The 72,089-nt window shown below is 41.4% G+C and overlaps 1 protein-coding gene across 2 annotated transcripts; it reads right to left on the bottom strand.

Annotated features, from left to right (window-relative positions):
- Nucleotides 1-14,707: 14,707 nt before the first annotated feature.
- On the bottom strand, nucleotides 14,708-56,384 carry PROSER2 (proline and serine rich 2). Of its 2 annotated transcripts, none has more exons than XM_054593464.1 (4): nucleotides 56,255-56,384; nucleotides 38,481-38,699; nucleotides 19,884-20,136; nucleotides 14,708-18,264 (listed from the first exon to the last, which is right to left on the bottom strand). In XM_054593464.1, the coding sequence occupies exons 2-4, from the start codon at nucleotides 38,616-38,618 to the stop codon at nucleotides 17,234-17,236; spliced, it is 1,422 nt and encodes a 473-aa protein (XP_054449439.1). In that variant the 5' UTR covers nucleotides 38,619-38,699; nucleotides 56,255-56,384; the 3' UTR covers nucleotides 14,708-17,233. The 2 variants fall into 2 exon arrangements, with proteins under 2 accessions (XP_054449439.1, XP_054449448.1); XM_054593473.1 differs by lacking the exon at nucleotides 56,255-56,384 and adding an exon at nucleotides 41,377-41,416.
- Nucleotides 56,385-72,089: the final 15,705 nt, after the last annotated feature.

Here is a 72,089-nt window from a genome sequence, read left to right as displayed (position 1 = left end):
GCTTCTGAGAGAGACCCTTCCCCTGCATTGAAAGTCTTTGTCCTTTTGTAAGTAATGTCTACCTCTCTCCAGGAGAAGGTTTTTCCCAGCGAATTCCTTCTACACCTGCCCTCGCCTGAACGTCCAAGCAGGTGCCCAAGCAGGCCACACAGGGGGCTCTTCTTGCTCAGTGGGCCTGAAACATAGGTGGAAGGTTCCCTGTCACCTGGGGTTTAGCCCTGACCATCAAGTGCATGCCAAAATCCTATTACTTTTTCTTTTCTGCTTTCATTGTGGAATTTCCTGATGAGGGAGGGTCAGGGTGGAAGGAGCAGGATCCTCACCACCTCCTTCTCTGCCTCATGTATGAAACGAGTGAGCAAAGGCCCCTTACACCGGCGGCCCTGTCTCAACTCCCTCTTCTGTGCGAGGCGGGTAAAAAGTCCTTCCGGCCTGTTTGATCCTCAAGTTCCCTGCCATCTGAGGATCGCAGTTCTCCTGGCTCCTTCACTTAGAAACAGCCTCAAACTTCTACAGAAAAGTTGCATGTAGGGAATAAGTATTTTTCCAGAGCCATTTGGGAATACACTGTTGACATGATGCCCCATGACCCCTGAATATTTTGGCATGTATTTTCTACACGTGAGGGCGTTCTCCCACATGACCACAACATGCCTGTCAGATGGAAAAGTCAGTGCTGCTCCCTTCCCACCATGTGATCATCATTCCCACTCAAGTTTCCTATCTTCCCACTCATGTCCTTTTCAGCAATAGGACACAGTGCAGTATCATGTGTCCCATTTAGTTGTCACATATCTTTAGCCTCCTTTGATCTGGGATATCTTTCTCATCCTTTTATTGACTGAAAATCACTCATCTTAACACTTTTGAGTGTCGCAGACTCAGTTGCTCCTGGAGTTAGTTTTCTGAAGCTGCGGTTAAGTTCAGTCTGTGACAGATGTGGTGCTGTGCTCTCTCTGGGTCCTGTCCAGCGGCTCACGGTTTCCGTGGCTCCATCGCTGAGGTAACTGAGCCCTCGATTAAGGTCTGTCGGCCAGGTTCTCAAACGAAGTGAATTTTTGTTTGCAGTTACTAAATATTTTGTGGGGAGGTACTTTGACACTCTGTGAATATCCAGTTACTCATCAAATAAGTACAGTTTAATAATTCTAAATGTATGTGAATATAACTAATTAATGTAATTAACATATATGTAAATTCATTGTTTCCTATTTCATCCCATTGGTTATGACTTATTATCATCATTTATCTTGATGCTCAAATTGTCCCAGAGTTAGTCGGTGGGAGTCCATTCAAGCTGGCACCTGTGTCCTTTTGACATGTCCCTCATTCTTTGAGCAATTCCTGACTTTCTGGCACAGAAATATGTCCTCGGCTCATCTTGTAGTTTCCCTGCCCAAGCTCTGCAACTGGCCATCCCTCCCAGGAGCCCTGGGCCTGGCTTGGGCTCCCCACTCTGTCCTTGTGGAACACAGTTTGAGCAAGAGTCCTGCAAAGTCAGTTTGTCAGAAATCCCCCTGTGGTAGCTCACCACCCTCGCTGTCTGACCGGGTTCCTCCTCCCTCATTGCCTGGACTGCCTTCAGCCAGAACTCTGTTGAGTCGGCCCAGCAGGAATGATCCTTCCCCCTGGTGTTTGCATTAGTAATTTTCCATCCTTTGACCCCCCACCCTGCTCCTGGGCTATAAACCCACACGTGTCCTTGCTGGAGTTGGACTCGAGTCCGATCTCTCTCCCCTTTTACAAGCCCCCATTGCAGGAGCCCTCCTGGAACGGTCTGCCTCACCGTCCCTAACAGGCGTCACCAGTCCTTTCTTCTTTCACAGTGGTGTTCAGACACCTGCATCTGGGTGCCAGGTGTGCTCATGGACATCGCAGTGTCAGGGCGCTGAGCTTGGGAACATCCATCTGCACACATTGTTTATTTCCACTTCTGTCAATGTGGATTGAAAACCTTGAGTGTACATCCACAGCTCCATTTCCGCCCCGACACCAAAGGGGTCACTCTGGTTCTCTCCTTGCCATGTTGTAGCCCCTCCTCAGGTAGGGAGGAAGCCGCCTCCCGTCATCCTCAATAGGTTGGCTTATTTGGTTATGCTGCTCCCTCCTCCACGAGGATGCCATCCCCACGCCCTCCCTCCCAGGCTCTGAGACCAGGGCGTAGGCCACCTGCCCCACAGCAGCTCTCTTAACCCCCCTCCCTGCTTCCCTGCCAGACATTGTGCCCCCAACCCCTCAGACTCCTAACCGTGCTTGGCCCCCCGCTCATGGCTTTGGGACAGCATTGTGAGGGAAGGGACAGGGTAGTAGAACCTGTTTGAGCCATTGATAGCACGGAATGTTCTGGTCAAGGATGATGGTGTCTGAAGCCCATGTGGTTGTTCCCTGGGACTGAGGCTTTCTGGCTGGGTTCATCGGGGACCCTCACAGTACTTTTGAAAGCGAAGAGCCTTGCACAGCACTCAGGAGAGGAGCGAGTTCTTTTCTGCTTCTCTGCTTCCCCATTAGCTTCAGGTCTCGCACGTGACCCCGGATAGGTTACATTTTAGTGACCCTGCCAGCGTCAGGGCTGGTCAGGAAATTTTCCGTATCTCCCCCTGGTTATTCATGCTTTCTGAAAGCAGGCCCGGTGCCAGACACTTCTGGTCTGAGTCATCCACGCCTCGCTTAGCAGCGCCCAGCTCCCCACCCTGCTCCCCCTGCCCCTGCCCCCAGGAATCCCAATTCCAGGGTTCCAGTATTGGTCTCCCTGGGGGGCTGAGAGGAGCCCGGCTGTTTGAGGATTTCCCTCAGGTCCCCTGTAGTGTCCCCTTCTGGGATGCAGTTTCTCTTGCCCAGAGGAGAGAGAGAAAGCAGGTGCCAGAGGACAGAAAAGACTCCAGGAAGCCCTCGTAAAGATAATTGGAGACTGACAGCCCCAGAGATCACCAACGCAGGGACCAGCGACACTTAAAATTCAGGGCTCCTCACTGACATGGGCATGTCCACAGCCTGTGCCATCAGGAGTCCCAGTTCTGCAGTCTTTGTTTTTAAGAAGGGGCCCCGGCATTGTCTAAGCTGCAGGCCCCACGATCTGGCCGGCCCTGGATTTAATGCCGTGGGAAACATGACTCCCACGCCTATGAGTCCCAGAGGGAAAGGACCAATGACAGGGCTCCAGTGTGTGGGAAAGCAGCTTAGCATCACATTTAAAGGTAACACTGCTGGGGTTCAAACCTCAGCTCTGACATTTGCCAGTGTGGGATTCTGAAAGTTACCTAACCTCTGTGTGCCTCAGTTTCCTCTGGTAAAGAACTACCTCACCTCACAGGGCTGATGTAAGGATGAAATATGTCCTTCTATATATATGAATTCTATCTATCTAACATATCCATCCATCCATCCATCCACCTACCTATCTACCAGGAACACAGAGGCAGACACACAAAGGCTCCCGGAACAGCACTTAGACACATTACCTGTCCACTCAGTGCTCTGTGAAACGCTGCCATGAAAGTCACATGTCCTGGTGCCCTTACTCTTCCCCTTGTTCCTCAAGGCCAAAGATTGTTCCCCAAGTCCTTTGCCTTATTTGGAGAAGGTTGGAAAGACTCAGAAGGGTTTCAGAACATTTCAATGTCAGGATCGTTTGTCATGGGCTGCTTTTCCAGGGAGCGATTTGGCCTCCCTCGGCCACACCTGCTTATGTGGGCGCATGGACGGCTAGGGAAGCAGAGCCTGCAGCCTGGGCCTGTGCTGCCTCCTGGCTCCCTGCTCCGGGGAAGGGCCCGCTGTCCCCTGTCTCCAGAAGGGAGAAAAGGAGAGGAGTTTGGGAGGAATTAGGATTAGGGGTTAGGCATAAGGATTCATCTGACTGGGAAAGTGAGGTCGATGTGAACTGGTTTGTGGAAAAAGCCACAAATAGCAGCCTCAGAGGAGACTCTTACCTGGGAGGTGGTCCTGGGTTTGGCCTGGGAGTTCCTTGCCGCCTGCAGGAGGTCAACCATTGAGAAATGGTGACCCCTCTTGCCACCTGCCCAGCCCACCACCTGCCTGGTGTCAGAAAGCTGGCTGCTCAGGCACTTGAACTGCACACGAATTTCTGTCTTCTTCTCTAGTCAGCGCTGTGACCCCAAGAGTGACTGACAGACGCTGGAGGAGGCCGACCCGCCCAGGCTTGGGGCAGGGCCTGCAAACTCAGCCCTTCCTCAAAGAAACCCTCTCTGGGTGCCAGCCTGTCGTCCCAGTGCCTTCTCTTTTCACTCCACCTGCCCCGCACGCGCCCTCCCTGCCCACCACCGCCGTCCCCTCCCCTCCCGCTCCTCCTCCGCCCCTCCTGACCGCCCCCTGCCCCTTCTCCGCCCCGTCAGCCTCTCTTCCCTGACTCCTGAGTGACACTCCCAAATACATGCTGCTGAAGCCAAAAGAGGTTTCAGGATAATAAATATAATCACTATGAAAATGAGAAATAGTTTACCAGCAGATTGCATACCAGATTTAAGGACAATACATTTACTTGGGAAAGAGCTGAGGCTGGTGCCAGTCCATCTGTTGAATCATGGCTGAATACTGGGTTTGGCAAAAAATGAAAGCATTCTGGGAGAAGCAATGGCTCTGTGGGTCTTACAGTGTAGATAGAGTACGGTATATTTTAGCATTACTTGTAAATTGTGTGCTACACATGCTTCATGCCAGTAAAATTGATAGTAATACATGCATGTGTAAGTATGCATACATGGTTTTTCAGAGTCAGCTGTTAAGCACTAACTTGCACAGCGCTGCCCACCCCTTGCCCAGGCTCGGGCGGCTGCCTCCTTTGCTGCTCCCATAAAGGCCTGTGCAGACAACAGCACCACCTCCTTCTGTCTCACTTACTGACCTTGAGGACCAGGGAATCTTTGTAGCTCCACACTTAACATGAGGCCTGGCACAGATAAGGTGCCCCTCCCAAAATGTGATGAATTAATTCATAGATGTCACAGCCCAGTGGGTAAAGGTGACCCTACACACTCTCCATATGTTTCCTCTTCCTGGGCAGGGACTAATTTCCAGTCTTCTCAGGGTGGGGTGTGGCATGTGATGAGTTCAGGCAGGTGAGGTGTATGGTAGGAATGACGTCAGCCACTTTCAGACAAGGCGCTTCTTCCTTCCCTGCTGCAGGGATCCTAGAGGCCACGTGTTCCTGGTAGTGTGGCCACAGGATGGAGGAGAGGTGCCTGACCTGCACAGTGCCTTTGTGTCAAATAGACCTTTATTTTGTTAAGCCACTAAGATCATGGGGTTTACTTGTTACCACAGCATAGACTCACCTATCCTGACTAAGTCAATTAGGACACTGAGATGTGAGAGAAGACACGGGCCAGGTTGCATAGTTTGCTGTTGGCAGGGTCAGGCCAAGAGCCCATCTTCATTTTCTCTGTACATAGTGGCTCCTCCTGTGCATTTCTTCCCTCCCAAACAGTTTTTCAGAAGCTAAGTATGAATCTGAGGTGGGTTTTGTTGAAAGCCCCATTTTAGAGCTAGCTGGTTGGGGCTTACTCACCAGGAGGCCTCCACAGGCACCAGCCCAGCAGGCACACCCACCAAACATCCTCTTTCATTAGAAGATCAGCTGGTGTGGCTGGTGCTGGGGATTAAAGCTCCCATTAACTGTCATTAGCCTGGCTGCGGTTTCTCCCATAAGCACCTTTTCCCAGCCCTGTCGTTTATCACTGCTCTCTCAGCTTATCAGGACAGACCTGGTGCTTGGGCGGAGAGACGCCCGGCTTTGGAAGCTGGAAGTGGCAGTCTCAGAGCGCAGCACTAGGGACCGATATTAGGGAAAACTCAGTTCTTTGCTCCCATGTCCCCCCTTTACTCTTACACTGTTACTACACTCACAGCAGTTCTGCCACCAGACGTGTGTGGGTGTTCCCCACATGAAGCAATTCTCTGACATACCAGCTGGGTGTCCTACACTTTAACTCAGTTCTGACACTTAGATTTACCTGAGCCCATGTCAGGTCCCACAGGTTAAGGGCCCAGTCCGAGAGACTGCATCCTACTTCACAATCGTGAGTAGTAGGACCACAGGTTGTTCACAGCTTCTGTCTGATTTGGCTACAAGTTGGAGGTTCCTACAACCCGCCGTGGGTTCGATTAATTTGCTAGAGCAGCTTGCAGAACTCAGGAAAACACTTATATTTACAGTTTACCTAAGGATATGAGAAAGGATACAGATGAATGGCCAGAGGAAGAGAGACATAGGGTGAGGTCTGGGAGGGTCTGAACGCAGGAGCATCTGTCCCTGTGGAGTTGGGGGCGCATCACCCTCCCAGCATGTGGATGTGCTCACCAACCTGGAAGCTCTCCGAACCCCCTTTTGGGATTTCTACGGAGACTTCCTCACGCGGGCACAAGCAGTTACTAACACAGTCTCCGGCCCCTCTCCGCTCCCTGGAGAGTGGGAGTGGGGCTGAAATTCAAACTTCATGGCTTGGTCATCCTGGTGACCAGCCCCCCAGCCTGGAGCTCACCCAGAGTCACCTCATTAGAACGAGATGCTCCTAGTGCTCTTACCAGTTAGGAATTTATGAGGAGTCAGGAGTGCTGTGTCAGGGACATGGTCAAAGAGCAAATTTTAGAACATGTGAGATACTCCTAGTGCTCTTTTTGGGGAACTCTGTGCCAGGAACCAGATGCAGAGATCAATATACAAGGTCTGCCCAGAAGATATCTAGTCATGTACTATGAAAAATAAAGACATTTACTGAAGAAGATACAAGACACAAGTAACATTGTACATAGGAGAGTGACACCTCAGTCCCCTTCAGAGTAGGTACCTGGGGACCTCACACAGTTTTCCCAATTGCCATCAGCTGCCCCATCATATTTTCCTGAAATCTCATCAATGGTCTGACATTTCTTCCCTTTCAAAGGTGGTTTTAGTTTTGGGAAATGCCAGAAGTTGCAGGGCATCAAATCTGGGCTCTAGGGGGTTGAGTCACCTGGGTAATTTGATGTTTCGCCAAAAATCTCTGCATGAGATGTGATGCATGAGTGGCACATTGTCCTAATGAAGCTGCCCATCACCAGTTGCCCATAGCTGCAGCCTTCTGAGTCATCCAAATAGTTTCCATGGAGGAATATTCAAGCTTAACGCAAAATCTGATGCAGATTTGTTGCTCTTCTTTCTCAGTCATTTTGAATGCGATGGCCACACAGTACACATGCTCACTCAACAGCATCTACTACCCCCATTGACGACTACAGTGAGTTGTCATTGTTCACGCATGCACATTCCAGTCCATTCTCCCTGGCTGTCAGGTTACATCGATATTGTGCAAACTGCTCTCATTATAGTAACAATGGTTGGATTTTTCCCGGAAAGACCTCATATATATTTGCTTTTATCTCACAGGCTCCAAAGGCCAAGCAGAAGAGAGAGGGCCCTCATTTGCAGCTGGAGAAACTTTAGCTCAGGTCCAAAAACATTTATGAAGTGTGGATTATGTGTTAGGCAGGCATACTATAGTGTGTATAGTATAACATGTATAGCATAGTATTGCACAGATATTATATATACAGTGTAGTACAGCACACATGATATGTATAATGTAGTATAGTATTAGTATAGATAGTATAGTAGTATGAATAGTATAGTATGTATAGTAGTGTGTTATACTAATAAAATAAGGTGTACTAATACAGTATTAGTTTAGCATAGCATAACACTCTTTCTGTCTTGTTTCTTCCTTCCCCCAAATATGGCAATTTTCCCTTTCTTTGATTGCACACCCTGATGCTGGAACCATCTGGCTGAAGCCCTGAGTGGTGGGGTGGCGTGAGGGGTGAGCTGGCACATTCCTGCCCGGTGATGACACGGCATTCCTCTTCCCTGACCCACCCATCCCACATTCTGTTCATGCCCCTCTTCCCAAGCACTGTTCTTGGCTTTGCTGGTTGTTTCTGTCTTTGCCAGTACGATGTAAGCTCCTTAAAAGTAGGTCTGTTTTATGCTTTGCTTCTGTTGTGCTGAACCGCAGTGTCTGGAAAGGTACCTGAGGAGTTGCTGAGTGACAGCTGGGCTGCAGGCTGCGTGCTCAGGGACTGCACCCCTTGCTCACAGCCCCGCCTCACAAGAGGTTTAGATCAGTGACTGCGCCTCACAGGTGCAGCCCATCCTAACTGCTTTAGTTCCAACTTGCCTCTGGGTCTTTGCATAGGCTGTGCCAGCTGCCTAGAACATCTCCTCACCGTTTAGCCACTTTAACTTCCGCATACCTTTCAAGTCAGCTTGGCCACCGTCTCTGACTGGAAGTCTGTCCTGATCATTCCCCCTTCCTCTGTCCCCTGGCCTCGGTATTTCCCCTTTACAGTACTGTCATGCCTTCTTGCAAATACCTTATCTGTCTGTCTTCTTCCTGGACTGCCAGCTTGGGACGGTGGGACTGTATGTGTCCTGCTCACCGCTGTATCCCCAACCCCCGAGGCACACATAATAGGGGCTCAAATACTCATAGGATGAATCAGTGTATGGCGCCCACAGCAAACATGTGACCTCTTGATCCATGTAGGGAGACCCAAGGATGCAGTGGGAGATGCAAGCCCTTGCCTTGTCAAGGGTTCCCACTGGTCATCTCCCTCATAGTCATCATGGGTGGGACCAAGAAAGTGGCCCAAGTTTATTTTTTCCCCCTCTCTCCCCACTCCTTTCCTCAAATAGGATTATCTGCTTTCCAAATTGTAAATGTAATGTATACGCATCATAGGCTCCTGAGCTACTTTTTTTTTTTTACTGTTCATGCACCTATTCAATGGAAGAGCTATTAATTGAATATCTACTGTGTGCCAGATGCCACACTAGGCACAGGGGAAGTAAAGATAAGTAGGACCTGGTCCCTACCCTCCAGGATACTGCAGTCCAGCAGCTATTCTGCATCTTTGGTTACTCTGCCCAGCTGTGCACTGTAGGATAAAGGGCCTGTTTGCTGTTTACTAGCCCAGTGAGTACATCAGAATCACATGGAAATCTGTTAAAACTGAATTCCTGGGTCCCATCTGAGTTTTCATTCTGTAGATCTGGAGTGAGTCTGTTAATTTTCATTTCTACAAGTTTTCTTTTTCTTTAAAAAGATTTTTTAAAATTATTTTTTAGAGAGAAGAGAAAGGAGAAAGACAGGGAGAGAAACAGCAATCAGCTGCCTTTCATATGCTCCCAGCTGGAGACCTGGCTTGCAGCCCAGGCATGTGCCCTGACCAGGAATTGAACCAGTAACCTATCATTTCACAGGATGGCACCCAACCCACTGACCCACACCAGCCAGGGTTCTACAAACCCTGATGATGTTTATTTTGCTGGACAGGGGCCCACACTATGAAAACCATTGCCTGAGACCCTACTGCTCTTTCTGGTTTCAGAAGTTTTGCACATTTGTTGTCTCATTTAGTCTCTGAATCTCTTACCCATGCACCTTAAGTGCACACACGTGGTGAGAGCTAAGGTTGAACCTTCAGCCCAGACTTCCCACAGAATGCTGCCCTCTCTGAGTGGTACCAGGTGGCCTCTGAACAGTCTCCCGCCATAGGGGTGCTGAGAAGGCTGGGGTGTGTCCAGGTGAAGGAAGTGAAGGTTGTGTTGCAAAGGAAGGCCCCAGGAAGACATTTCTGAGAGGGAGGGGGGGAGAGAGGGAGGCAGAGCCTGCTGCTCCATTCTGGAAGGAGCACTGGCACTGGGCAACATGGGCAGAGAAGCAGCCACTTGGAGGAGGAGTTACCGGGTCCCTCCCCCTAGACCGCAGAGGACCAAGGAAGGTACAGGTGATGCTGCAAAGGAAGGGGATATGCTGGGGGACCTCCTGACCCAAGGCAGGTTTAATTGGGACCTGGACCATTCCACCTGCTTCCCAGAGACCTCTCTGGGAGCTCTGGTGGACAAGGCAGGGAGGGGCTGGCTGGGAGTGTGCTGTGTGGGGTGGAAAGTCTGAGGGCTGCCGCCTGGCCAGCCCAGCAACTCAAAATAAACACTTCCTCCTTAAGGCAGCCAAGGGGCTCTTGGCTGGACAATCCCCCAGTGTTCCCTGGAGTCTTCGGGGCACTGGGCTGGGCGGGGCACTTCCTCCTGTGGGAGAAGGCCTTGGTGGGGGAAGGCCCCGCTCTGAGAGGAGAGAGGAAAGGAGATGTGGAAAAGTGTGGACTTGGATGGGGAAGTGCTCCGATGCTGTGTATCTGAGCAGGAAGCCAGACCTGCCCAGCCTCAGGGAAGGAAAATAAACTCTGAAGACCTATTTTTAGAAAGTGGCAAAACCCTGCTTCTCAGCAGGCAGGGGAATGTAAGTCTAAAACTGTTTCTTTGCTAAGGTAACTGAAGTAACCACGGGACTCATGTAAGAACAGGGCCGTGGTGGTCAGTGGTGTCTGAGTGAGGCGGTTAGGCTGGTGCCTGCGCACTGTCCATGCTGCGGGGCTCGCTCGGCCCATGCCCGAAAGCTGTACAGGAGTGATGGGGCGGCCTGGGTGGCGGCGGCGGGGAGGGTGGTGGTGCCCATGGTGATGCAGGTGATGACGGCAATGCTGAGGGTGGTGAGGATGACGACGGTGATGATGATATGATGATGGTGACGATGACGATGACGACGGTGGTGATGATGATAGCGATGGTGAAGATAGCAATGACAGTCGTGGTGGCGGTGATGATGGTGATGATGGTGATGATGACGGTGACGATGAGATGATCGTGCAGGTGTGCACCTGACACATGTGGTCTCATTCAGCCTTACCACACCCTATGAGGAATGTATGGTTTGTCCCCATTTTTTTACATGAAGAAAGTGAGTCTCAGAGAGGTTAAGTCACGCAACTAACAATTGTAGGACAAATTCAAACTCAAGTCTGAACAACAACAAAGCCGGCTGCATGTGAACTCATGACCAAGTCTTAGAATTGGAAGGGGTGACACTGAGAACCATTCCTGCCACTTCCCTCGCGCAGAGCACTCACCAGTCTCTGCCTGCACCTCCACGGGAGGAGATAGGGCACACGTTTGGGAGAACAGCCCTCCTATTTTCAGCCAGCTCTAAATGCTATAAAATTTGCTGTGTTGCGTTGAAACCTCTGCATGTAATCTCTGGCCACACAGACTTATCTATTTACAACAGTCCTTTTAAGCCTTTGGAGGCGGCTCTCAAAGCCTCTCCCGCATTTCATTGGCAGGTCTGACAAACCCAGGCCTTCGGCTTGCCTCCGTTCCTTATACAGCGCTGCAGGTTGCAGTGTGGAGTCTCGGGTCGAGCAGACTCCACTTAGAGAAAAATATACCTTCGAAGGTGGATATGGTTTCTAGAAAGAGCAAATGGCCATTTGGAATCAAGACTCTGAGTTGAATGAATGAGCTGAGAAAAAACTTAAGTTCAAAAGGTAAAATTGAGCAATTTAAAAATTTTGCCCAAACTGACACTGAAATTCCTTGAAGAAATTTTCAAAACCACGATGTAAACAATAGCAACATAACCAGATGAAGTGTACAGCCTTGCAAGGAAAGGAGATGCTCAGTGCTCTGGGAGCAGGCACATTCCCAGTAAAATGTAGACAAAAATTTCAACAGTGTCACTTACAAATATTGGCAGAGTTGTAATGATTTATGACATGATTGGAGGGGGAACACCAGGGAATACCCTGGTGAAGAGGAGAGAAGCCTGCGTTTTCTCATCGGTAAGTGGGTATTACAGCCCCACCCAATAGGGAGTCGCGGGGAACAAGTGGTAACATTCAGCACCACTCACAGCAGATGGAAATGATGCAACAATCTGCTGAACAAATGAATAGATGTTGTCATATTCAGCTTCGCCTTCTAAGCTTCACAAATGAAGACAAGTTTCAAACAACTGTTTTTTATTATGCACATTTTTAATTCAGTTCATTTGGCCTTTATGATTGGACTGAAAAATAAGCTTTGGCAGGTCTCACAAACATGTGGGCTGTGAGTTTGGAAGAGCACAGTCAGTGCGCCCGGAGCTCTGAGTCCGGAGGGCAAGCCGAGGAGGACGGGCCCCGGGGCAGCGGTGCTCTCGCTGCTGTCACGCTGCCCCAGCACACCCCGCCCAGGAAGGGAGGGGCCTGCCTGAGCCTTCTTATATTTTGACAGAAATAATCGCCCCCAAATTCAAAATGCTTAGACGCCAAACAAATGGCCAAGTAAAAAGATAAATTTGATCCTATTTCATAGGCCAGGAAATTGTTGTACAACAGGAGAACTAGGTGGAGGCCAAAAAGAACGTGCGGAATTGCCATCCCAGGAACTGGTCAGGGGTGTGGGCTCTTTGGGGAATTACCTAATTCTGTAAAGGCCACAGAGACCTGGATGTGTCGTTAGTGACAAAGACAAGCCTTCTGCTGCAGGTCTCAATGCTCAGGGTGAATATACAACAACAAAAAAATCGGGAATGCCAAGGATGGAAACCAACCAGTCTCTGAAAGGGCCAGTGTGTAGGCGCATGCAAGCACACACACGTGCAAGCACATGCACGTGCACACAGTTCCCTGTTCTCTTGAGCCCTTTACGCCTGACACATGGATTCCTTGTTCATTCAGCCCCACCCCTTAGAAGTATTTCTAGTACTTAGGTTACTCCCCTTGGCAGCTCTGCCTCACACACAAATACTCAAAGTTTATGAAGTGTGACCTGTTTATCAATGACTGAGTTCCATTAATCTCAGCTTCTACCCTGGCTGGAGCAGCCCAGCTGCCACCTTTCCTGGGGGCAGGGGAGGTGGAGGGAGGGTGATCATCGAATCTGATCCCAAGCCACCACACCTGGAGATCCAGCACCCAGAACGGAGACCCCGTGACCCTCCTCAAAACTGAGGTGGGTTTCCCCTTCGAAATGTTCGCTGAACCTCATTCAGAAGCCATGTTCTGCTGGGTAAATAGCTGGCCTCGAGACTCCTGAAGAATCAGTGGGCATGGGGAAAACCTACACTGAAAACCCGTGAGGCTGGGGGATTGATTCCTCCTGACTTGGCGTCGCTCTAAATCCCAGTGTGTCCAGGAACTAAGAGGCGAAATGCATACTGGCGGTGTCCGAGGATTCTTCAGTTCTCTCGGAGGGGGTGGGCCCTGCTCCTTAGGGCAATTTATGGTCTGCCCCCATCCAGGGCAGAGAATTACTGCATGTGCCATTTAGGCTTTCCAGGTCATTTCTGGAAACCACTATGTTCCCCCTTTTAGCTCATTGTTGAATAGAAAGTTCATGCTGTTTAGATAAGAAGTGAGCCTGAAGTAAATCTGTACAGAGCCAGGCAGACAGGGTTGAAGTAATGGTACCTTATGGGCAGCTTGTCCTGGCTCTGGGCATCATGGGTGGCCTCTCAAGCAGGGTAATAACCAGGAGGGAGAATGAGTCTCTAGTGACAGCAGTGACTGGCGTTTCTTAAGTCTTACGAATTTAGAATGTGTAGGAGAACGATCTTTCTTTGAATAAAGAGACATTTAAAGAGGACCACAGCCTCACACACAAAGGCTGGTCGTTTTTATGCTAACAAGTGTGAGGAAGGGAGTGTATTAAGGTTATCATCCTTTCCTTGTGCAGACAAATGGGGTTTCACCCCCACAGCGTTTTTAGTCTTAGAGAAGAGGGTGATTCTGGTGAATCTGGAGCAGAGTGAAAGCAGGAGCTGGAGGGGGAGCGAAGGTGGCCGTGGCCGCCCAGGCGGTCCTCCATTTCAAATTCAGTCCCGGAGCTCCAGTTTTCCCAGGACAGCGCAACACAGAGCTCAGCTTTCTCTTTTCTCAGATATCTGAAAGCAGGGCTTGTCCAGTGAGTAGATTAGAAAAGGATATGGAACTTGTTCCCCATACTTTAAAGCAGGGAAAAAGCCTTGTTGTGAAGAGAAGAAACAAAACCTGTTTGGTGACTTGTCGTTTCAATGAAAACACGAACCTTTCACAGGTGAGCATTCCCCCGCACTCCTCCCCTTCCTCCTGCCACCTGGGAGCTCCGGATCACAGGCCACAGGTGGGGCAGGAAGAAAAAGGAAAAAACAAGCCCTGCTCCTTCAGAGAACACAAGGATTTGGTGCAAACATTTAAGAACCCAAGGGAACAGTTTAGTGGGAAAAAAAGTTTATTAAGCTTGTTTTGTCAGGGCGGTAAAATACACTCAGAGAGAAACAGTGCCTCATTCTGCCACCTCGTTAGGGAAACAGCAGAGCGGTTATGAGTTTCTTGATAAGAGTAAATTGTTTTCATATTTATTTTCGTTCCCTCTCTTTAATTGTTTTCATATTTATTTTCGTTCCCTCTCTTTATTACTCTTGAATAAACATAAAGAACCAATTTCGTGTAGCCAAAGCTGTGGGAATTTAATGAAGAGAACACATTTCTGATTTTTACAAATAAAAAGGTCAATCCTAAGGGTTCTGTAAGGCCTTGCTTATCAACTCCATGAACCTCTTCATGAAAGCTATGTCACGTGGGGAGCCTACATGAGGAACCCCCCTGTTCCCCCCACCCCCCGCCCCGCCTCCTCCAGTGAGGGATTGTGAGGGAAGAATCCTATATTCTCTCAAAGTCAAGGCAAGGAGCCAGCACACAGCCCTGGCCAGGCCCACGCTGTGCGCATCCTGGGGCTTAGGGACTTGTATCTGCAGGGTCACAGCCTGTGCCTTTCTCCTCAACCAACCTCACAGGATGAGAGTGTGAATTGGGAGGTAAAGCAAAACCCAGCATTTCTGCTAGTTTTGTGAAGGTAAGCGTGCACCCCAGGAACTAACATAGGAGAGAGGAGGAGGAAGAGGAGAAGAGACTGGAAAGACCCTATTACCCTAGCAACTGCGAAGTATTACAGACTACAGGTGAGACTCTGATGGGGCCACTTATACATACCTTCCTTAAAGCAAAATAATTTTTCCCTGATTTTAAGATAAAGAGTTTCAAAAAAAGGAGACTGATTTACAAGTATCACTTGAAAAACAAAACAAAACTGGGCACTTAAGATTCATCTTTCCTTTTCATCACAATTTTGCTTTGCAATATGGTTCTTAAAATTCCTTTGAAGGTGACCCTTTAAGAATGTCCTATCATGCAATATGGCAAGAAAACTAACGCCCTTAGCAAACCAGTTGTTTTTGTTAACACAATACACACACAGACAAGTTACTTCCTTAGTAGCTATAATTTGAACCTTATACAAAATGTATGGCTTTAATTTCTAGGGTTTGGGCACAAGAAATGACCAGAATAATAATGAGTATAATTATGGATAAATAGGTAATTATGAATAAATATAAGGAAAGAATAGAACCATTTAAAAGAAAATAATTGAGAATAAGTATAAAATGTACAAAGTTATTTATATATAAGATAAAACTCAAATTTATTTTTCAAAAATGTCATTATGAGAAGAAACATACTATATATGTAGTCAAGTTCCCCTTAATCATGATGAAGTCAGGATAAGATAAAAAGAAATAATCCTCATATAAAGGGTATTTAAAAAGTCAGCCATATCAAGACCCTCTATTTTTAAACACTGTATAAGGCATCTCACTTTGTAAAAAGATAATCCAGCCCTCAAGAATCCTTTAATCAAAGCCAATATAAACAGAAGTAAAATAAAAACTAAAAATCCGTTTGAATTAAGACCACTAAGAATCTATGAGATTATTTCAGCAGGACAAGGGCTGGTCAAGAAACTAAATACTGTAGTCGTAAAAGGAGAAAAAAATTATAACCATTTTATGTAACTTACCCGGCAAATTGAATACTATGAAAAACGTCCATCACAGCACATTTAAAAATTTGAATTTAAATAATACTCAACAGGAAAGAAATAGACTCTGTGACAGTGACTGAGACATAATAACAAAAAGGCATATCTAAGTGTGGCCCTTCCCAGTCTATTTTTAGAGCTTTAGGACGCCAGCCTTAAACAGTTCTGATAATAATGCTTGTGGCTACAACTCAGCATGTGGGACAGTGTGGGAGCAAATGAGTCCTTCTCGTGCAGTGTCACCTAGTTCATTGTTTTTTCCCTTTTAAATTAATCCTGAGACCTTGCTCATAGAACACAGGGAATCTGAAGAATCTTTTGCTTCCTCCTGTTTACTAGCTACCTTGGAAAATGCAGATCTAAAATTAGGTCATAAATTAAAATTAAGTGATAAGATAAATCTTTGAAAATGTTCTTCACTAAAAAAAGAAACTATCTTGCTTATCTGGAAACTTACTTGGAATATTACTTTAATTGGTAACAGAACACACATTGCAGAGGAAAAAGTACTTGAGTTCACCAAAATATTATGGAGACATGTCCTTAAAAGACTTCTGTATTAGAAAGTAACCATTTCTGTGCCACTGTCCCCACTGAGATGTCTGTGTATATCAAGAGTATAGGGTTTTAGGAAGTTTTTATATATTTAACGATGACCATGTATATGCCCACACAATATCTATATATGTATATGCTAACATGTCTCTATAAACATTATGTACACGTATATACACAATAAATGCTCATACACATGTCTCCCAGTGACACAGACCCTTTGTGTGATGAGAACTGCTTTCTTTAAATTACTACCTTTTCCCAAACTCAACCTTTTTATTCCACTCCCATAACTCAAAATTATAGTACCTCATACTCTAAAGGTTTTATTTCACTTTTCAATTTAAAAAAAAAACTAGGCAAACCAAATTTTATCAAGAAACAAAGGAATATTTAGAGCTAACATGCTGTCCTTTACCGTTCAAAACCAAAAACCCAAAAATGTATTTTAAGACACTGAAAATTTAACACCCAGTTTTTAACATTTCCTTAGAAAAGGAGAGGAAATCCCTATCTTGGAGAACTGAGTATAGGAGACCTAACCTGGCTTTTGTGTCTGTACACTAGGGATCAAAGGCTAGATTAGAGACTCGAGAATAACAAATCAGACCCAATCCCCATCTTTCCAAATCCAAATCCAAAGTAGATGGCAGTTACAAATCACAGAAACCTATAGGTCTTCAAGGTTATTCTCTGAGTTCTTGGAAAAAAAGGAAGATGTGGGTCCGGCCCTCATTTACAGAGGGAACTCCCAGCTCAGCGGTGGGGCGGTAATGGGGCAGCCCTTACTGCTCCCAGCCCCCAGCCCGGACTCCTGAGCCCTGGCACCTGTCATCGCTAGTCCTCAGCAGGGCACAGCCATTGGGGCTGTCCTGACCGCTCTTTACAACACGCAGCCATCTTAGGCCAGACAAACCTAGCCGTCCTCCTCCTCCAGCCCCCACGCGCTCCCCATCACAAGTTCTCCTTCAGCAGGCCGAGCTTCCGCAGGGCCTCCCGGCGGGCTTCCTCAGTTGAGCCTCGGCCAGCGAACTGGACGGTGATGCCCTGGGGTCTGAACCCCACAGCCCTGGGCAGCGAACCTGAACGCTTCCTAGCATCCTGGCTGCAGTCCGGCGGCCGGTGCTCGAACAAGCTCTTGCTGGCGTTCTGGCGTGCAAGTTTACTGGTGAGAGCTGGGTCTGGGTGGAAGGTGACAGTTTTCCCAGTAGAGAAAAAGCCACCAGGCTCCCTCTTTAGGACATCGTGGATGCTCTGGAAGCCATTGGCCAGCGGTGGGGTCTGCTCCGTCTGCACGCCTCTGGACTGCTGACTGCTGGTCTGCCCTCCTGCCCGTGTGGGCACGCCTTCCTGCACCGGGCCTGGCTTGCTCTGATCACATGTCCCCTGCTCTGGGGAGATGCTTCTCCTTTGCTCAGGGAGATCACCCTTTTGGGCCCTTTCTTCCATTTCTCCCATGGAGAGAAAAGAGACACCGTTAATGTTGGCCAGGACCCGGGCTTTCCGCTCCTGCACATTGACCGCTGCCTTGGAGATGGTCTTGTTGAACTCCTTCCCGGCACTGTTGGTCACACTGATGTTGCTTGGGAAGCGGTGGACCTTGGGTGCAGACTGTGCTGTGTGTCTGTGCCACAATGAGTGGTCTCCATTTCGAGGGGCCGTGGGTGTCAGTGTCCTCCATTCTCCAGGCCTGCCCTCCTTTGAGGGGGAGGTGGGCGAAAGCGCCTCATTTCCTGCCAACTTCTCAGAAATTTTCTGAGCAATAACAAGCGGAGTGGGAACGGAGCGGGGCAGTTTCGGGTGTTCTGCTGGAGGAGAGGTGGAGAGCTGTTCTTTCCTGGGGTGGGCTAGCGCTGCGGGGACCAGCAGGGATGGTGGCTGAGGAAGGGCCTCTGGAACTGTGGTCTCTGGTCGGGGAGAGGTCCCCAAACCTTGTGTCCTGTGCTCCAGGACAGGAATGTCTTCCTTCCTAACAGGTCCAGCCCCTGAGAAGTAGGGAGAATCCTCATAAGCTTATGTAACCTTATGTAAAAATGAACACATTACATTTCCTTTCCACTGAATTGAAAAGGGTCTCCAAAGGACATAATACCAACTTCGGCACGTCCTCCTGCAAATTAAATTCCCTCTGTCCCTGTCCCCTGGACTATTGCAAGAGAACAGAGGACATGATTCTCATGACCACAGGATGAGGTGAAAGACTGCCAAATCAGACATGGTCAGTACTTGGGAAGCATATGGTAAAAGCAAACTTCTAAGGACCCATCCTCCTGAAGCATTAATAGGAGAAATTATTTCCTTAGCAGGGATTTTTACAAAGGGGAAATGGAGGCTGGAAGGTGTGTGGCACACCACCAAGTCCCTCCCTTTCTTCTACACAACAGAAATGTCTCCTGACAGTCCCAGGTGGGATTTACATGCCAGCCTTGGAGCCTTTACTATCTCCAGAATCACAGAACGCCTAGCACTTTTCGGTACTTCGGTTCATACACCTGTCTCCTGCTGCAAAACTGCAGGCTGTGTCTTTTTTATCTTTGTATCGCAGAATCTCACAAGATGCCCGACACAGAGTAGGCACTTAAAATTGTTATGAAAATACCATATTAAGGAATTGAAGGGCAGGATGGCTTACTTTCAAAATGGGTTTTACGTGGCACCATCATCATATGATCTAACATTTGTAAAGGAACAGCTGGTTCAAATTTTAGGAACTATACTTCAAAGAAGTGTGATAAAAATGGGGAATTCACATTAAGCCTTTTCTTTGAAGAGATGGCTGTAAACTAAACTCCATCTTTGGAATCTGTGACCATAGTATGTGAAATTCTGTATAACACACAGCCCTGCTTACAGATTAAAAAAAAGGAAAAAATATTTCTAGAGGCTCATGATAAATGGCAGTATTTTGTAGTTAGCAGGGCAAAATTATTTTCCCTTCTAATTTTCCCTCATCATTACCAATCCTTATCCCCTTGTCCACATTTATTTCCAATATCTTTTCCAGTTCAGAAGAAAAATGGAAGAAAATTTTCTCCTTGCCCCTCTCCTCTGGTTCTATCATAGGACTTGCTGGACAAAAACATACCTCTCTTTTGATGCCACCCTGAGTTAAGCAAAGGTACAAAGGGGATGCTGAGCTGAATTTTTGTGTTGATCTTTTCCTGTTTTCCTGAACCAGCTGACTTTTCAGTTCAAATACCCCTACCTTGGAAAGTCATGCTGCAGCAATAGGGGCATAATCTTGCTCAGAAAGCGAGATTAAAATTCCAGGGCTAAAATACAAGTACCTTACATGTTTTCTTTCTGTAATGAATTGTCGCCTGGAAGCTCTTTCCAATTTTCTTTCTTTTTAATACAGATATAAAAATCTATATGTATGCCCAATTAGTCTCATTCTTAATTCTAGCCCTTTTGGAATTTCCCTTTATGTGTTGTTATCCTACTATGCTAAGAAAATATCTACTTAGTTGGACAAACTGCCCTACAAAAATCAGATAAGATCCAACAGTCTCCACAGTGGCAGACACAGAAAGCAGTACCTCTGTGTCGCGTAAAACACGAATAAAGCAAGCCCGAGTCTGGGGACAGGGGCTTCACTCCTCACCTGCTGCTTCAGTCACACCCGGAAGGTGCTCCGGTTCCCCAGCCGCAGGTACTGGCGGCACTAAGTCAATGACATCTTCCGGCTCTGAAGGGCTGGAAGTGCTCCCTTCCAGAGATGGTGGGGAGTGGCAGTGTACCCCACTGTCACACAGGACTTGCTCCTCAAAGTCGTCTTCTAGGGAGTCAATAGTCTCTTCAAAAAACAGGATGACATCCTTTTCCTCATGCGTGAGGTACTTCAAGCTCTCATCATCCTATGTCATAGGTTTGGGGAATGGGAATGGAAGAGAAAAAACAAATAGTGGTTTCACTGAAGGGAAAAAACACGACCAAGTCTGGATAGATACAGAGCCCAGGGTGGGATTCACGGCACTTGAAAATTTCCCACTTGGGGAGAGTCTGCCGTTCAGTTTCCCTCACTGACAAACCTATTCCTGTGTGTCCCTCACCCTTTTACCTGTATGAAAAAAAGTGCTGTCAAAAAGGTACAGAAATAAAGGATCCTAGACCCTATTATTAGCTCTATTCCTGTGGTTCCTAGTGAGTTGATGATGAGAAAGCAACTCTTCTTCAGTGCCTCCTTGGGAACGTTGTTTACAACTTACTGCCTTCAGACACACTTGCTTTTCCCATAACAGGAACGCGGGGAATTTCTGCTTGAACTTGGAGAGCTCCAAATCCATGTCTTCCTCCAAAAACCTCACTAACAATGCTGGGACTTATTTTCTTTAAAAGGGCCCAAATCACGAAGATAAAAATAATAGGAAAAGAGATGACAACAACAAAATTTGGGAAGTTAGATAGCAGGACAAGTGTAAATGACTCAGCAGACCCAAGAAAGGTGGATTTTAGTCAGCAGCAGAGAAAGCCAGTAATTAACCTGCTGAGTACTCGAGGGATTTCCCTGGTCCTGGAGGGCTCTCCTCGGTCCGGGGGGCTTCCTGCAGTCCTGGAGGGCGCCCCTGAGGCCCAGGCACTGGGGGTGCTGAGTGGTTCTGCAGGGTGGCAAAGATGATGCTGACAAGAGCAGACCAAGTTAAAAGGCTCTTTCCAAAGCAATTAGATCACCCAAGTAGAAAACGACATTTTTCCCTTAAAGAAGATAAAAGAGATTTGAAGTGGACAAAATGAAACAGCACTGACTTAAAGGACCATATTGAAAATGAGAGGTAAATGAAGCCAAATTGATATTCTCTGCACAGAAGATTGGAAGAGTCTTCTCTGGTGACTTGAATGGTCCAAGGGCCAGAAGGGCTGACACCACAGATCCCTAATAAAATAGCTCAGTTAGATCATTCTACAACCAAACCCAGCAGATAATTTTTAATCAGATTCTTAACATTCTACTCATACACGTTTGCATAGAGCTAATGATCACCAAGCAACCGAGAAAAACCTCTAACACAAGAGACATATCAAAACAAAACAAAGTAAAGCAACTTACTCTGGAAACTATGCAGAATGATGAAAATTTCAAAAAGATGATCATTAATATCCTCAGAGAGCTAAGAAGAGATTCTGAATCTACAGAAAATATGATGCTATTTAAAAACTAGAAAACAAAAAAGAGCTCTTAGAAATTAAAACTATGACAGCAGAAATAAAAAACTAAGTAAGAACCTACAAAATAAAGTAGAGAAAAAGCCTAGAAAATAAAGTAAAGACACTGGAAGAGTACAATAAAAGTAAAAAAGAAAATCTTTTTAAATAAAGAAAACTAGAGGAAAAGCGTGAGAGGTCCAACATCTGAATAATGAGAGTTTCAGAAAAATAAATCAGAAAAAACAGAAGAGCAGGAACTACCAAAATATGTGAGTAAAATAAAGAAAATGTCCTCAAACAGAAGGATCAAAAGGGACCATCAGAATAACCTAATGAACAAGAATAATATAAACTACGCCAACACACATTATTGTGCCATTTCAGTACACCAAAGACCAAGAAAAGATCCTGAAAGCTTCTCAGAGTGAAGAAAGAGGCCACATAAAAAAATATCAGGAATCAAAACAGCACCAGACCCCTCAGCAGCAATACTGGAAACCAGAAGACAATGTTGTGATTCCTTCAAAATCTAAATGATCCACAGAGCTTCTGGTCATGATGGAGTAGCTAAACACAGTATTTGCATCCTCCCACAACCACATCAAAATTACAACTAAAATGCAGAACAACCATTATAATTCAGAACCAACTGAAATCTAGCTGAATGGAAGCCCTGTAACTAAGGATATAGAGAAGAAGCCACTTTGAGACTGGTAGGGGGGCAGAGATGCAGAATGGGCTGGTCTCACACCCACATGTGGTGGATAAAAATTGGGAGGGATATCTCAGCTGCAGAGGTGCCTCCTGAGGATCCAGCCCCACACCAGGGCCCCCAGCCCAGAGTTCCAGTGCCAGAAAGAGAAATTCCTATAATTTCTGGTTCTAAAAACCTGTGGACATTGTGGCTGAGATAAATGGAGGGCTTCTGGAGTCCCAGGCAGTTCCTCTTAAAGGACCCATGCACAGACTTACTCACACACACTCCTTTCGAGTTCCAGAGTTGGGGCAGCAGCTTGAAAAGCTCCAGGGGCTTATGGGGAGGAATTGAATTGTCCAGCATTAGAGTGAGGGCTGGAGGGACAGCCTCCTCCCAGACAGAAGTTCTGGCATAGGCCATTGTTCCTTTGCTGAGCCGTAACCCCTGAGAGCCAGCAGGCATGTGCCACATCTGAGTCTATAGTAATGTGGCTGTCACTGTTTGCCTTGCCCTGGTAATTCCGTGAGACACTGCCTTACCCAACTTGGGGGTCCACCCAAGCTGTTTCTAGTGGCTTTTCCATACAAATGTCCTGTCTTGGCTCAGACTTCAGACTTTCCTAAAATCTCTCAAACAAGCAGCCTCTGGCCTCAGCATGCCCTGTACCTCTTGCTAAGTGGCCCCAGGCCCAGCACGAGCAGCAGCCAGCCTTGGTTTGCAGCTTGACCTAGAGTACCTCCAAGCCTAGGAGACAGAAGCTCTATCTAACACAGAAAGAAACACAGGGAGGCTGCCATAGTGAAGAGACAAAGAAACATGTCTCAAATGAAAGAACAGAACAAAACTCAAGAAAAAGAACTAAACAAAATGGAGACAGTCTACTAGATGCAGAGTTCAAAACATTGGTTATAAGGATGGTCATTGAACTTAGGGAAAGAGTTGTTGAACTTAGAACTTCAAAAGCATAAAAAAAGGACATGGAAACCATAAGAAACAACCAGTCATAGATGAAGGCTATAGTAACTGAAATCAATAATTTATAGGTAATCAACAGCAGAGTGGATGAAACCAAGAATCTAAATAGCGATTTGGAATATAAGTAAAAAAACACCTAACCAGAACAGCAAAAAGAAAAAAAGAATCCAAAAAATGAGGATAATATAAGGAGCCTCTGGGACAACTTCAAGTGTACCAACATTCACATCATGGGGGTGCCAGAAGAAGAAGAAAGAGAGTAAATAAGTGAAAAATTATTTGAAATAAAAATGGCAGAAAACTTCCTTAACCTGGTGAAGGAAATAGACATACAAGTTCAGGAAGCACAGAGAGTCCCAAACATCTGGACACAAATAGGACCACAGCAAGACACATCATAATTAAAATGCAAAGATTAAAAACAAAGAAAAATCTTAAAAGTAGCAAGAAAAAAGCAGTTAGTTACCTACAAAGGAGCTCCCATAGGACTGTCAATTGATTTTCAACAGTAACTTTGCAGGCCAGAAGCGACTGGCAAGAAATATTCAAAATGATGAAAAGCAAGGACCTATGACCAAGATGACTCTACCCAACAAAGCTATCATTTACAATTGAAGGAGAAATAAAGAGCTTCCCAGACAATAAAAAGCTAAAGGAGTTCAATACCACCAAACAAGTAGTACATGAAATGTTAAAGGGTCTTCTTTAAGAGGGAAAAAAAGATAAAAATGTCAATAATAAATGGCAATAAATACATATCTATGAACAATTGATTCTAAAAAGACAAACAAATATGCAGAACAGAAATAGACTCATAGATATAGAGAACACTGTGACATTTGCCAGATAGGAGGGGCACTGGAGGGATGCTTTAAAGTCATGAAACTAATAGTACAAATTGGTAGTTACAGAACAGTCATAGGTATGTAAAATACAGCATAGGAAATATAGTCAACTATAACTATGTATGGTGCCAGGTGGGTATGACGTCTATTGGGATGATCACGTAGTAAGTTATAAATGTCTAATCACTGGATCTACACCTGAAACTGTAATTGAAAAATAAAAAATGATTTAAAACAAAAACATTTTGAATTAATTCAGAACTCTAATTTTATACCCAACCAAATTTAGGTTATGGTAGAATGAAGATGCTTTTAAGACATGCCAGGTCTAAACAACATATCTCCCAGGTCTGCCTTTTTCAGGAATTTGCTGCAGGGGTGTGGGGAGTAGGGTTGTTCCCTAGACAAAGGAGGAAACCTAGAAAAGATATGGGAGCCAGGACACGGGAGGATGTGAGGGAATCCCTGAGTATTGGTAATGCCCCAGGATGTGCAGTGAACAACCAGTCCACCTCAGAGCATGCCAAAGGGCTACCCAGAACATGAAGAAAGCAAATAAAATTGAAACAATTAACCACAGAAAAACACTAAAGCTGTGAAAGCATGTGTCTATGAGTCACTTTACCTGTAGCAATACACACACATATATACACAAATATATTAGTTACATTAGTATTTAAAGTAGCAAGAAAATAAGCAAAACAAGAAACAACTAAAATGTTCAATACTAAGGGTATTATGATTAAATAAACTATGGCACATTCAGAGATAGAACATTGTATAGCCATTTAAAATTGTGTTTTCAAAAGAATATAATGGTTTTCTTCCCCCAAAACAATCTTCGTGTTTCATTGTTCCCTTCAAGTCCTTGTCCACATGCGTACATATTTTGCACAGATAACATATGCAAGTTATTGTGTATTTTGCTTTTTACCAATATAGTTATTATAATTGCTTTTATATGTAGTTTTTCTCTCAGTGACTACTGACTGTGATAGCTATGTTTATTAACTGGCTTTTACAAATTCAAGGAATGCAATGTTAAGTGAAAATGCATACAGAAAATAGAGTTGCCTCATTTAAATATATGCATACTTTGTATGTAAACACATACAAAAATGCTTAAAATATATATATTCAAATGTCAATAATGGGGAAGATTAAATTAAATAACAAGAAACAGGTTGAATTGAAAGATGTTGCCTGTGGTGAGTGGGAGATGGGAGAGGGACTCATGGAAGACTGGTGCTTTCCATAAACATTGTAAAACTATCTGACTCCATACTGTGCTCATGAACTTTGGTAAAACAGGAAAAAATATGGTGGCAGAGGTGACTAAGAGCTGCTCCATCTGGCACAGAGTAATGCTTTACCTGCTGTGATCTAGAGGTGCTCACGGGCCCTCCTTACCAAAGCATCTAATTCCTAGGCCCATCACAGGGCCTGAGGTCTCCATGATTTGAATGGCTTTTCTTTAGTTTAAAGCATAGTATATACATTTGTTTGGGGGATGATTAATACAAGAATACATGCAAATTTCTCAAACTAGCCTGGCTGTGGGAGCTGAAGGAGAGATGACTCAGGAAACTGCAGCATGGGTTAGGTCAGAATATATAATGAATATTGCTAGAGGGAGATCTATGACATGCATTAGGTAAGCAGACAGAACAGGAGACTGCCAGAGAAGATAAGCAATACATAGCCATTGGATATAAGCCTGTATACAACTGCTGGGTCATAAGGTACATATCTGCTTTGGTAGATAAAGCCAAACAGTTCTGAGTGGCTGTTACCAACTTACAGTCTGTCTTGCAGGGCTGCGTGCTCTGCGGCCCTGTGTGACAGGTATGTGCTAGGGTCTCCTTCTGATTTCCAATCTATTTCCAAGAAGATGAATGGTGATGAGCAATTCTTTTCCATAATATTTAACTGGACATTTGGAGTTCCCCTAATGGAGAGCCTGTTCAAGTCTTTTGTCTGTTTTTCTGTAAATTGTCTTAAAAATAATTTGTAGGATTATACATATTAGATACAAATCTCTTTTTGAATATATTTATTGCAAAAATCTTCTACTCACTGGCTTGGGTTTTCTCTCTGATAATGGAGTCTTTCAACGACTAGTCCTTAATTTTAATGTAGTACACTGTATAAATCTTCTCTTTCATGATTAGAGCTTTGTGTGTCTTATTTAGGAAATCACTACCCACTGCATGGTCATGAAAATATTCATCAATGTTTTATTCTGGAAGCATCGTTGTACTTAATCTTTAATATTTAGTGCTACAATCCACCTGGAATGAACTTTTGTGTCTGATGCGAGGTCGAGATTTGTTGTTTCCTGCGCCAGTCTCGCCCTTTCTCTGCTGCCCGTCTCTCTGGTTGTAAATCAGGTGACAGCACACGTGTAGGTGTGTTTTGGGGTTCCTTTTTGTGATCATTTGTCTACCTGTCTATTTGTACACCCATAAACATTGTTTTAATTGTTATAACTTTATAGGCAGTCTCAATATTTGGTAGTTTAAGGCCATTCAGTTTTGCTGTTCTTCAAGTCTGTGCTAGCTTTTCTTGGCCCCTTTTAACCCCATATAAATTTTATTACCAGCCTGTCAGTTTCTTCCCTGCTGGGACTTTGGGATCACACGGAAGTTCCTCAAATTGAGGAGAAATGATGTTTTACAATATTTTTAAACCGCAAATAAAGAATATGCCTTCACGTATTGAGATTAGTGTGCTAACTCAAAGTGTGCTACCTCAGCCACAGCAGCAGCACCTGGAAACCTGTCAGAATTACCAGTTCTTGGGCCGCATCTCAGATCTACTGAATCATAAACTGTCAGGCGTGGGCCCTCACTCTGTGTTTGAACATACACTCCTGGGTAATCCTAATGCACTGAACTTTGATATGCACTGATTTGGTTCTCTAATTCCTCCCAATATTTTGTGGTTTCCAGTGAGAGATTTTACAATTTTCATTGTATGTCTTCTTAGGTATTTAATGTTTTTTGGTGCGATTATAGATGGTATCAATTTTAAATTTTTCTAATTATTGCTGGCATATAGAAATATAAAGTATACTGACCTTATGCAAATTTAACAAATTCGTTGTGTAATTATGTTTATCTGTAGATTCTTTGCAATCTTCTATATATACAACAGTATCTACAAATGACAGAATTTTATTTCCTCTTTTCCTTTCTTATGCCATTCATTCATTTTTTTTCATTCTGCCTTATTGCACTGTCTGGGTCTCGAGGCAGGTGAATGGAAGTGGCGCCTTTGTCCCTATATTAGGGAGAAAATTTTCAATATTTTACCATTAAGTATGATGCTTGCTGGAGGTTTTCTTTTAAAACGATCTTTCAGATTAAGAAAGTTTTCTTCTATTTCTAATTTGTTAAGTGTGTTTGTTTTTTAAATAATGAATGGATTTTGAATTTTGTCAGGTGCTTTTTCTTCCTTTACGGCAGTGGTTCTTATTTGGGGGTGACTATACCCTCCATGTGGCCTTTGGCAATGTCTGGAGACATTTTTGGTTGTCACAACTGTGCGAGTGCTACGGGATGGAGACCAAGAGTGGTGCTAGACATCCTACAAGGCACAGGACACCTTTCTCCAGAAAGAATAATCTGGCCCAAAATGTCAGTAGTGCCCAGCCTGAGGAGAGGTGATCATATACTTTTTCTTATCATGTAAATTAACTGAATTACAATGATTGATTTTTAAGTATTAAACCAACCTTGCATTCTGGAATAAGCCCAACTTGGTTGTCATGTTGTTATACTTGGTATACTAATTTGATTTATTTAGAATTTCTGAATTTATACTCACAAGACAGACTAGCCTGTAATTTTCCTTTAATTGTAATCAGATTTTGTATAACTTTTATTTTTAAAATTTTAACTTTTGAAACAATGTGCCTTAAGATTTTGGTTCATAGCATGTCTTCTTGTTCTGCCTTTTCTGAGACTTGGTGGAGGAAGGGAAGAAACATACTGATTTTAAGAGTTCTTTTTTTTTCCAGCTGAAATTAGAACAATTTCATATTAACTAGATCTCTGTAATTTTATTAATTTATACATTTGGCAGTTGTCTAGTCCCTGAGACTAGACAATATTCACCATAATAACAAGGTTAGTATGAGGGGCATTGGGAATATCCTTTAAAAGAAAATGGGCACAAAATATTCTTTATTTAATACTTTTTAATTGAGCACTGGACCAAGGAAAAGAGGAATAGGTTAAACACACACAACACATACACACACACACACACACACACACACACACACACACACACACACACACACACCCCCCACACCCAAGTCTTGTAATCTTAGCAATCGTCTACATCTATAGAACATATGACTAAGGAATTTATGCTTTATTTTGAGATTTTCAGGATCTGGCCCCTCCTACCTTCCTTTCAAATTTCACCTCCTACTACTACTCTTTCTTTTACACTCTACTGCAGCAGCGGTAAACTTTTTCTGTAAAGAGCAGATAGTAAATATTTTGGGCTTTGCAAGCTTTATGGTAACAATGACTGAACTCTCGCAATGTAGTGTGAAAGTTATAGATATGTTGATGAATGAGCCTAGCTTTATTACAATAAAACTTTATTTATAAAAACAGGTAGGGGACCAGATTTGGTCCACAGGCTGTAGTTTGCCAACTCTTGCTCTTTAATGAAGTCAAATCACTTGCTATGCCCTTCTTGGCGCAGCCACATCTTACCTATCATTCATGGTCCAATTTAAGTGTTATCACACTTCCAGCCTACTTTCATAGCATCTACCGAATCATACATCAAATATTTGGGCATCTATTAAGCATTGCACAATGTAAATACAACAGTGTAAACAATGTTCTTGCTGTTAGTCGGCCATCTAATGAGGGCTTCAGATAAGAAAATAGGCAATTACTTTAGAGTGTGGAAATGGGTGTTATGGACACATACAGCATGGGAATCAATCCACACTTTTAGGGAAGGGGGTCTGATCTGGAAAAACTGTGGAGAGGAAATAATATATGTTAATCATGTAAAAGAAATGGGTTGAGAGTTAAACAAAAAGGGACAAGGGATAGTTAGATATGTATTTTGGAGCGATCATGTTGGCTATAGTGTTGAAAATACTGAATATGGGAGAAAATTTAGATGAGAGCTAAAGGTCCCCTAAACTAGCATAGTGGTAATGGGAATAGAGACAAGCAGATGGATTTCAGAGATATTGAAAAAGTATAATCATGGACACAGACAACAATGTGGCAAAGGCAGGGGGTGGGGGCTGAATGGAGGGGGCAAAGGGGGGGAAATGGGGAACATCTGGAATAGTGTCAACAATTAAAAAATAAAAAGCATAATCAACTCATATAAAATTTTATTTTCTACTATAGTTATTCATCACCCATGCTTTTTACTTCTGCTGGACCTAACACTAAAAGGAAGATTCATGTCTGATATTCTGATATATCTGTGAACTATCCATGGAACTCAGAGGTTTGTCTGGTATCTAGCACATGGTCACTGTAACCAAAACGTCATGGCTCCTCACCGGGTCTGTCTGTTTTGGCCCTTTGGCAATGAGAACAGGAGGCTTTCATAAGAAATCCAGCAACACTATTCATTTTGTGAGTCTTCTAGATTTTCCTGCAGATTGGTGGGATCACCTGGAGGGTCACAGTATGTGGCGCAGAGCCTTCCTCCCCCATCTTTCCTCCACATACTTTATTCTTGCTTGGTGAACCTCTCCTCCATTCATCAGCACACACTGCTCCTCACTCTGCTGCCCTCCCAGATTCACTCCAGGACATTTCACATTTTCTTTTATCCCTGCAGAGTAGTTTATCACAGTGATTCAGCAAAGAAATTTTGCAACTCTAAAATCATCAGGGCTCTTAGCATAACACAGATCCCTGTAGTTAACAACTACAACCATCACAGATGTTGTTAAGATACCATAATAATAACAACCATAACAAAAAAAAATCCACAACCACAACTATTTGTTGAATTAAAAGTACAGGGAAATAAGTAATGCTCTCTGCCCTTTACCTCCTACTCTGACCTTCCCAATTTGGTGTTTCAATGGGGTTACCCACAAGTTTTATTATAATCTACCTTGGTTAGGTATAATAATTTCTGTTTGGTTGTACAGAGAGTAGAATTAGATGGGCAACTGGCCTGCAGTTTAAGGCACATGCCAACTTCCCACATTAAGGGAGGGAAAAAAATGAGAATGGGGTTTCTCAAAAAATGAGAAAGCTTATATAAACCCACATAGCTAATCCAACCTAAAAAAGCAAGGCGTCCCAACATAAGCTTTCATTTAGAAAATAAGCTTAGGAACAGGAGGTCCTAACAACTGTTTTATGTTCTGTCAAAAAGTGTTAAGACTTACAGACTGAGAGATTCAGAGACAGTGAAGTGACTTTCCAAGGCTTGTACAACTATTTTATAGAGGGTCCAAGACTAGAACTGGTCCTTCGTTTGCTTTTTGTTTTGTTCTACTTATTTCCTTTACCAATCACATATTAATAAAGACCCATGCTTGGACACCTGCACAGGTTTTGTACTCCTTATCCTGGAGTTCCTAAAGCTCACAGCTTTACCGCAGTGTCCTGTGTAATGTGAGACACAAGTCTGTTTTAACCAGGCTGCTCAGTGATTAGAGCCCCAGGTCCTGGAAGGCAGGTTCTTGCATCCTTAACCTATTCAAGGTCTCTCTAAGGTTAGAGGCCGGAAAATGCCCAGGGTGAATGGAATGTATCCTCAAGTACCTTCTTTGTAATCAGCCTGGCCTTGAGCCCTACCTAAGGGGCAGGGCCAAAAATGCTGTGGGCTCAGTTTGTTGCCTAATTCCCCAAATATGAAGCAGCCCTCCAAATGAACCTGGACTCTGCTTGCACCTGGGAGAGGAAAGAAAGTAGAAATAGGGAAAAACCCTGGTGCCACGGGCAGGGGAGCAGAGTATTCAAGGACAGAAAAGGGGCACATGGCCCTTGTCCAAGAGAGTTTTGGTCTATTCCTTGGTTCCCAGGAGACGCTGACGCTGCCTTTCTCAGACAGGCACATTCGAGAGGAAGGTACTGTGGAGGAGGTCAAGCATGAAAAGCAAGGCTGAGGGAACGAAAACCTACAGAGCCAGGGGGTTGGAGGGAAATTGCGGGGAGTCAGGGGGTCTGCTAATCAGCGAGGGCTTCTTTGGGGGTGATGGAAATGTTCTAAATGTTCTAATGTTCTAAATGTGATGACGGTTGCACAAATCTGAATTACTAAAAACCATTGAGTGGCACACTTTAAATGGGTGAACTGTATGGTATGTGACATATCTTAATGAAGCTGTTATAGATTAAAGGAAAAAAAAAAAAAAAAAAAAAAAAAAAGGAAGGCAGCAGCCTAGAGGCCCATGCGGAGGAGGGAAGAAAGCCAGAGCCCTAGCAGAGATGGTCGCTGTGTGACTGGCTCTGCTTTTGGTAGTGGAGCTTGTTAACTTAGTTCCCAGAGGACTAAGTGGATAGGAAATGAGAGTAAACAAAAACAGTAGATTTCTTTGGAAGGTAGCAGCAGGCTGACAGCAGAAGTTTTTTTAGATTCCCTTTCTATAAATGGTGTTTTTAATGCCCCAATTTGGGCTGTGGAGAAAAAGGAAGCTCTTTAAGACTACAAATCTCTAGATGCTAAAAGAATTATGTAGGAAACTATACTCCATCAACCTGCCTGCCATGTTGATCTCAGGTAATGGGTACAAGTCTTCAAGGGAAAAAGTGCATACATTTCTACCTAATATGTATGATTGTGAGGAATTAATTTCTGTGTTCAAAGTAGAAAATTCAAAATGCTAAACTTACGAAAGGACATGTGTGCATGCTGTACAAGGCTCAAAGGGGAGAACCGAGTCCTGCTCTAGCTGACGCGTGTTCCCCTGCAGGAAGACAGCAGAAAATGTCCCCCAGTCCCCGTGGAGCTTGAAGAGGAGCATCCAGATATGGGACGGCAAACCTTTTCAGCAAATGCTGCCGATAGTTATAAAAGCCAAGAGCCTAGATATGCCTGTGGGAGCACAGATTTGGGACAGGAGTTTTCATTTTTGGGGGAAATGATAGCAGGAAAAAAAACTTAGAACAAAAAAGTTGAAAAGGCTTAAAATACTCATACTAAAGTAACCCCTACCCAAAAAAGCTACTAAATTAATTAAGCTCTTAGGCTTCTTTCTTTTGTTTTGTTTTTCTTTTAAACAAAGAAATTTAGTTTCACTGCAGAGTAAGACAATTGTGGCAGCTCCTTGTAAGGGAGGAAAAAAGAGCCAGCACAACTCATCTTTATTCTAAACAAACACATCATAAAAAAGATGGTCATGGCTAAAAATGTTTTTTCTTCTTTTTTATTATATTTTTTCCGTTACCATTTAGTCCCCTTATACCCTACTTCCCCTGAAACACACACTGTAAAAATGTTTTTTGAGATCTTTTAACCACTAGCCTCCTAGGCAGGCACCTTCAGTATTTGTTTTGGAGGAGTGTGATTTGATGTTCATATTTTCTTCTCACAGACACCAAAATGATCTCCCTGACACTTGAGCAAGGTATTATTGATAGAATAATCTAAACTGATGAGAGAGTGCTCTGCAGCTGAAACAGAATAGGGGCAGAATGAAGAAAACAAGTCAGCCTCTTTGTAGTTCCTCACATAGCTATAAATGCTATGCTTATTTTGGCAATCTCATGAGAAAGACCCTAAGTGCATGTGGTGTTTCCCACAGTTTCAGGATAGGGTTTAATTACGGTTATTTCTAACTAGTCATTGTTGTAATTTTTCAGTAGGGCTAACTTAAACCTGTACTTCTGGCCGGAAAGAGACACAAACAAACCAGTGAGATATGTGTACAGTTTTGATTACAGATCTAGGAATAATGGGTTTGAAGGATTACAGTTGGGCTCCGCGGCTGCATTAAACTTTGAACTGGCAATATTATAGGGAGACCTTGATTGAGATGCAGCTTCCATAAGTGAGTGGCATCACACATGCGCCCAGGCCTCTGGTAAGTTTGGCTCACACTGTCCTAGAGTTTCGCAGGGCTATCTTGCCACTGAACTTTGAGTTCCTGAAAAGATTAAAACTGGGTTTTAGTCCATCATCTATCAATTGTTGTATGTAGTAAGTATTTACTAAATGCTTATTGAATTTTTTAAAAAAGCTATGTAGGCTTCATCTTAAAATGGCTGTTTTGACCAGCATGTTTTGGGTTCAATCGGATGAGGAGACAGAACACAAAGGAAGATGGGGTTACTACTGACCAGCCTGGTACTCCTTTCCACGCCTCTGTTCTGTTTCCCCTCCTTGAGATCATCTAGCAACGAGTGTGTCACATTTCTAGTGTACTCCTGAGACCCCAGTCCAAGCTTACCATGAAGATGGCTTTCACCACTGCTGGCTTTTCCTTCTCAGTCCAGGACTAATGGGTGTGGCCAAAAGACATCAAAGGCTTTTGAGAAGGAAGGGATTAATCAGGAACTGACAACTGCTATATAGTCACAGACTCAGTCTGTGACTTTTGGGCCAGATCCTTTGTCAGCTAAGCTAGAAGGAGGGTTTCAATGTAGTTCATTGAATATTAAATCTCTAAAAACTCAATAATGCATTTGGGTCATTGTTTTTGCCCACCTTAGGTATCAAAATGAACAGGAAGTATGCTTGGGGATTTTGGATGTTTCCAATACACCCTAAAAAAGCACATATATCACTTAATTTCTTAAGAACTATGGGTAGTATGAGCTTCCCATTCTTCACCTAGCCAAAGCAGGTTCTTTTCTAGAGGGAGCTCCAGATGCTGCAGGGCAAAGCAGACTTCATTCAGGACCACAGGACAAATACAGACCTACAGACTCTGGCAGGAGGCAGCATTTTGTCCCTGGCAGTGGCACCCAGGAGTTTCAGAGAGATACATGAGTGAGATACTGGCCTAAACGGGTTAAGAACATAGGTGACTTCACACCCCAAGCTTCTTTTGTCACCTTAAAGAGCTATCATTACCAAGGTTTCTGAATCCTTCTTGAACCTTTTATTTTGAATCTGTGTTACCTCTCAAGGTAGTAGGTTGCAAAACCACACTACCATCTTTGCAAAGGCATGCTGCCTTGTATTTTAAGAAAGCTTCTTAAATTTCAAAGGAAAAAAACAAATTCAAAAGACATCCTCTAAGTCAAGTATTTCAGGATTTGGCCAATTTGTTTTTGTTCTAACTATACCTTTCATTAGAAAAGGTTCAGAGGAAAAAATTCCGTATAAGAAAAACAAAATATATATACAAACACACCTACTCTTGAGTGATAAAGACTTCATACACTTCCCTATATGGATAGCCACAACAATCCTATTTAAGCAGCAAATTTTTAATTTGCATTGCCTCAGGAGGAAAGTTCCTAAAGAGCAAAGATCTCTTATATCCCAGGCAACATTTCAACTGGTGTTTAAAAATTTTAGGATATTCTCATGTAACATCAGGCATTAGTCTTTTATCTTCTTTTAAAAATAACCTTAGCTTAAAAGAAAAACTTCTAGTTGGAACTAGGTTATCTTTTACTTAAAGAGCTCTCCAAGAGGTACATTTAATACCATACAATTTAGAGGCCTAAAAACACTGTAACTAATCTTTTATGGGGTCAAGAATTAAAGGACAGCAAGTGGAGAAGCTATTAAGGTTGATTCTCCCTCTAAACAGACAAGTCATAAAAAGACCCAGTGATTTAGAATAAAAACATACAGCTCCTCTCCAAATTTAGACTCCTCAAAAAATAGAGTATGAGGGTAAACTTTTTTTTAAAGTTTACAAATTTTGTACCAGTATAGATAGTTCACTGGTTCAAGGACACCTAGATGCTAGGAGAGTGCTTAGTAAAAGTCAAACATTCCGTAGCTGTTTAGAAAACTTTAATTGCCACTTAAAATTAAATGTCAGTTTTTTTCAGTGAGCCTGATCTATCTAAGGAAAATTCACAACTTTGGAATAATAACTGATGACAACTAAAGTTGGCTCTATGATTTTCCATTAAGGAAAATGCTTGAAAAGAGTCAGTCAACAGGTGTAATTAGAAGGTATTGGGACAGCACTAGAATGTGTCCTCCATCAGAGAGTGAGACACAGGTAGCCAAATGGGGTATGAGGCAGAATTATGCAAACACATATCATGAGAATATAATTAAATTATATGCTTCATAAAAGTAGAATCTGTAATGCTGTTTCCACTTTGTCCTATACAGTGATGAACACACAGATGAATCAAACTCATCACAGTATTATTTTAAGTTTTTACTGGATTGAAAAGAACTGTAGAGGATAGGTATTCTTTAATTTAAATTTGAAGTGATGCCCATAGGAAGATTGGCAGAATTAAGAAACAATGAGACACTGGGGAGAGGGGTGTTTTCCTTTTACCATCTTATCTTTAGTGATCAAAGGAAAAAGTTCAGAAGACCACTCATAAGAGACAGGGGTATAACAGGGGGAAAAATGGATCCAAACAAGATGATGGTGACAGGATAAAGTGGAATTATGCTCAACCTGAAGCTATAGGGCACTCAAAAAAGAGAAGCTGGTATTATGAGCACTGATTAGATGCTAGACATATCATCTTTACTATATATATATATATATATATATATATATATATATATATATAACTCTTGAGAAAAGAATTATTATCCCTCTCACCCTCTTCTTTTTAAACTAATGAAGGGAAGAAATAACTAATGAAGAGAGCAATTAAATATCTTTTCCCAGGTTCAAAGGGAGGCAAATTTGAATTTGAACCCAAGCATTCTCTGATACCCTTGTATTTATACTAGTTTAGCTGATTTTCAGGATACTGATTGGTTAGTAGAGAAGAAAGCAACTTTAAAAATGCATAAGGATAGTTCTTGGATTCACGAAACATTATGAGTATCTTGGGGAATGTCCTTCTGATCCCTACTGAACTCCACTGTGAAACCTAGGCAGGCCACTGCTGAAGGCTCAAAATATCCTCCCACCAATGAGGTGAGGAGCACAAGGCTGTTTTCCTGTCGCCTACCCTGACCTCCTGGTGTTTATAAATGTAAGGGAGTATAGTTTTCCCCATTATGAACCTAATGATATTTCTAATATCTTATATTACCAAAAATACAGCCATGATAAAAAGTTTTCTAATAAGCCATTTCTCTTTGTGACTTTGGAGCCGAAACATTATAGGCTTCCTTTCAAACAAGAGCTTTTGTCTCTGAAGATGTATTCTTGTGTATGACATCTTGACAGAGTCAACATGATGTGTACTCTCCAAATTTGCCATATGACAGACCTTAAGACCTCATTTGCCTACACATACATCCTAGGAATTGTTGTGTTTTATATGGCAATATCCTGTAAGCTCCCCAAATTCATTTTCCAGACTTGCTTCTTCCAGTTAAGACATCTTACAGGCACTCTGGCAGCTTCAACCCCTCTGAGACATCTCTTTCCATCTGCTGCTAAACCTTCATGGTAGTCAGTGTGACACTCAGCCCAGCTCACCCGCTGGAAATGAAGGAACTGGTCTTCCATCTAATGGGAGTGCTGATGGAAGGTGGTCCTCAGCTGTCAGGCTCTTTGGGAACTGTCTTGAGCTGAAAGAAACTGTCTCATCACGGTTCTTCCAGAGGGGTTCTGTGTGCAAAGGCTGATCACTGAGTGGGTATAAAGGTGCCACTTCCGGCCTAATGGTGACAACTGAGGGCCTATCCCAGCCCTAGAGCTCTCTGAGCAGCAGCTAAGGCCTTCATCAAGTCTACTCACAGCTCAGCTTCCCTCTCCACTCAGTCCTGCCTCTTTTCCTTCCAGACGCTGATCCCAGGTACAGTCCTAGCCTCCATCTCGGACCGTGCTGCGGGGAAGCCAGTCTGCAGCAGCCGGCCCTGTCACAACGGATCACAGTCACCAGCACGCAGGCTCCACTGCTGTGTCCATGACACCTAGTACAGTGCTTCCACATTTGAGCAGATGTATAAACCGCACACACAAAAGACACAGTAGACTCGCTTAGAGTAGTCAGTGAATGCCATGCTACAATGGGTGTGTTTGCAGAGAACAATCAGGTCCCATATGAGCCTGTGAGTTTGAGCTACCACACAGGGTTTGGCAAGAGTAGGCATTTACTGGTTAACATGAAGGATGGGCCCCATAACACTAGACTGGAGATGCAAAAGTAGCAACTTTCCTTCCCCAAGTCCAAAGCACTAGACAATTTGGGATCACATTATCTCCCAGGAGGAGACGGACAGCACGTATTATTTCAGTTCTCTATCAAAAGAGGCCAGGATACATAAAAATGAATGTGAAAGGCAAAAAAGTAATTCAAATACCATGACTCCTAATGTACTACATCCATTTCCTTAGATACCACAGTCATCTGATGGTCATTCTCAATTTTATTCCATTACTACACATATAAGGTGGTCTTTTAAACTACTGCACCTAAGTTAGTCTCGGCAAGCTTAGACATACCCTTCTGTATCACAGCAGGGCTGCCTCCTGACCATGCTTTAAAGAACATACTCCGTGAATTACTGGAGTATTAATCTGTCTTTCCTACATATTCTTTTAATATATCTTTTAATATATTCTTTATATAGCTTTTAATTAAAAAATTAGTACCTAATTCTCTATTCTTAAGGATTTGTTGGTTCTCAGATTTTCAGAGAGTAATTTGTAATATAGTTTTCTTTCAGTGAACCAATGAAACTATATTTATTACATACTATCATGATGATTTAAAAAAAGAAAATATGCAAGTAGGAATCTATTAAGTTCTACCTTACTATTAACTGCCCTCTATACTGTATATATATATATCTTATATTCAGTATAATTGGGGTTAATTTTAGGACTCAGAGTATCTGACAGAAAATCCACTAGAAGATGGAACTGAGGTGAACAATAGACTCTTATTAGTAAAGCCCAAGGCTACTTCCCTCCTGTCCTGACCTCTGTGACTATAAAGGTGTCCATCCAGAAGGGTGAATATCCTGAGGAGTGGGGAGTGCAAAAAGGTTATCTCTTAACTTTAAAACTAATTCTTTTTATGAAAGTTCCCAAGCTTGTTGATGATATGTAGGAACCTGGACTCTGAGAGAAAGGGATACAAAAGTATTTGTATTTGTAGAGGAGTTAAAAATCTGTTTTAAAGGGAATTTGTTTTTACCCATGGAGGAGCTTCTCTTCCTTCAGGTCTTTTGAACTGAAAGGCATCTGGCCCTGCCTAAATTTGAGGCTGCCTGCAATCAGGGACCTCCCTGGGTCTCAGCAGCCCTGTTATGGGCTGCACTGAGATTCCCTTCACTGTTGTGGATTATACTCTGTATTTGTGCAAATTTAAGATGATTAAAAATTAAACGCCTATTCACAAAGTAAGTATTCCAAAAACATCAAGCTAGTTAACCCAAAAGAAATTGATAAGATGTTCTTTAAAGGGGAGGGAGCTGGGGCAAAGCCAGCCAACAGCACACCAAAGCATTAAAGGAAACCATCACTCACCAAAGTGAGACTTCTGGAGCGAGAACTGCTGCTTCGACTCTCCAAACTGCCCCCTCTGCTCAGGTCACTGAGCCTGCAACTGGGTGACAAGTCAGAGTCCATCTCCGTAGAGTCTGATTTCTGGTCGTTTATAGGCATCCCCACAGAAAGGTGGCCAATGGCTTGATCACAGGAAGTAGGGAAGGGGCCAGCGTTCCATTCCGAAGTCTTGGATTACTTCTAGAGAAACCAAGCACAAGCCACAGGGGTTAGTGAGCCGAGAGTAAACGCCTCATCCCCTCAAATGAAAGGCTCAACTAAGTAAGACCCATCCAGATTCACGGCCTTAACCATTAGGATAAAGAGAATTAGGAGCCCTTAAGTTGACTTGTTTGGCAATGCTCACTTCCATTTCTCCTGTATATTCTTCTCCAAGATCAAGGTGTAAGAATTATTTTTAAGGAAAAACAGCTGTACTAAAAATTATTTTGGTGCAGATGATTTGACAGAATGATGTTCTGGTACCTTCCTTGGAGCTTAGGGTCTGTACTTTCATGCTCTTCCACACTCAGACTCGGGTTCTCCCTGTGTGGTTTATCAATTCTAGTCTTTTCTGCATTAGACACCACAAAATTATGGCTTCTTGTCCAGCTTAACGACAGTTCAGAGTTGAAGTGAAGTGACAAGAGCTCAGAAATTACTAATGCAAATTTGGTTGACATTGCCAAGATTCTAAACTCTTTGGAGGACATGATACTATTGCAACTTCTACATAAAATATTAAGGTCCCATAAATTAATACTATCAGGAAGTTCATGTTTTTACTTTCAGGAACAAAGACTTTGAAACAGCCCCCAATAGGCCCCTCAATTTCATACAGTTCTCTGACTCTTTTAGCAGGAGTTCAGTTCAGCTTCTGAACGATGACAATTGAGTTCACCAAAACCTTCTGGGAGACCAAAGAAGTCCCAGAGGGAATAAGCCTCCTGTTGATTACATGTAACCTGATATTATGGCAAGTGAAGCAATAGATGGTCACATCCTTCCTAAACGGAAATGCCAGTTTGCCTTTTGAGCCTCTTTAATGATACTGAGGAGCTAAAGTAACCATAGGTACAATTTGCGGGGGCGGGGGGGTGTGCATGTATGCACTCATATGTGTATTAATTTTTAATAAAAACATGACTCTTTGTGGAGAAAGCCTAATCAGTACTGAATACCTTTAGAGGGACCTTGTCATTTAAGACTGTTGTGAAATCTTCTCAGAGAAATTCTGAAGATGTTAGAACAGATTAAAAAAGAAACTATTCCCTATCCCATTTCTTATCATTTTTTAGGTGTATCAGCACAAGTCACATGGCAATTTAAGAGCAAGCCTAGGGAACAGAAGATTCTGAGCATATTTACTTTGTATAAGTTGCCATTATTTCAAATGGTAAAAAAAAACCCCAACAAACAACTTTAGAAAATGTTAAAAGTTTGAAATTTGTTTAATAAGACAGCCTAAACAATACACAGACTCTGTATAAACTGTCTACATAGTCAATAATATGCAACTCAGAAGTGAAGATATCCCTTATGAAATACTCCACAGCATTCAGTCTAGTAAGGAATATGCCTAGTATGAATTTAGTACGAACACACATAGTGCACATCTAAGGGTGCTTATGACAGTGGCCTGTGACAAAGCATGGCGAGGCAGATGTGGAAGTCACAGCTATATCCCTATGAGCAGCTGGGTCCAAGAAAGGTGGGACGAGAAACTGCAGAGAGGATGGTGGGTCAATGTTTGGATTCTTTCTGGCTTGCAGGTTCCTGCCCACTGACTCAGCTCTAATTCATTACTGAACTAAATAAAATCACTGCTCCAAGGAAAGTAAGTGGTTGCAGAGCAGTTAAGTCTTCCCCCACACAACAGTGAGATAATGAACAGGAAGTGAATACCCATTCACATACACAATGGAGGAGCCCAGTGGAACCTCCTAGTGGGTGGGAAAGGATACGGGGTTTGGCTACAGGTCTGCGCAGTCAGAGCTGAACTCTTAAGACTCTCACAGTATGGTTGGAGGGCAGTAATTTACCACAGCATTTGAGAACACACCAACTTCTTGTGTTACTATAATTCTAAAAGCTACTCTGACACTGTAAAACTATAATCTTTAGACTTCTATAAATTATTCTTTTGAAAGAATATAAGAAAGCTCCCTAGAATTCTACAGAAGGCAGAGGTTACTGGGAGGAAAGTGAAAACTTGATTCAGTGCCCTTCACAGGCTCAGAATGTCAGTCTTCTCTGATCTTGTAAGGAATGGGAAACCAAGTCTTAGTTCCCAGGAACTACAAATAAGAGAATTCCATGGGAGGTCCACGGTGGAGAGGGCAGTTTTGTGAAGAGGAATGGTGAGGAAGCAGCCTTCTTCTCTGCTCTTCCCTGAAAGGGCAATGTGATGAGATAAAAAAAAAAAGCAGGCGACAAGGAAGAGAGGGGTCTGACAGCAATGACCATAACTGTGAGTCTATGAAGGTCATACCACTTTAAATACTTAGTCTCCTTGTCCCATCAAGGGATAACTTTTTGGGTCTGCAAACAGTGCACATTATAAACAGTGAGGCCAGACTAAGGGAGCCCCATAGATGAGGAAATGGACTTCTACCAGGAGAACAGAACCAGCATCAAGAGGAAGTCACGACCAGCCTAACACAACAGGAGTAGAAATGTGAGCCACACATGTTTTTCTACTTATTCTCTTACACTTGCTGTGTTTACTTCTCATTATTTACCAGTAACATCTTTCTTTTGCAAAAATCTAGTTTATCCATTGAACAAAGAGAACAAGGAGAAGGTCACAAGAGATCTACGGTCTCAGTTAATCTACATCTGCCGAACATGGCTGGTCAAGAGGCAGCAGCTGTCCAACCTGAAGGTGCTGGGCCATCCGGTGGGGCTGGCAAGTGAACGCTCTGAAGTGAGTGCACTGGATCCAAGAGAGCAGAAGGCAGCTCCTCTTCTTCACCTTCCCCTGGATGTTCCAGAGAGACTTGGAATGACTTGGATGGTATGCGTAAAGCCCTCTTTCCACCATCACATCACTCCATCTAAGTTCCGAATAACCACAATTAGGTCTACATAGTAGTCCAAGTAATTAAATCTTTCCACCAGTCACCTGAAAATTCTGGTTTTGCCAAATTCCAAGCCTGAATTATGCCAGTCAAAGACCTGTCCACAGGTAGAGTGGCTTTCAGCTTCGTCACACACAAAGGCATCTTTGACCCCTCCCACTTCCTGTCACTCACAATCAATCAGCTACCAAGGCCTGTTGATTCTTCCAGCACAATGTCAGTTGTACCCACTTCTTTCCTAGTCCCACAAGTTCAGCACCATTTTACCACAGGCCTACATTACCATAATAGCCATCTAGTTGTTTTCCTTGCGTTTTCACTCTTCTCTCTACTTTTCCTTTATTCTTCTGCTGGATTGATCTTGAAATCACTTTGATGTTACCACTCTCCTAAAAGTAGTCAACTTATATACACTCCTCATAGGCTTCAGAATCAAAGTTTCATACTATCAATCAGTACTTGCTTCAACTTGGGCTCTACTTTCCTTTCTAGGCTAAGCATATTCTTTTGGTGTTACTCTCTTCCTGCTTCACACAGAGTAGATTCCAGGTAAGTAATTCTGCCATATGGCACCAACCCTAATGGAAGACAAAAGCATACCCTGTACACAGTGGCATCACAGGGACTATGGGAGCACAGAGCCATGTGGTATTTCCTGAGAGGGCCAGGTGCTGCACAGAAAGGCGACAGCTAGGCTTAGCCCTACAAAATGTTTCAGATTTAAGGAGACTGCTAATTAAACAAACTATGATGGGCACTACAAATGGAGAAAAAGAATAAGCAGATGCAGGGCTCCCTAGTCTTAAGTTCCCAGGAACAGAAAATATAGAATTCCATGGGAAGTCCACTGTGGGAAGGGCATTTTTATGGTTTCACTTTTTCATATTTAAATATCTGGTCCAACTTGAATTTATTTCTGTAAAGACCTACTTCCTCACTCCTAAGCCATGAAAGCTACCTCATTACTCAAATGCCAAGTATTCAAAAATTTATCTTTTGCACTGTCTTCAAATACTAAATGTTACTGTATATTAAATGTTAATATGTCTTAGATTCTATTTCTGAATTTCCTATTCTGTTCCACTGACTTTTCTATCCATTATGACTCAAAAATACAAATCATAAGGTGAAGATTTCAATGAATCTACCTACGTAAAAGTTAAGGATACCATACACAACGTTAACAGAAAAGTGGCAGGCTGGTAGATGTTTACTATGTCTAAGAAAATGCATTGATATATGAAATGCTAGAATATATGAAAAACTTTTGAAAATTGGAAAAAAGACAGGAAAGTCATCAGGGAAAAAAACAAAAATAAGGACTATGATTAGGCAGTTTACAAGAGGGAAATTCAAATGATTAAGAAGTATGTGAGAGATGTGCAACCTTACTAGTAAACAAAAGAAGTTCAAGTTAAAATTAACATAAGACATTACTTCTATCTACTGTCTTGGCAAAAATTAGACAATTAAAAATAACAAATATCAGCAAGGATGTGGGGAAACTGGGACCCTCATGTACTACTGTTGGGAGTGTTAAACTAATACAGCCATTCTGTAGACTAATCTGGCAGTATTTAGTGAAATTAAGTAAGTCCTGTGAGCCCCAAATCCCACTGTTCAGTCTACTCCAGAGGAAATTTCTCTTAGGAAAGGAGGGAAACACGTGTGAGGATGGTTATCACAGTGTGGCTTGCAGTTGAGTAGTGCTGGCAGCAGTCTCGGTACATAACCCACTATGAACTCCAAGAACAAGCAGAAACCTGGTAAATGCTTTTATTGTGGAATACCATGTATTAGTCAGGAGTAATCAAGTTGACAATGGCATGCACAGACCTTAAAATGTGTTGAGTAAACAGTTATAATTGTATTCTTAGCACAATTCCATTTATATAAATATAAACCAGACACAACCCTGTATTTTACATCCATAACCAGGAACATATGCCAGTGGCGGAAATGGGTGGGAGTGGGAGGCACCACTTGATTTTCCCAGAGTATCACCTGTTTTGTTACTCATAGAATACCACCTGCTTGTCACACGCCTGACTCCTACTGCTGGAGAGCCAGAAAAGGAAGATTTGTGTTTTAAGAATTATGACTTATCAGATCATTTTATCACCTGGAAACCTCCAAAAGGCCAAGTATCTATAAGGCAGAGAGTTCTTTTTTATTTGTTTTTTTTTTACTTCTACAGCCTGCCACTTTTCTGTTAACGTTGTGTATGATTTAATGAGGGAAGAAGAGAAGACAATCTAGAAGCCTGGGGCAGTTTAGGAGGGAAGTGCTGCAGATGGCATGGAAAGAGGAAGACGCCCTGAAGATAAACTTTTCTTGGATCACAAGCGAGTTGAAAATTTACCAGGAAAAGTTGACCTGACCCAATTTATGGAAGAATCTAAGCTGGAACTACCAATATATTAAGATCCCTCACATTCAACTATTTGTCTTGGTACTTTCTAGTGGGGAGAAGGGAATCATACCCTGTAAGACTTAACATTCCCAACAGGCAGGCTAAACAAAATCACAGGGGTGAGTATTGTCTGTGCTAGTTCTGAACATAAATAGGAAACTTATCCATCTTAACCAAGTGAGCTGGAACTAATTTTGCTTAGCATGTCTGTAATACCCTTTAAAAGAGAACTACTCCAACTCATTGCCAAGATAAACGCGTCACAAAAGAGAAGATCCAGGTGGGGGTCCCAGGATTCTGAACCCCATGATACAGGTTTATAGCTCCTCATCCCTGTCTAGTAACCCCACTATTAACCACAGTGCTAAGATATAGGCAGCAGAAGCACAGCTTAGATGGAAAAGGGGTAGTAATAAGCTTCTTAAAATTATCTCCCTTCCCCTTCCCATGTCAGACTCAACACTAGGGCAGGATCAATGTTCCACCTAAGCCCTACTCTTTGATCATCTCATTCTCTCCTACTTTCAATAACAGGAATTTTATGATGATTTGTTCCCAAATCTAGAAAATCAATCTTAGGAGAGAAACTATCTTTAAAGCTATACCATGAGAAATCCTAATATGATTTAACAACCAAGCCATTATCAAAAAGATAGGTTTTTTCCTCACCTATCATTTCTCCAAGAACATTAAAAATGAAGGTTTTCTTCAAGAACATTAAAAATGAAGGAGTTTTACAGTGGGAACTGTTTGTGAGTCATGAATGGGCTTTTTCATATGGTTAGGCAGTGGGTGAAAATAAAGAGGATGGCCGTCATTAGTGGAATGTACACACTCTTAGATGAAGTAGTCAGTAAACACAAAACAGTCATTGTTGGCCTTAATGCTAGTAGCTCTTGATAATATACATTCATTTAAACATGTATTGATGTGATAGGCACTTTGCTCTGATTTACTTGAACAAAGCAGATGGGAGTGCTACTTTTATATTTTCTACCTGGCCCTGTGTTAATTCCTGTAACATGTGCTAACAAAAACTAGTTGTAATACAGTAAGACATTAACTAGGTGATGAAGCTATGGATGATGCCAAGACTCTTTTGTATTGTATTATTAACCCAATTTCTAAGTTAAAAGGAGACTGAGTACTGAAATTCTTTCATATTGTTCAACTTTGAGACTAACATTCTTGACTAAATTAATCATTTCATTTCTCCCCTAAAAATAATTCGCAAACTCCATAAAAATGACTTTATCATAGTTATCACAGAACATCTGGTAATTCTGAGAACTCAGCTCTAGCTCCAATTTTACACATAAAGTACAGTCTCTTTAACCTCCCACCCGTCACTGTACTGAAGATGCACATATAGGCACATGTAGTCTACTAACTGACCTATTAGAGAGATTAAAGTAGTTTTTGGTCCTGTAGCTCATTTTCTTCCAAGTTTTCTACTCACTAAAACTTTGTTAAAAATAAAATAAATATTCCAACATTCACCAGTGGATTGCAAGTAGTGCTTACATAATCCTGGATTACTTTTGGTACCACAAGCCTGTTGAAGTTGGCACTTTTCATTTTCCTAATCTATGCTGCCAAGGAACCTATCTGTAGGAACAGAGCGCTTTAAGTCTCTTTGGAATCAGCCCTAACCTTATCTCTTCAACCTTATTTTCCACAATATAAACTTTATCCCGCCTGGTCCCCTAAGTACTCTGCTTAGTTGTGAGCTATGTTTTGACTGTCCCCCTCCCACCCTGACACTTTCCTCTCTGTCTTTAAAGCTTGGCTCAAAAACTGTACCAGACCTTGCCAAGCCTTCCTTCATAGTGCAACTCATCACTGACCGCTCCACCAGGCACCTTCTAGCCTTACTGTTTATATTTCACCATTTGTTAACTACACAATGCCATTTTGTCTGTCAGATACAATTGATCCCATCAGGTTTCTTAAGTATGCATTTCTTTTTTTCCTCAGTTAGACTTTAAGCTCCTTGTAAGGAAAGCGCATGTTCACTCTCTCTCTCTTTCTCTCTCTCTCTATGTAGCCACAGGATTTTGGAAAATATTTGTCACAAAATACAGACTTAATATCCATTACTTACACAAAATTTATATTTTAAAATTCTAAAAAACACCTTTTTTTTAAAAATTAGAGTTTCCTTAAAACAGATCTTTAATTTAAAAGAAAAGTTTAAACACTTAGGAGTGTTTCAAACATGTTTATATTGCGGTGACCATCCTTTATGCCCTCGATTGTATGTAAGAGACCAACTCCTTCAAATTTAGGAGAAATTGCTCTCATTTAACCTATAGATTTCAATCAAGGGCAAGTGGGGAGCATCAGAGGGGTAACTTCATACACAGCCTTAGGGGAGCTGCTTCACTTAGCTTCACAAATAATATGCAAAAAAAAACTGGCACCAATAGATACACCAGATCCATTAAATCAGAAATGCTTCCCAATGTTAACATGTAATTAATATCATTATGAATGCATGTGCATCTACAGATACAACCCATGACCAAATTAACTTCAAAAATGGGTCTCCACACAAACAGGCTGAAGTAAAATAAATATATAGTAACTTTTTTTAAGTTTGCATTCTTTTTCAATGTCAAGAAAATAATCACCTTTGAGAGAAAAGAATGCTTCCAAAAATATTCACTAGATAAAGTAGCAAACTAGGATTGTCACCCTGCACTGCAAATCACAGGAAAACCCACCTCAGCTTGAGGCTGGTTGGTACTGGAAGGGCTGGCTGTGCAGTTAAGTGTTGTCCTGGAGTTTTCAAACGTTGAGGTGCTCCATGGTTTAGCATCTGTTTCATTTGATTCTGCCTTTTCTCTGACAGGCTTTTTTCTTTTCTGAGATGTCTTCTGTAAGAATTTAGGACCTTAAGCTCTAACTGGCACTCAAGGGTATTAAATACAATTAAACATTTTAAAGATTAGTAATTTTACTTCTCCAGAGCAATTACATGCTTTCATTTTAGATCTTTTTTTGTTTGTTTGTTTTTGAAGGCTCTTTCTGAACAATGTAGAAAAACAAGGTTGATTTCAGACTGTCTCAAATGTGAATAGTTTTTTAACTATTAATAGGAGGCAGTATTTTCTTCAGGGCCATAAGCCACATGAAAGTAATTGATTTGCCTACATTAAGCAAACAGGTTCAGGATAGAGGCCTTGCCTAGGCAGGCTGGTTTGTAGGCCCTGAGGGAAGAAGTCTCCTACTACCAGTGCGTGATCTATCATTGAACAGAAGATGTGGAAATTAGATTTTCCTAAATTTAAACCTCACCTGAAAAAAACCTGGCTAGATTTCAGATTAGTTGCTAGTAACAAAACATTATGACCTAGGAAGAAGCAAACAGATAGATAAACACCACCAAGGGGAAAACCTAGTTCTATTGCAAAGATAGACCTTTCAAAATTTTATTCTTAGCTCATTTAAAAAATTTGACGTTCTATATGCCAACTTCATTTCTGGATTCTTTAGCAATTAAAAAAAGAAGAAGAAAATCCCAGGTTCAGTTGTTCTTCATTGAACAAGCTTGTGTGCTTTTTCTTTATTTATTCAGCAAATATTACAAGAGCATTCACTCAATGCTACTCTGGTGAGATAACATGTAGTTCTTACTTGAAAGTAATAATTATACCTTCTTGTTTTATAATTTTTTTCTGAGAAGCTCCACATTCTTAGCTAAATTTTTCATTCATCTTCATAATAAAAACATAGTTGACATAGAGCACGTTCATTTATCTTTCAACTTTATAACCCCTGGATAGATTGGAAGCAGATATCTGGCTTACACATCTTACTCAAATTGAACAGATTTAAATCTAAGCCAGGGGAAAAACACAGCTCGCATAAGACCTGCTGGGTCAGTCCACTGCATCAAACTTTAACCATATCTTCCAAAATCTCTTTGTTAGTCCTGTCTGGGGAGAAGGGAGTTAAGTACATTTGACCTGTGTGTACAGAGGCTCCCTTCGCTTCAGGCTCTTCTTAGATACTCCCTGGAAACTTAATAACAAATTGCTCAAATCATTCACTTCAAATCCAGGCCTCTGGGCACAAATTCATATCCCAGTTTAAATAAAGAGGAAGATATAAGAGGTTTTCAGCACTTCTTCAAGAAATGGGGACAACCAAATATTGGTTGAAAAGACTGGATGAGTCCAACTAAGAGTTAAGATGACATGTGTCAGTAGTTCAAGGACCACATATTAACCTCTCTTGGAGAAAACACAGCACCTCTACGTAACTCAACTGGAGCCTGATAATTATTTAAATGCTAACAAAGGCCTCTTGGTAAACCTTATCACCTTGGAAAACTAAAATGAAACTAACATCCTGATTAAATGAGAATAACCTAAGAAATGCTGTATATAAAAATGCTGTATTTTTATGTGAATTTTCAAGTTCACTGACTATTCTTTTTTAAAAATTATTTTAAAATTATAGTTGGCATACCATATTAGCTTCAGAAGTACAACATAGTGATCAGACATGTACATATCTTATAAAAGTGATGGTCACCACAATAAGTTTAGTACCCATCTGACACCATACATAGTTGCAATATTATTGACTGTATTCCCCATGTTATTCTTTATATCCCCATGACTGATTTTATAACTGGCTGTTTATCCCCAATTCTCTTCACCTTTTTGTCCATTTTTAACCCCTCCCCCCCACCCACCCTCAATCTGGCAACCATAAATTTGTTCTCTCTATCTAGGATTTTCTTCCTGTTTCATTTTATTTATTCATTTTGGGCGCGGGGGGGGGGGGTGGTTCCACATAAAAATGAAATCATATGATATTGGTCTTTCTGTATCTGACCTTTTTCACCTTAGCATAATACCTTTTAGGTCCATTCATGTTGTTGCAAATTGCAAGATTTTGTTTTATTTTATGCTGAGTAATATTCTTTATTCATTAATCTATCAATAGACACTTAGGTTGCATCCATATCTTGGCTATCATACATAATGCTGCAATGAATAGGGGTGCATATATCTTTTCAAATTAGTATCTTGGATTTCTTTAGATAAATGCCCAGAAGTGGGACTGCTGGGTCATAAGGTAGTTCTATTTTTAACACTTTGAGGAACTGCCACTGTTTTCCACAGTAGCTGCACCAATCTGCAATCTCACCAATAGTGCACAAGGGTTCCCTTTCTTCCTCATCCTTGCCAACACTTTTTCTTTGTTGGCTTTTTGGTGATAGCCATTTTAATACATTCTAACAGGTGTGAGGTGACATCTCATTGTGGTTTTAATTTGCATTTCCCTGATGATTAGTGATGTTGAGCATCTTGGGAGAAGTGTCTATTCATGTTCTCTGCCCATTTTTAATTGGATTTTTATTATGTTGACTTGTATGAGTTCTTTATATATTTTGGATATTAACCTCTTATTGGATGTTATCATTTGCCAATATCTTCTCCCATTCAATAAGTTGTCTTTCCATTTTGTTGTTGGTTTCCTTCACAGTACAAAAGCCTAAGAGCTTGCAATTATTAGACTGAATCATATGGAGATATCATTTATGAAGTCCAAAAATAACTGAAAAGCAGTAATTTTGCATAGATAACCTAATGTTTTTGGAATTGAACTGATAATTAACATTGTAAAAAGGAGAAGTGTTTCCTGATATAAAATTTTTGTTTAAGTATGGTTTTATTACATGTTGATACTAAAATGTTTTTCCTCAGAAGATACCTCTAAAATCACAATAGGGATCAACAGGAAAAAATGTCTAATTTAGACCATATTTTCCTCACATACATTTTAAATATATATGATTCATAAAGTGAAGGTGCCTGCATTAGCAGCAGCTCACTCAACACATTCACCAGTTATCCAGTGCATGTGGAGGACAAGTTAGCATATGAGGAAACTGAGGTCCAAAGCCTGCAAGTTGATTTGGCAAGTTGAGTCCAAAAGAACTGAGTCTAGGTCTTTAGCTCTCCACTCTAACATAATACTTTTTTGCAACTTTTTTGCACCAAAACTTCTATTTGACATTTGATATTTTTGGTGCCCTTTCCTCATTTGTACCATATTATCTCTGTGTTCATCTTTCTATCCCCCCTTCCTTAACCCTGAACATCCCACCCAACTTCAAGTTATTCCCTCAGTAGACAAATGTTTACTGCACAGTAAAGCCAGAATACAGATCTGCTATCACAACCCTGCTCATCAACCTTCAGTGGTTAGTGCCCCGAAATCAAAGCTAAACTCTTCATCACGATAATCAAAGCCACAATTTTGCCATTCTAATTTTCCACTATCCTCTCCTTGTGGCCCAGCTCCAACGATACATTCTCCAACAGATTTTGTGACACCCACGAAAGAAAGGATCCCTGTCCTCTGCTTCCAAAAGACTTGTGGGCCCCTGCTATCAACTCACACATGACATTTATTTTCTTTCCTTTACTGAATCATAGTTTCTCAAGGGCAGGGAACACACCTCATTCATTTCTATATTCCCAGTTGTGCCATGCATAGTAGAAACTTAAATGTTCACAAACCTCTTCAACCCCCCTGAAAAAATACCATATGCACCATTAAATATCTTTTTTATTCACTGATTATTTTTTAGAGAAACAGAGGAAGGGAGACAGAGAGAAACGTCGATTAGTTGTTCCACCTATTTATGCATTCACTGGTTGAGTTTTGTATGGTCCCCCCCCGCCCACAAAAGAAAATTCCTTTAATTAGGTTGTACAAAATAAACTATTTTAAATACACTCACAGAATTAGGTTTGTAAAGGAAAGCTGTGGTGAATCATTAATTCAAAATCTCCAGTTTCAAAGTCTGAGAGGAGCTGAGACTTCACTTAGTCCTGCCACAAATTTTATCAACCAGGAAATCAAGTTCCAGAAAGTTCCTAGGATCACACAGCTATTTGGTGATGACATCTGAGGTGGATCCTCTCATTTCCAGTTTAGTACTGCTCTTTTTCCCTATGCTAGGCTCTACTGACCTGTTAATTGAAATAGATAAACTGTAACCTGCAAACATCAAAAACAGAGGTTCAGGAGGCCTGATTATGTTTGCACGCCCAATGACTGGCTCAGTGCTCTGCACACTGTGGGTGCCCTAACAGTCTACAAATGTCACTGAATGAATAGATGAACACCTCAGGTCTTTGGATCAATAACTAAAATAAGCAGAATATTAAATATTTCAGAGCACTAGTCAGACAGCTAGTCTCCTAGAAGGAGCAACAGAATCCTGAAAAAGAAAACAAAAAAACAAAACAAAACAACATTTGTTTTGAGGAGTGAAGATTTGACAAGGAACATAATATACAAACTGAGCCCTATAAAAATAAATAAAACTTAATACAAAATACAAATCAAGTCACTGAACAGATATTTCTCCAAAGAAGATCTGTAAGTGGCTGACAAGCACATGAAAAAAATGCTCAACATTATTAGCCATTAGGGAAATAGCAAATCAAAACTGCAATGAGATACTATTGGGTTGGCCAAAAAAGTCTGTTTAGTTTTTTCCATAAAAGACACATTTTTCATTTTCACCAGTAACTTTATTGATTGGGATATTTGAGTATGTCAGCTATCTTCCATGTGGTATAACAATATTGTTTTCAATTAATGTCTTGATTTGATTGCTATCAGCCTCAACTGGTCTACCCAACCAGGGAGCATTGTCCAGTGAGAAATCTCCAGCATGAAACTTCACATACCATTTTTGACACATTTGATCGGTCACAGCACTTTCTCCATACACTGCACAAATCTTTTTTTGCATTTCAGTTGTGTTTTTACCTGTCTTGAAATAATAAAGCATAATATATGCTGAAAGTGTTGCTTATTTTCTTCAGTCTTCAACATTAAAATAGCTACACAAAATTCACCAATTTTGGTAAGTTTTTTTAATGTATGCTAATATGACAGCTGTCACAATACAATCTAACAAAATTGTTTGGAATGATGTTAAAGACAACTAAGCACTACTAGAGCCACTGTACAGAAAAAAAGCAAATGAACTTTTTGTCCAACCCAATACTTCATGCCCACTAGGACGGCAATTAAAAAAAACCAAAACATGGAAAACCACAAGTGTTGGTAAGGATGTGGAGAAGTTGAACCCTTCCTTCATTTCTGGTGGACACGTAAAGTGGTGCAATCACCATGTAAAAAAGGTGATTCCTTAATAGGTTAAACATTGAATTATTATGTTATTCAGGAATTCCACTCTGAGGTAAAGACCCAAAGGAACTGAAAACAAGTGTTCAAACAAATGGTCATAGCAGAATTATTCACAATAGCTAAAAGGGGAAACTACTCAGATGTCCATGAGCTAATGAAGAAAACAAATTGTGGCACATCTACACAATGGAATATTATTTGGTAATAAAAATGAATGAGGTACTGATACATGCTACACAGTATGCATGAATCTTGAAAGTATCGTTAGTGCAACAAACTTGACACAAAGGCCACATATTGTAGGATTCCATTTATATGCAATGTCCAGAATAGACGAATCCATAGGGATAGAAAACAGATTAGTGGTTGCCAGTGGCTGGAGTAGGGTGGAAATGAAGGAGTAATTGCTTAATGGATATGGGTTTTCCTTTTGGGGTAATGAAAAAGTTCTGGAATCAGATAGTGGTGGTGGTTTCACAACACTGTGGATATATATGTTTTTTACGCTTCAAATATGTGCAGTTTATTGAATGTCAATTATACTTCAGTAAAGATATATAATTTTAAAAAGATTTTATTTCTTTATTTTTAGAGAGAGGGAAAGGGAGGAAGAGAAACACTGTTGCAAGAGAGAAACACTGGCCAGCTGATGTGAGAGAGAGGCATCTAATGGCTGTCTTTCATACACACCCCACCAGGGACCAAATCTGCAACCAAGGCATGTGCCTTGCTGGGAACTGAACTGGTAACCTTTTGCTTTGAGGGACAATGCCCAACTAACTGAACCACACCTGTCAGGGCCTCAGTAAAGATATTTAAAAGAAAATAAAAAGGATGGGTAAAGATACATCAAGCAAATATTAACAGAAACAATGAAAAGATCACTATGGCTACATTACATGAAGAAAAATAGACTTTGAGGTGAAAAATCTCAGTAGTGATAAAAGTAACTATGTAATGATAAAAGTTTAATTCCTATTAGATTTTGTATATCTAACAATATAAACTTACAAATGCATATTGTTAGATATTAAAATATAAAGTAGTATGCACAGGTAATCTCAATAGTACCAGGAGATGTCACATCCCTCATTATTAGTGGGATTTTTCAGTATATCTCAGCTGTTGACATGTTAAGAAGATACAAATTTAGTGAGGAATAATGCAATTGAAAAAGGTCATTTAATGAATATCTATCTGTAGACCTCTACAGAAAAAATAAACACATATAATGTGAGTATACTTAATGCCACTGACTTACACACTTTAAAATGATAAATATAATGTTACCCGATGAGAGAGAGAGAAGAGAAGAGAAGAGAAGAGAAGAGAAGAGAAGAGAAGAGAAGAGAAGAGGAGAGAAGAGAGAGGAGACGAGATGAGACAAGCAAGTCTTCATGGTGCTAGAGTCTTTGGAAATACCCAGTCTAAAGATACACATTCATAAGGAGCTATGACATCCCATTCCAATAAAGCTAGGTGGAGTGTTCTGCCCTGCACATTCCTTTACCTGACTGCATGGATTACAAACCCAGCACCTACTTTCTTAAAATAGGTTTCCAGATTAATGCTGCGAGATCCAAAGAAGGACACGGGCATTATTGAGAGGTGCAGCTTCACGGTAGTTGTCTACAGAGGCTGTTACCATTGACCACTCTATGGACCCCACTGTGTCAATGTTAACAGAGGCTTTTCGACAAGGGCTCCTGGACTCCCTCAAAGATTGAAGTGGGGGGGGGGGGAGGGGAGGCGGAATGCTGCAGGATAGTGAGGGAGAGTTGCCCAGCCTATCCTCTTTAGAGTGCAGCTAGGAAGCCACCACCACTGCCACCAGAAAGAGCATGGAAACTGAAACGAAATGCTGCCCTTCACCAGCCAAGGAAAGAGCTCAAGTTCTGGGATGCTCCTGGGATTCCCTGGCACCTACCCCCAAATAGCCTCTGTGCCACTGGCGGCTGTCCCACAACCATGTAGATAAGATGCACTTGAAGTTTTTGTTCCAGAGGATCTCCTGTTCTCTGCTCCACCTCTCTCCCTTCAGGCTTCAAGGCTCTACTCCACCTCTTGTCGTTATTTGAGATGATCTTTAGAATCAACACGGGGTGACAACTATAGGCTCCTTAGGTGTCTGAGAACTTTGGAACCAGGACCAGGTGTATCTTCAGCTCCTTAGGAAGGCTTACTTGATCTGGTTTTAATCAGTTTGGACCATATGGCCATTATCTAGATATGTTTATATGCTTAATGACTAGCTCAGTGCCCAGCACATTGTAGGTGCTCAAATAGTCTATAAATATGGCTGCATGAATAAATGAACAGCAGGGCTTTTACCAAAACAGGCAAATCCCCCCCTGCCACAAAGAGGCCATCATAGAGTCAAACACACTCAAATTTTCTTAAAAGCATCTCTGTCTCCTCTTCCTAGGTTTTTTCTAAATTAGCATTTTCATCTTTGCTTTCTGATCTCTAGTAATAGAGAAAATGTGTTACTTGTAAATGAACAGCAACCAGAATTTTCAAAGGAAAGCTCATTTGAAGTGCTGTTACAAGATCCATATCCAGTCACTTAAAAATGGCTATAACTGGTCTGGGCAAGAAAATACACAAGATTCCATACATACGTTGTCAGGTTTGGCAAGAGAGATTTTAGACAACTTCCACCCTTCCCACCCAGTCCCAAGTAAATAAGGCATTTGTTTGTATTTCCACATTGACCTCATGAAGGAAAATACCTCCTCCACCTAGAAAAACAATCTGTAACATTCAGACATGGAACTCTGAGGGCAAACTTCGTAGCGCATGCTAGAGCACTAAGTATGTAGTGCTTAAAAAAAAAAAATGAAGCAGAAAAGTATCTTTAATAAATGTTTCCCTGCAAGTATTTTCCTCAAGTTTATACTTATACCTGGTTTAGTATTTCTATACCTTTCACATATACAGGTTTAAAAAAATGTATTCTCCATTAAAATTGGAGCTAGAAGGAGCCTTCTTCCTACAGTTTCCAGCAACAGACCTGAACGTTTCACTCTGCTTGGGGTGGGGGAGACTCCCAAAATAATTTTCCTTAACTCACTTTAAGTTTTCTGCTTTACACCAACTCCTTTAACTCTGACAAAGAGTTAAAAGTTTTCCGAGGTTAGTTCCTGCGGTTAAAAAAAAAAAAAAGCTAGATGATTAAATTTAGATTGCATAAAACAATACTGGGAAAGTTTCAAAGCCTTGAGAAATACTGGCGTTTATTTTATTGCCTTTTGTTAAATTGCATCACATCGACCACATTTTCTTCTCTCTTTTTAATCCCTCCCGCCCAGGCTCACTCGCAGATCCTGCACCTGCCTGCGTGCTTCAGTTACCTGTTGGGGGTCTGGGGTTGGGGAACACGGGTAGGGGCGAAAAGCTACTGGTCATTTTGAACCAGTTTAACAGGTGGCTTTAGCCACCTCCTGTCAACATTAGGCTCCCACCCTCCTCTCCGCCTCGGAAGGGACAGAGCGTCCCAATGAGTTTGAGGGCCAAGGCGCAAAGCGGGGCGACGATTCCCTCACACAGATCCGTGAAGGGTGGTGAGGACAGGGGGTTGTTAGGGGCACCCAGGACCGCTCTGTGTCCAAAGCTGAGCACGTTATCACCGACCACCAAGCGCGCCCCCCGCAACAGAACAACCTCAGAGCAGGAAAACGCCACGTCCTCCCCAACGCCCGCGACAGGGGTGCGCGCGAACCCCTGAAATCCCAAAAGAGGGACCGGGGTTGAGTGAGGCCACCAGGTTGATTACGGTCCATCGCATTGCGCCAATCTTCCCTAACTTCCAGGAGCCGGAACAAACGACGTGGAGAGGGAGAGCGCGCAAGAAGAGATCCACGCAAGAAGTGCACTGCAGGGAAGCGTGGGAAACGCAGGCAGCGGGTCGTAAGACAAGGGGGTATTCTCTACTTGAAACCCACCCGACTTTAGCTTCCCTCATCAGACTCCAACTGCCGCCCGGCTCACCGACGTGACAGGCGAGGGGACCGGCTGCCAGGACGTAACCCTGCCGCTGTAACCCTGTCGGCGACAGAAAAGTTCTCACTCACCTGGCAGGAGTCCCCTCGCTGGGGACCGCAGGTGTCCACCCGGACCGCCACCCGAAGCCCTCGCGCCGCCTGGTAGCCGGTCAGCTCTCGTACTTCTCGCCAACCGCCCGGGGCCGCCCAGCAGAGCGTTCGCAGTCCCAACGCGCACTCTCCTGCTGTGCGCGCACTTCTGCGCGCTTCCCGGCCCGGCCTCGCGCTCTGCGACCGCGCGCTCGCTCACGCGCGGAGCACCTCCCGGTCGCGCGCCCGCTACCCCCGCCCCGCCGCGCGCTCACCCAGCCCCGCCGCGCGCTCACCCAGCCCCGCCGCGCGCTGACCGTCACCCCCAGCGTAGGCCCACCAGTCGGGCTCAGCCCCTTCAAGCGCACTCCCGGAGCATTAAAGGGACAGATCCCTACGCCAGTGCTGCCCGGAACCGCCTCTGGCAGGGATCCTCTGTCTCGGAATGAGGTTTGCATCCGAGACCACCTGAGTGAAACTCCACCTGCCATCTCTGAGTGACACGCGCAGAGAAAAGCAATAGTTTACGTCTGAGGCTTTGAAGAAGCAGGAGATTCCCTCCTCTGTCCCCTTACCGCCGCCCCCCCCCCCAACTCCATCAGCTTTGAGAGATTGTATTTAAGGACAGTAATAATAACTACTATTTATCGAATATTTATGACCTTTGGACAAGGCATTTAACGTACACACATTTCATTTAATCCTCAGAACAGTCGTCTGATTTCTTGCCCTCATTTTACAGAGGAGTAATTTGAGGAAAACAGGTTCAGAGAGGTGAAGAAACTCGTCCAAAGGTTTTTTGACCCCATTGCTTGGTGCTATTATCTCCTTGACTCTATCACTGGAAATAACGACTGAGGTAATAAGCTGGTGTGGAAGGCTTTGTAAGGTGGTGGAAGTTAATGTTACCAGTGTTTCCACGGGATGGAACAACTCTCTAGGGACGGAGAAAGCAAGAGTTATGGGTTTTTATTATTTGTAGGGTTTGTTATATACGCAAATGGTGGACATTATAATCAACTCTATTCCAAAATGTTTTTTGTGTTTCTCCCCATTTTACAGAAAATTCAGGAAGGAAGGGGTTGGTTGCACAGAATGGCCGAGTCACTGCCAGCCCTCAGGGCTGAACCCCAATTCCTTAGTCCTTAGATCATTCCTCTGCCCGCCCCAGGAAAAGATACCTGATTAAAGGGAAGAAAACTTTTTCTCTAATAATACATTGGCCTCGTCTTAACTCCCTGCATCTTTAATTAATGTTGGCAAAGCACTTTAATCTATCCAACGTGCTAGTTAATTAGGCAAGTATGATTATGCCCCTCTTTCTGAACCAAATCCAGGAGAGAATCAATTCTATCAGTCCTTAATCCTTGATGAATAATGGACCTAAGTTCTCTGTTTATGATCTTTTGTTCTCCTTCAAAGTTTTGTTCTCTGTTAGTGTTAAATACTAATGCGTTTATCGTGCATTGGTTAAGTAAAGGTTAAATAATATTAAACACCCCCGGATGAAAGGTAATATAGGCAATTTCTGGTAAGTGCTTCCCTGAATTTTTTTTTTATTATTGTACTTTTTGCTTCGTTAAGCTTTTGATGTATAAACATATTTCAGCTAAGTTTTTTAAAGTTAAAAAACTTATTGTACTCATCTTTTGTGTAAAAATTTAATTTACACAATATCTTTTCTTATAGGTCGAGAGGAAATAAGAAGGGAGAAATAGGAGGATGATGAGATTAGGAAGGATGAAGGGCAAAAGAAAAAGAAGAGGGGGCAGGAAATGAATAGGGAAGAAAACAAGACTGGGGTCTGAACCAAGAGACAGCAGGGAAGATGAGGCCAGCCCCTGCTAGTATTGTACATCCCAGATCTTTGTGGGAATTACAGAGGTGGCCCTTCCTCTGGACTGGTGTAGACCTAGCCAGGGCCCAGTGTGACTGTCTGAGCACAGGCTGGCTCCCAGTCCCCTCTGCACCCCTGTCTAGACCCCTTTGTGCCAACTGAGCACACACAAAAGGACTAAGAGAGAGGACATGAAGTGAGGTTAAAAAAAAACAAACCAACAACAACACAAGAAATGGCTTAGAGGGGGAATTTAAAGAGTTATTCATGAAAGTACTTAGATAATGTCCAGGAGGAAAGGAAACAAACACTGGAGGGTCTTTGTATATGCTGTTGTTACTATTAAAACCCATGAAATTTATAAAATTGTACTTTTATTTACTCAACTTTTTAATAAATGCCTTCTGAGGACTAAAACTGCTGGTAACACATGACCCCCAAATATTGGACAGTTGCTCTTATGAATTGTGCCAATTAAAACTTTTAAAGTAAATTAAAAAGTTGAGCTAAATGTTTTATTTTATGAAAATAATTACAGTACTATGTATAAAATTGATTTGAGAAAGTGCAATATCTGTGATGGCCACTGGAGAGGGGCAGACAGGAAAAGAAAGAAAATGGTTAGTAAGAAATTTCATGAGTTTTTACTAAAAAATTATAGCACTTCAGATCTGCAAGGGGAAATGTCAAAGACAGGATTTTGTTTTCTGCCTCTTCCACTGAGAACATGTGTAACCTTGAACTATGTATGCTTTTTGACTCAGTTCTTCATTGTACAATGAGGCTATAAAATTATTTTATTTTATTTTTTATTATTTTAAATTTTATTTTTAAAAATCCTGTTTATTCTATTACAGTTGTCTCAATTTTTTCCTGCTTTTCCCTCCTCCACCCATCCCATGACCCCGCCCCCTCTCCCACAGTCAATTCCTAATCTGTTGTCCATGTCCATGGGTCATTCATACATGTTCTTTGTCTAGTTCCTTCTCCTTTCCACCATTGTCTTCCTTCTCCATCCCCTCTGGTCACTTTTTGTCTGCTCCATGTTTCCATGCCTGTGGTTTATTTTGCTCTTTATTTTGTTGAATAGATTCCACATATAGGTGAGATCATAGGGTATTTGTTTTTCACCGACTAGCTTATTTCACTTAGCATAGTATTCTCCAGTTCCATCCATGTTGTCACAAAAGGTAGGTGTTCCTTCTTTCTTTCTTTCATTTTTAAAAAAATGCAGACTGATTTTATTTATTTTTTAAATATCAAGATCCATTATGAAATATTAATAACTTTAAATCCATTATAAAGTCTCAGCAATTAAAACAGCATGACACCAGCACAGAAATAATCAAGTAGATCAATGAAATAAAATGAGCATTCTAGAAACAAACATATATATCTGTCTAACAGTGTAATATATGATTAAACTGATATTTCAACTCAGTGGGGAAAATAAGGCTTATTCAACAAATAAGGTGCATGGACCACTATTACTTGAAATAAAACAAATATAGAGCCCTATTTTACACATTGTACAAAAAATATTCAGATGAGTTAAAAATCAGTATGTAAAATCTAAGGAGTTTTAGGAGAAAATACAAAATACTATTTTTCTTACCCTGAAGTAACATATTCAAACCCAGAAGCTATAAAGTAAAATATTGACAATATGACTATATTAAACACTTAAGGCTATACAGTAATATACACATAAAAAAAGTTAAAGGACAAGTAACAGAATAAGAAAGTATTTGCAACACATCTAAAAAAGGGTTAATAGTTTGTTTTTTTTAGGGAAAAAAATTCTACAAACTACTCAAAAAATGGCTAAAGAATATGAAAAAGCCACTTATATATTTTTAAAATAATAGAATTAGGCAAGAAATATACAAAAACAGGTTTAGTTTCAGCAAATAATAAAGGAAAAAATCTAACACATCATTGTCACAAACGGATTAATAAGAATTAAAAATATTGGTAATATCAAGTATTGGAGACTGTGAAAGGACTGGGTATTCATAGACTCTTCTTCTTCATCTTCTTAAAGCAGTCCTAAGATATGCAATGCTGGTTTGATGGAGGTGTATTCTTTTGGACTTCTTTTTGTCTGGGAAACTCCTTATTTTGCCTTCCATTTTAATTGAGAGCCTTGATGGGTAGAGCAGTCTTGGTTGCAGACCTTTGCTTTTCATTACTTGGAATATTTCTTGCCATTCCCTTCTGGCTTGCAGTGTTTGTCTTGAGAAGTCAGCTGCTGGCCTTATCAGGGCTCCCTTTTGTGTTACTACCTGTTTCTCCCTTGCTTCATTTAGGATTCTCTGTTTGTCTTTGATATTTGCCATTTTAATGATGATGTGTCTTGGAGCGGGCCTCATTGGGTTCCTCTTGAATGGGACCCTCTGTACTTCCTGGATTTGTGTCACTTTTTCTCTCCTTCAATGAGGGAAGTTTTCCATCATGACTTTTTCAAACAGGTTCTCTATCCCTTGCTCCTCTGCTTCTCCTTCTGGTATCCCTATTATATGGGTATTATTACATTTCAGGTTGTCCTGCATTTCCCTCAATGCCTCATTGTTTTTTAGTGTTTTTTCATTTTCTTGCTCTTTCTGGGAGCTTTTTTCTACCTTATCCTCCAGCTCACTGATTCGATCCTCTGCTTAATCTAGCCTTCTTTGGATTCCTTCTACGGTGTTCTTCAATTCAGAAATTGTATTCTTCCTTTCCTCTTGTTGCTTATTGGTAGTTTCTATGTCCTTTTTCATGCTGACATAGTTTGCATTAAGTTCCTCGTAGTTTCACTGTAGTTTTTTGTAATTCTCTCTAAGCTCACTGAGCTCATTGAGCTTCCTTAGAACCGTTGTTTGGAACTCAATATCTAATAGTTTACTTGCCTCTATTTCATTTAGTTCTCTTTCTGGGGATCCCTCCTTTCCCTTTGAGTGGGGGATATTTCTTTGTCTTCCCATTATTTGCGAGACTCTTCTTTTTTGCTTCCGCTTCGTAAATTGATCTGTCTTGATTTCCTGGCTTTGTGGTGTGAACTTCTATGGTAAGAGACTGCTGTTTTTTCTTTCTGGATCTGCCTCTGATGATGTCAGATGTTGACCCTGTCTGACCTTAGGCAGGCTGTTCCAGGAGTCTACTGTCTGTGGCTGTCTCCTTCAGCTGTTAATCTAGTCACTCTGCACTCAGCAGTTAGGCTTAGACATCTCAGGGCAGGGCAGAGTCCCTCTTGGGCTTGGGGGTTATTGTGTCCTCTCAGCTGCTGCTGCTCAGGGGAGTGGTCTGCCTGAGCCAGATGGCTGCTGCCATATGGGGATGAGTCAACACCAGGATCCCACTGGCTACTCTCTCAGTTCTCTACCCAAAGCCTCTGTTCCCAGTCTCCCCTCAGGCATCTCTAGCCCACTCTGCCCCTGCTTTTGCCAGATACCAGGGTAAGTGGCTGCAAATAAAATAATATGCGTTGGCTCTTTAAAAATCTCTTTGCGTCTCCAGCCTCCTGTCTCTGGCAGAGAGAAATCCTGCTACTTTTCATAGGTGGCTGTTATCTGTGTAGTTTTGGGCTCTGGTGCTGTAGGCTGGAGATCCCTGCTTATGGTTTACACCCCGCTCTCCTCAAGGGGATCCAACTGGCCATTTCAATATCCTCCTGGTGCTGCCACCCACCCGTGGGTGCCCCGCCAGTCTTCTTGAGTCTCTTCCGTACTCCTTACCAGTTAGGTTGTGCTAAAGCTGATTCTTCTGTTTGTCTGAAGTTATAAGGCTCCTCTCTCGCTATTGTTCAGTTGTTTGTTCCAGGTGATTTCTCCACAATTTAGTTGTAATTCCAGATTGGTCCTGAGAGGAGGTCAGTGTGACTTCCACTCACTCCTCCACCATCTTGATTTTCCCTATAAAATTATTTTAATGTTTACATACATTAATAGCAGATAAGAAGGGTTAAGAAAATTATGAAAATTAAGAAAAACATAGTAAATTGTCCTGTTTACTTTTGAAACAAGTATATGGCTATAATAATTTAAAGTGTAACAGAAGGCCCTGGCTGGTGTTGCTCAGTGGATTGGGTGCTGGCCTGCAAATCAAAGGGTCACTGGTTTGATTTTTCAGTAGGGGCACATGCCTGTGTTGTGGACCAGGTCCCCAGCAGGGGATGTGTGAGAGGCAATCACACATTGATGTTTCTCTCCCTCTCTTTCTCCCTCCCTTCCCCTCTCTAAAAATAAATAAATAAAATCTTTTTAAAAAAGGTATTAAAAAATAAAGTGTAACAGAAAAATAATGAATGCTGAATGATTTAAATAACAGAATAGAATAGATAATCCAGAAAAAAGATAGTGTTTATATAGTGTTACTTTAATGTGTGATAAAACTTATCTAAAATAAATAATGAGACAGATTCTCAGTAAATGAGCTTGAGAAAACTAGTAACTTGAAGAGATAATCAAATGGAACGTTTACCTTTCATTATGTGCTAAAAGAAATTTCAGCTACATTAAAGAATTTTAAAATTAGAAGAAAATTTAGGCAAATCTTTCTGTGACCTCAAGATGGGGGAATATAAAAAATGGGGAAATTGTATAGAAAATGACCATTAGAGTAGATTACATAAAAAATTAAAAGTTCCGATGATTAAAATATTATCAGCAAAATTTGAAAAGGAAAAACATTCCTGAAGAACTATGCACATCAAACCTGACAGTTAATTTTATCCTCAAACAAGAGTACATACAAGTTGATAAGAAAACTAATAACTCAATGAAAAAATTTCCTTAAAAAGAAAATAAAGATGGTTAGTAGTTAGCTGTGTGTGTGTCTGTGTAATTATATTTTAAAGTATTTGGACTACCTAGTAATTTTAAAAAATAAAAATTTAAAATAAAGTACAATATTTGCACATATTAAGTTAGGAAATATTTTCTTAAATTCTAATATTCAATATTGGCAGGAGTGCAGTTAAATAGGCAATTTTATATATTATAAGCTGATATAACTTTATTGGAAAGCAATTTTGTGAACCATTTCAAGAGCCTTAAAATATTTGTACTTTGACCCTATAATTCTATAGCTAGGTTTCTGTAAAAATAACCAGAAATGAGCACAAAATCTTGTGCATAAAGATATATGTTGTCTCCTTTTTTAATAATGTCAGAAAATTTGAAACAAAAACAACCAAAATTAGGTGAAGTTCAAATAAAACTATTATGCAGCTATTAAAATAAGGAATTTTTCATGAACAAGTAAATATCTAAATTATTGTTAAGGGTGGGGGGAAGAACATTGCAAAATTGTATGTAAATTTTTATTTCAGCTATGGAAAATGCATGTATATATGACAAACTAGAAGTAAATATATGAAAAAGGTGATAGTTACTGTTCTGATTCTGATTATGTGATTTTTTTAGTTATTATTTTTTAAATTTTTTATTAAATTCTTTTGGGTGTCATTGGTTAATAAAACCATACAGATTCCAATTGTACAACTTTATAACACATGATTATATGATTCTTATTTATACTATTGTATATGTCCCAATTTTTCTTTTGTGACTCTATTACTTATATAAATCAACACAGACTAATGTATATTATTTTTTTTATATGAGACAATAAGTGCCAACATGCATAGAATAGAATTTGGTTTATATTAAACATACAATAGATATTGGATAGATGATGGATAGAAGGAAGAAATTGATGCACTTGAAGGATGACTTCCTAGCAAAATTTCTTGATTTAAAAAATAGGAGATAATTATTCGACTTCTTTAGATGAGGAAATTACAACCTGGAGGCTTTTTTTGGTGATGAGTTTAGAGAAAAACTTTTTAAAAACAATAAAGAAATATTCCATACTTCCTGAAAGCAAGTAGATGATGTGTTACCTTGCCTGTATTCCAGATCAATATTTGAAGGAGAAACATATGTGGAAGAAACAAATATGGAAGAAAATGCTAAGTAAGTTATCCCTAAAATTTAATGATAAAAGTTCTGAAAAAGAAGCCAGACTCCAAATGGTCCCTGGTGAACAACTGCTCATACAAGCTCTAGGACCTGCCAAGTGACTGAGGTCCAAACAGGAAAAGAGGGTATATGGTGCATTCATTTTTTATCCAAAAATTATCTGTAGTCTCTTAGGTGCCAGGTATTACTATGGGTAAGGCCTAGGAGACACAACTGTGAATGGCCTACATAAGCTTCCTGTCTGCACAGAATTTATATTCCAGGAGGGGTTGGGATGATACAGACAAGAATCAGATGATAAGTTGGCTATTCACTAACAATCTGTTAATCCCTAGGTAGAATGTGAGTGATTCTGTAAATGAAAATAGTAAAATGGAATACATTCAACCAGAGAGAAGCCTGAGGAGTAATTGGTGGTTAAAATTTGGCTGAGGACAACTTGTTTTGCTTCCTCTGACCTTTGCCTAGATTTTGGTTTACAGATAAAGTATGTAAAGCGGACTGTTTGGGAACCTAAAATGTCTAGGGTAATGTGATAAGGCAGCTGCTGAGGGAGAGAGAAACTTGTAAAGAACAGACTTAGGAAATTTCCTGTGTAATTATCTTAACTGTCCATCTTCCCACCAGACCTTCACTAATACCTGCATTCCTCCTGAATGCTTTTGGAGTGAACTTTGTTTTTAGGATATTTGATTATGGGCTGAAACTGGCTTTACGTGAATGTCAGGTAAGAGCAGGACCCAGTGAGACCCAGTACCATTTTAGTACAGACATAGAAGGTAGCACATTTGGAAGGAAATGTGAGCTTGCTTCCTCTGTCAAATATTAATTGACTATGAAGACGTGGGTTTATTTCTGGGCTCTCTATTCTGTTCCATTGATTTATGTGTCTGTTCTTTATGACGGTACCATGGTATTTTGATTACTATGGCCTTGTAGTATAGTTTGATATTAGGTAGTGTAATTCCTCCAACTTTGTTTTTTCCCCCTCAGGATTGCTGTTGCTATGCGGGACATTTTGTGGTTCCATATGAAGTTTTTAAAATATTAGTTCTAGTTCTGTGAAATACGACATCAGAATCTTGATAGGTAGTTTATTCAGTAAACGATATTGGGAAAATTGTACAAATACATGGAGAAAATGAAACTAGACTACCTTCTTATCCCACACACAGGAATAAATTCAAAATAGATTAAAGACTTAACTATTAGACCCGAAACCATAAAAATCCTAGAAGAAAACGTAGGCAATAAAATCTCAGACATCTGTCATAGCAATATTTTATCTGACATATCTCCCCAGGGAAGGGAAACAAAAGAAAAAAAATAAACAAATGGGACTACATAAAACTCAAAAGTTTTTGCACAGCAAAGGAGGCCATCAACAAAATAAAAAGACAACCCATGGACTAGCAGAACTTATTTGCCAATATATCTGATAAGGGGTTAATATCCAAATTTTAGAAAGAACTTATAAAACTCAACACCAAAAAAACCCAAACAATCCAATTAAAAACTGAACAAAGGACCTGAATAGACAGTTCTCTAAAGAGGGCATGCAAATGGCCAATAGACATATGAAAAATGCTCAACATCACTAATTATCAGAGAAATGCAAATTAAAACCATGGTGAGATATCACCTTACATCTGTCAGAATGGCTATCATCAATAAATCAACAAACAACAAGTGCTGGTGAGGATGTGGAGAAAAGAGAACACTTTTGCATTGTTGGTGGGAATGCAGACTGGTGCAACAACTGTGGAAAGCAGTATGTAGGTAGCTCAAAAAATTAAAAATGTATCTGCCTTTTGACCCAGTGATCCCACTTCTGAGAATATATCTGGAGAAACAAAAAACAATTTAAAAGAACATAAGCACCCCTATGTTCATTGCAGCATTATTTACAACCAAGTTACGGAAGCGGCCCAAGTGTCCATTAGTAGATGAGTGGATGAAACAACTATGGGATATTTACATAATGAAATATTACTTGGCCATAAAAAAGAAGGTTTTACCCTTTGTGACAGCATGATTGGACCTTGGGAACATTATGTTAATGAAATAAGCCAGTCAGAGAAAGATAAATACCATATGATTTCATCTGTATGTACAAACTGAACAAACTGTAGAACAAACTGAACTAACAAGCAAAATAGAGATAAACTCAGAGAGAGAGAACAGGATAACAACTATTGAGGTGGATGTTAAGGGGTAGAGAGATTGAGCAAAAAGGAAAAAGGATTCATGGACATAGACAACAGTGCGGTGATTGCTGGGGGCAAGAGGGTATAAGGGGGTTAAATAGTAATGGAAAAAATACAATTAACAAAAAAAGGTAATGTGAATATAGTGAGTGGAGTATTTAATATTTGTACAGTAGTTTGTGTTACCTTGCTAAGACGAATTCTTGTAAACCCATTTTAGTTAAAAGATTTAATGATACCATATCTCTAAGTTTGAGGGCTGACTTTTTTTTATACAATTCTGTTGTGATCTATGACATAACTTCTTTTTTGATGTTACCCTGAACTTGAGGATTCCCTGAGTTTTGAGTGAGCACTTTACCTAGTGCTGCAACTCAGGAAATGAGGACAAAAAATTCACCAAGCAGGGCCACGAAGTCCAGTGTGATCTCTAACTTTATAGACCCAACAACTTGATTCGGATTAGGGCACGTGGACGTCACCAGGCTCCCAGACTCTGGGTCTTACTTGCATTTCCATTGGCAGGAGGAGAGGAAAATCTCATTGGCAATTCTTTGATAAGCTTAAAATATTTTATTTCAATTTCTAGATTGGCAAATGGGTTTTTTAAAACTCCCCTACAGAGAATGACAACAGGAAAAGAAGAGGGAAATCACACCAGATGCTACCAACATCTGCTGTGAGTAATCAAATGAGGAATTTTCCCCCTCTTGTCCTACAATTGCAACTGGGGACAAAAGGTATTAGGTTGACCAAAAAGTCTGTATGTTTTTTTCTGTAAAATAAAAGACACATTTTTCATTTTCACCAATAACTTTATTGATTTGGATATTTTGAGTATGTTGGCTGCCTCCCTCATGGTATAACATTGTTTTCAATTAATGTCTCGATTTGATCACTATCAAGTTCAACTGGTCTACCTGACCACGGAGCATCATCCAGCGAGAAATCTCCAGCACAAAACTTCACAAACCTTCACTTTTGACACCTTCAGTCAGTCACAGCACCTTCTCCATACACTGCACAAATCTTTTTTTTGTTTCAGTTTTGAAATCTTTCTTGAAATAATAAAACATAATATGCTGAAAATGTTATATTTTGAATTTGAATTTGAAAATCAGCATCCATCAGCCCATTTGGTTTTGAAACTTTGAGCTTTCTTCTCAGAATGCTTGAGATGGGAGAAATATAAACTTTTTTTAAAAATGTGAAATTATTCTGCATGATACAGGAATAGGAGTAATTAATTCCCTGGCATCTCAGGGTGGGGGGATGGGATCCTGAAGAAAGAAATGGAAGAGTCTAGAGAGGTGAGGATGGGGAGAGCTAGCTAGAAACATGATAGAAAGCCAGCCCTATGGAGAGACCTGGTTATAAAACAGTTTTTGTGTGGCAAATAATGGAACTTTAAGGAAGCAATGATGTCTGACATTAAATGTGAAGTGTTTGCAAATTGTATGGTAATACCTTCTGTGACTCCTCAACTTTGTAACACCAGCAGCTCTTTGGGGGAACAAAGAGGTTCATATTGTATGATTTCAGGAAGGCAAGGGGAGCTAAAGTAGAGCTAGGAGTCATGGTTTGAAGTCAGAGGACAGTCATCGGTTACACTGAGGATAAGAAAGCAAAACCCCTTCTTCTAGGTTCTAAGTTCTGTTATTATGACTACTTAAGTCATTTCATTCTGATATTAAGCAAAACAATGACCTCAAGAAGTTAGAGGTCATGGAAATGCTTAGATTGTGTAATATTCACAAACAAGATATCAATCTTTGGCATTAGGTCCTTGTTCTTCATATATGATAGTGTATTCATGGGACCAGCTACATATATTCACCACACTAAATGGCCCTTTTGGTTTCTTTTTCAGCTCCTAATCTTATCTCTCAGACCCCTGACCTTCTTCTTTAAGCTCTTTAAAAGACCTTAAGACCTTCTTTGTCACATTTCAGGGGTTAATTAATAATTATGCCTTACATCTATATACCATTCCATAGTTTACAAAACTCATTCACAATAGTCTTGGAAGGAAGGGATAATTCCCATTGTATAGATGAGGAAACAAGGGCTCAAAGGGTTTAGTGACCTGCTAAATCTCACTCACGTAGTAAGAGACAGAGTGATAATGGCGTTTACTGCTTTCTGCTTTTCGCCAGAGCTGCCTTTCATGAGTCGGCGTGCATCAAATACAACAGTACTTTTTCATTCATTTTCTCTACATAAAGCCAATTAAGGGATTTGTGTGCTTCCTGTTGACTATTTTCAAGGTTATTACATTGTTACTGGGGAAAAGTATAACCTTTATGAGCATTTAAGGAATAGCAATAAACATTAGAACTGTGGAAATCTCATTAGAAATGTAGAAATCTCATCTTATTAAATATTCATCTGAGTACAGTCAGCTGAGGAGATAAGATGGAGGGTTATAGGGATAACAAAAAATAGAAGCCTCATTTCCCAGAGAAAAGTGGAGAACATCAAAATCTGTTAAGATTTTGATCGAAAGCATCAGAACATGTTCTGAAGTATTTTATAAAGAATTACTAAATGCCCAATACAAAGTACTATTATATACTTATGAAAAGATTCTGTGCTTCCATATATCAAATAAGTCTAAAACAGAGTCATTCCATGAGTAAAGCTAACATACATAAAGCATCATTTTCTCCAAGGCATACAAGAGCTGTACATTCAAGCAAAACCAGAGAAGCTACTAGGAGATCATAACAGTACAGGATTCATGCTCTATATCATCATCATTTTGCACATCTTCATGTCTTCCTTTGGTTTGTTTGGAAGCTCTTAGGCAGACTCACAGGAGTGACACAAAGGGAGTCAAGGAGATGCAGGTGAGGGGCAGAGCTGGCCAGGGAACACAGTCTGCTTCCCTCTGGCGCTCCCAGGCAGAGAGGATGGAGCACCCTTGTGAACCACGTATTATGATGGGAGAGTAACTGTTCTCAATAGGATATTTAAATATACTCATTTCCAGCAACGATTTGAAGATTGCAGAGACAATTGATATACAAACAGCTCCATAATAGGTTTGAACTTTGTTTTTCATCAGCTCATTTCCCAAGTTTACTAAAAATAGCCAAATTAACTCATTTAATTTTCATTGACTTTCCCCTTCCCTTCCTCTCCTGGGAGGAAGTCCTTATGAGATCCGGAGAGGAACAGGCCTGGTCGGATTAATAAATGGAATAGTTTAAGCAATTAAGATCTAGCTCTAGAGCTAACTATGATATACAAATAAGAAAGAGTCATTTAATTTAATGTGTGGGATGACATGATAAAGAACAAGACATTCTAACTTTTATGGTGTTAAGAAACTGTGTTAAGAAATTCCACATGTTTTGAACATGTCTAAGAGGGCCAAATAATTTTTTATTTCATAAATGTATTCATTTAAATGCACCTTTAAATTGTGAATTCCTTGAATGCTTTAAGAAAATTCAGGTTACACACAAGGATACTCCTCTTCCTTAAGATGAACTCTATCTGTAGCCCTGGAATAATAGAATTTTTCATACCTTGGTCTCAAAATATTTTCCAGATACTGATTCGTTAACTAGATGACATTATCTATTCCATTTTCAGAAGGAGAAACTGAGGCCCCAAAAGAGGCCTGGTTCCTGATCCCCAATGTGTGGCTTTCTTCAATAAAAGACTCATACATTCAGGGACACTGCCTGATAGGTTGAGTTGCTATAAAAGCAAGCTTTTTTTTTTTTAAATTGAGATGTAATTGACATAAAATGTTATCTTAGTTTCAGGTGTATAACATAATGATTTGATATTTGTATATATTGTGAAATGATCACCACAGTAAGTCTAGTTACCATCCATCACCACACATAGTTACAATTTTTTTCTTGTGATGAGAACCTTGAAGATTTACTCTCTTAGTAACTTTCAAATATGCAGTACAGTATTATTAATTATAGTCACCATGCTGTACATTATGCCCCCAGGGCTTAGTTACCTTATAACTGGAAGTTTATACCTTTGATCCCCTTCAATCATTTCACTCATAACTCCTCTCCCCACCCTGAGCAGTGTATTATTAAAGCAAAACAGTAGTAGAATTAACACACAGTAGAATTACCTATTCTGGCAAAATAGTTTTTAGCCAATTGATTGAAAAAAGCCATAAACGTTGGATGGGGGGAGGGAAGATATTTAAATATATTTTTAAAATACACAGACTTTGTGCACTTGCCCAGCAAAGAGATACCTGTATGGTGGCATTGGCTGGATATCTTTAAATAAGTGAAAAGTATCTAGTAACTGAAACAGGAGGATCCACGTGTGCCAAGGCAGTGTGACATTTCAGCACCAGCCTGTGACTGCCCACCCTTCTGGGCGCTGATCGTTATCCCTGCCTGGCCTGTTTGCTATCTCGAAGGCCTTCCATTTCACCAGGGCTTGCCTTCCAGAAGCAGCCAATACTGCCCTAGGGGAAATAGGCTTCTTGGCAGCTGGTTCAAGATTGTGAAGTGATGACCCAGTTCTCTTCAAAGCCAAACTGGGAGGGAATAGGTGCCTGAGGGATGGTGGTAGGAGGATCCGACCCCTCCTCAAATCCTGCTGGAGAAGCCCTGAATTCCAGAGAGATGGGGAAGACCCATCCTCCCTACAAAGTTTGTTTCCTGAGCACAGGCTCAGACTTTTTTTGTGGGAGACGCAGGATGACAACTTTTGATCCTGCCCATATTAAGAATCTGAAGTCAATTACTCATTATGAGGCCATTGAAAGTTCTCTTTCTTCTTCTTCTTTTTTTTTCATGAGTGGAACAGGGCCAAGAGGCTTGGCATAAAAGAACTTGGGGATCTATTGCAGTTGTAATAATGACTGAATTCCCTTGTTACTAGTAAGCAGACAAGTTGGAAAGAAGCCTCAGTTTGTGAGATGTTACTGCCACCTGATGAGTACTCTTCACAAGTAAAGCCCTGCTCAGACAGTTAATGGCTCGCCAAATTCAGTCCAGCCTCTTGAGTAATGCATTCCTCTGCCTGGACCCCAAATTTCCCCTTTACCTTGGTCCCTCATTTGCTTCTTCTGTTGGCCCAAATAAACACTTCCCGTGCTGTTCCTGCTCCCCTCTTTGCCTGCTGCTCACATACTGGTCTCTTACTTCGTGGAGATTTCCTGAGTGTGCCCCAAACTTCCAAATATCCTCTTCTCCCTTTCTCTCACTCTCTCTTTCAGATCTTTCTCACTCCCTGCCCCCCACCCAAACTTAATTATTCTGTCTGGTGCTATGGGTGTTTCTATACCTGTCTTACTGAGCACCCCTAGTGGATCAAATATTTTTTTAAAGATTTTATTTATTTGTTTTTAGAGAGGAGAAGAGAAGGAGAAATAGAGGGAGAGTAACATCAATGTGTGGTTGAATTTCACGTGCTCCCTATTGGGGTCCTGGCCTGCAATCCAGGCATGTGCCCTACACTTGGGATAGAACTGGCAACTCTTTGGTTTGCAGCCGGCGCTCAATCCACTGAGCCACGCCAACCAGGGCAAATCTTTGATCTCTGGATCCAAGGCCACTTGTGCATTCCCCTTAGCACTTGGCACATGGAATGCATGCACTGTTTTAAAATTTAAGCTCATTTGGAGTAGTAGAAACCAAAATGAAGGGGAAGGAAGAGACTAGTGGGTCAAGAAGTAGAGGCAGAATGTTGGAAGGGAAAGACAAAGAGCAATACAATGATTGCTCAGAGGGCAGCAGGGTTGAATGCAGATAGGTTATCAGCATGTTTGATGGCACCAGGAGCAAAGGACACTGCAGGTGATTTTGAGGCATTGGTGTGTGTTGCTTTATTAAAGG

Source organism: Pteronotus mesoamericanus, unplaced genomic scaffold (assembly GCF_021234165.1).
Source record: "Pteronotus mesoamericanus isolate MK-2021 breed Mesoamerican mustached bat unplaced genomic scaffold, CSHL_Meso_final contig_130, whole genome shotgun sequence".
Taxonomy (NCBI): Eukaryota; Metazoa; Chordata; class Mammalia; order Chiroptera; family Mormoopidae; genus Pteronotus; species Pteronotus mesoamericanus.
This window is presented reverse-complemented; position numbering and strand designations above follow the sequence as displayed.

Excerpts from the sequence above, each read along its gene's own strand:
- PROSER2 (XM_054593464.1), bottom strand. The coding sequence starts at position 38,618 with ATGCCTATAAACGACCAGAAATCAGACTCTACGGAGATGGACTCTGAC. Across the intron at positions 20,137-38,480 it reads GCTCCAGAAGTCTCACTTTG|GATGATGAGAGCTTGAAGTA; the intron begins GTGAGTGATGGT and ends CCTATGACATAG. Across the intron at positions 18,265-19,883 it reads GGGTGTGACTGAAGCAGCAG|GGGCTGGACCTGTTAGGAAG; the intron begins GTGAGGAGTGAA and ends CCTACTTCTCAG.